The sequence below is a fragment of the Hibiscus syriacus genome, unplaced genomic scaffold (assembly GCF_006381635.1).
Source record: "Hibiscus syriacus cultivar Baekdansim isolate YM2019G1 unplaced genomic scaffold, ASM638163v2 tig00116984_pilon, whole genome shotgun sequence".
In the NCBI taxonomy this organism is placed as follows: domain Eukaryota; kingdom Viridiplantae; phylum Streptophyta; class Magnoliopsida; order Malvales; family Malvaceae; genus Hibiscus; species Hibiscus syriacus.
The window spans coordinates 1,395,705-1,467,793 of NW_024063507.1; the positions used below are offsets into that span (position 1 = coordinate 1,395,705).

Genomic DNA, 72,089 nt, shown 5'->3' on the forward strand with positions numbered 1-72,089 from the left:
CCGCTATATGTCTAAAGTAAATGACGTTTAAATAAAAAACATTTGCGGCGTTTGTTACCAAAACACCGCTATATGTGAACCCTATTACGACATTTTTGTCAAAACACCGCTAAACTACTAATTTGTTGTGGCGTTTATTAAAAAACGCCGCTATATGTCTAAAGTTAATGACGTTTAAATAAAAAACATTTGCGATGTTTTTTGTCTAAACGCCACTAATGTACGAATCATTTGCGGCGTTTGTTATCAAAACGCCGCTAAAGTACTAATCTATTGTGGCGTTTATTAAAAAACGCCGCTATATGTCTAAAGTTAATAACGTTTAAATAAAAAAACATTTGCAGCATTTTCTATCAAAAGGCCACTAAAGTCCGAATCATTTGCGGCGTTTGATACCAAAACGCCGCTATATGTTAACCCTATTATGGCATTTTTCTCGAAACACCGCTAAAGTACTAATCTGTTGCAGTATTTATTAAAAAACGCCGCTATATGTCTAAAGTTAGTGGCGTTTGTAAACAAACACCGCTAATTACCTTTATTTAGATAAAAATGATTTTACATATTTAATTTCTACTCTACATCAGCTAAACTGACTGATATATGTAGCTTTATCTAATTAACAAATATACATTTTAATTAACCCACAAGTTATGCAAAATAAAACCTAACAACAAAATAAATTAAAAGTGATAAACATTAAATTAAATGTATGGTTGAACCTATTGCGGCGTTTGTTGTAAAAAAACGCCACTATAGATGAACCTATAACGACGTTTTTTGATACAAATGCTGTTAAATACATTGATTTATATAAGATTAACATTCTTTAAATATTTAATTTATGATGTACATAACATATATTTACTATCTTGTAGTTTAACCTAATTACCAACATCCATACATTTCAATTAAGCCATAAGTTATGCATAAATATACTTAACAACAAAACACATTAAAATGTAGAAACATTAAAGTTATGCATAAACAGTCTGCATCATATTGTTCACTAGAATATATTTAGTTCTGCTTCTTCGTGGGGGAATGACGTAGGAAAGTTATTTTCCTTGTTTGACGACGCATCGTTAAGTTTTTCCTCCCTGTAAACTCTATATGGAGAAACTGTTCATCATTCACCAAATAAATCCCCTACCTCCGGTTCACCAAGAAGACTCTTTGCGCGCTTCAGTGCTTCACTTGAAACAGATAACAAACTTCCACCTACACTACGAAACTTGATTGGAGGTGGCTTGGGAAATGAATCAAACATTAAAATAAATTTAAATAGATGATATAAATGTTTACTTGGAGTAACAGTAGAGGAAACATCGTCTTCATTGAGGATAGATACTGCTTTTGCAATTGAAGATTCTTTCAATGCCACAGAGTTACCAAATTCGGTTCTAAACATCGGGTATTTATCCACTCCTCTATCATCGTTCTAAATAAGCTTCGAAGATCCTACATGCGTACGATCTATGAAATTTTAGTGACTATAGAAAAATAGTGTATAGCGGCTTAAAGATTTATAGATTATTACCTTCAAGTAGGAGATCGGCCATGGAAAGGTATGGAGCAATAGAAGTTCCTTTTGGGTCATCATCGAGTTTCGACGGTGAGACTGGACCGATAGCCTCCCAACGATAATTTGATCCATCGTCAGAACAAAGACGCCACGTAGACATTCCTACGATAATTTCTCTTACTCAAGGCAACACCTGCTCTTTTTTTCCAATACGTTAGCTTTCTGGGTTTTCCCCATTTTCAGAATACCCACAAAAACAAAAATGAAAAATATCATTAATTTAAGAGGGATCAAACCATGCAATTGTGTTATAGTTCGTCGATCAAAGGGAAGATTTGGTCGCCGGGACATTCAAAAGACGACGTCACTTGGAATCGTGCTCAGCCTGTTATTGTACCAGAGAAGAAGGTTTGAGGGAAGAAGAGTTGAAATGATTTTAAGGTTCAGGTAGGAGAAAAAGAAGACCATATATTTAACATTTTACGACATTTATAAAAAAATACCACTATTGATTAATACTATTGTGGCGTTTGTCTAAAAATGACGCGAAAGTATTAATTATTACAGTGTTTGAGGTATAAACGCCGCTAAATTACCGCTATATTGTGGCGTTTGGCCTAAAACGCCGTAAATTGCTTCCCTATTACGGCGTTTCTTGTAAAACGCCACTATATGTCCACTATATTGCAGCGTTTGTACATAAAACACCACTAAAAACAACTATATTACAGCGTTTATCAAAAAACGCCGCACCATTAATACTCAATAGCGGTGATTTTATACAAACGCCGCTAAATGACTACTCTTTTGCGGCGTTTGTTGATAAAACGCCACTATAAATAACTCTATACCAACGTTTGTGCCATAAACGCCGCTAAATTACCACTCTATTACGGTGTTTTTTCAAAAAATGCCGCTATATTTCAAAATATTATGGCGTTTACTCTCCAAACGTCGCTAAAAACGCCGCTACAAAACACTTTTGCTGTAGTGACTTATTGTATTTCCGCATCAATTTAGCACTCAAAGTTGTTTAATTGCATTATTCTATATCTTTCTCCTAACTTAAAACCCTAAATTATAAATCCTAAGTTAGTGTTTAGAGGTAATAGGGTTATGGTTTAAGGATTATAATTTAGGGTTTTAAGTTACGGGTAGGGTTATAGAATGATGCAATTGAGCAACTTTGAGGGCTAAATTAATGCGAAAATACGATAAGGGAAAAAGTGTCAAATTGTGTTTACTACAGGGACAAAAGTTACCATTTTGCCTTTAATTATCGGTATATATGTATATTATAATGATTGATTAGATTATGAATTGTATTACTTATAGTTGTGATTTTATTATAATTATACAGCAGGACTTTTATTTGCAACATAAAGCTAATGAGTAATATTTGCAAAGTCTTCAGAGGTATTTCTTATTCTAACGTGGGATTGTCCTTCAACATTTTATCCTGAATTTGGGTGTCCAAGCTGCTTTTCTATGTTGTTAATGTTTTACTAATTTTGGTTAATTTATTTTATTTAGTTTTTAGGGTAAATTATACCATATACCACCTAACTATAACCCCTTTTTATTTCAACCACAATTTTTGAATTATTGTCAATCAGACCACCCAACTATTTAAATTCATTCAATAAGACTACTAGCCCTTAACATTTAACGGAAGTGTTGATATGAAAGTTAGTAAAATGGATATAATTTACATTTAGTCCTTATTACGTACACATTCTATCAAAGTGGTCATAATTTTAAATTAATTCAACATATTTCATCCTCCAATTATATGATGACAGTGTCACAATATCATTGGAGATCTTTTACTAATTTAATTTATTTAATTTAAATATTTTTTTTTAATGGAAAGAAAACAAATTGTGTTGCTTTGGGGGCCGGGGGAATCAAACCTCTACCCCCTTGGATGATAAGGAACCAGCTCAACCAATGCCCTAAGGCTATTTTTTTGTATAATTCTCACATCAACTAATATTTATCTTATAATATAATGAAGGCTAGAACAATAAAAATAGAAGCAACATTAAAACGACTCAAGTCAGGGCGAGTAGAATATAAACACTATATTTTAAATATATTATTTTCTGGGTGGTTTGAATATAATAAATATATTACTTTGACCATTTAAAATATAATAAAAATAGAAACAACGCTAAAACAACTTGATTCAAATAAATTATTATGTTAGAATATGTTGTTTATATTCAAACCGCCCCACCCAGATAATTTATTGTTTATATTCGACCCGCCTCAACTTGATTTGAATAAACTAAGATTTTAAAATAGATGAAATAATATATTTATAATTATTTATTGTATTTTAAATGGTTAAAAGAATATATTTTTGCTTAAACTCGATCTGGGTCAAATATTATTTCAACCATTTTAAAATATTAATTTATTCGAATCAAGTCGAGGAGGGTCGAATATAAACAATATATTATCTAAGTGGGACAGGTTGAATATAAACAATATATTTTAAAATATTAATTTATTGGAATCAAGTCGTTTTAGTGTTGTTTCTATTTTTATTATTTTAGATGGTCAAAGTAATATATTATGTTCGAACCACCCAGAAAATAATATATTGTTTATATTTGACCCGTCCCAACTTCAGTCGTTTTATTGTTGCTTCTATTTTAATTGTCTAGTCTTCATTATATTATAAGATAATATTAGTTGATGTGAGAATTATATCAAAAAATAGTTGAAATAATATTAGTTGATGTGTTTTTATTGTTCTAGCCTTCATTATATTATAAGATAAATATTAGTTTACATATGTCATCATATAATTAGAGGATTAAATTTATTGAATTAATTTAAAATCATGATCACTTTGATAGATTGTGTAAGTAGTAAGGACTAAATGTAAATTATATCAATTTTACTAACTGCCACATCAACACTTCCGTTAACCATTAACGACTAGTGGCCTGATTAAATGCATTTAAATAGTTGAGTGGTTTGATTGACAAGAATTCAAAAATAGTGGCCAAAATGAAAAGGAGCTATAGTTGGGTGGTCTGGTATAGTTTACCCTAGTTTTTAATAGAATTTTAAATAATTTTTTATATAATTATGAGTAAAGAAAATATTTTATATAATAGTATTTATTAAAAAATTATTTAGTAAATAATATTAAGTGGAGTGATAATTAATTTTAAAATTTATTTATTCCGATATCAAATTCAATTACAATGAAAGGGTCAAATTTGGTAAAAAAAAAACAAGGGTAAATTACGTGTTTATTATCTAAACTATCAGTTTTGGTCCGTTTTAGTACCAAACTTTTAATTTTTTAGTATACCTATTGTTTCATTTTTGTTCCATTTTAGTACCTCATCGCTTAAAACTGAATTAAACTGTATTTTATGGGTAATTACATCATTATCACTCAACTATCTTCCTACTCCTATTTTGGTACTAAAGTTTAAAAAATTTCAATTTAACTACTAAACTTTCAAATTGCTCCTATTTTAATCACTCTAGTTTATTTTATTAATAATTTTTGTGACATGACACTTTATTACTCCCTCCGTCTCACTAAATGTGTCCATTATTAACTTCAAAAAGTCAAAAATTTTAAACTTTGACCATTATTATTTTAAATATTTAAATAATTAAATTTTTATGAAATATATATTTAAAAACTACTTGATTTAAGGTTTTTAAAATATATTTTTTTCATATTTTTATCAATAGGAAATTTTAAATAATGATGAGTCAAAGTTAAAAAAATTGAACAAAGAAGTCAACAGTGGACAGAGGGAGTATTATTTTATTAATATATAATTACAAAAATAAGTTTGAAAGTTAGAGTAATTAAATTAAGAGTAATTTAAAAGTTAAGTAATTAAACTAAAAACAATTTAACTTTAGTGACCAAAATAAGAGTGAGAAGATAGTTGAGCAATGAATGATATAATTTACCCATAAAAAAGTCGCCATGTGCAAATCATCCATTAAGTTTTTAACAGCGAGGTACTAAAACAAAACAAAAACTAAATGTTTAGTATGATTTTAGAAAAGGTGAAAGTTTAGATATTAAAACAGACTAAAAATTTATAGTTTAGATACTAAAGGTGTAATTTACCCTAAAATAAAGCAAAGGATATAATGTGTGTCCTTGCATTTTCCTATGTTTCTACTTGAGGCTTTTAAATCAAAGATGTTACCATATATTCATGTTGTCGTGTCTCTTAGTCTTATAAATTTTATAAAAAAAATAAATTATTAATTATATATATATAATAATAATAATAATTTTAAACTTATAAATAAATAATTTTTCTCAACTCTCCATTAATTTATTTATGATTTCTTTATTCCTGACAACAATAAGTTGTATATCAAATATCAATTAAATTAATAAAATTCATGAATTAAATTTATTGAACACTAAAAAAACCTAGTTTTCTCTTAGGTGGCGTTTGGTTCGCTGGAATGTTTATGAGAGAATTGGAATCTGTAGGAATTGGAATCCAATTCCATATTCTGTTTGGTTGGTAGGAAATGGAATTGGAATCCAATTCCATATTCTGTTTGGTTCGCAGACATGTCAGATGAATTTGATTTCAGTAATGTAAAATGACAGAATTGCCCTTCTTGTTTTTTGCTTTATTTTAGTTTATTTTACAACTTACATGTAGTAATATATTATAAAAAATTAAAAAATATTAAATATTAAATTTTCATTTTATTGATTGATTATTCATTTCAATAAATTATAAAAAGCATGCTAATAAACATTATAAGTTAAAATCATCGCAATCAAAATATGTTAATAAGTTACCAAAAGATAGAGCAATATTTCGATACATTCCAATCGGAGTATGTTAATTAGTTACCAAAAAATATACCAAAAACTATTTTTATTCAATATATGAATTAGAAACTCGACCCGACACGACTCAAAATAATAAAAAAATATTTTTATTCAATAAAAACATTGACTTAATTGAAAAAAATTATATAGAGGGGTATTATTGTAATTATTCCTAAATATATAAGGTAAATTATATATTTTTTTCGGTCAGTCGGTTTTTTCACCTTAAACCTGAACCCGACCCGACCTGACTCGAATATCACACTTAACAAAACCGACCGACTCGACCGAATATCACACTTAAAAAATCCAACCCGACCCGAATAAAATAAAGTTTCATCCGACCGACCCGAATATGAATTAGAAATCCGACCAGACCCGACCTAATAATAAAAAAATATTTTTATTTAATAAAATAGTGACTTAATCCGACCCGAATTATATATATTTTCGGGTCGGTCCGTTTTTTTCACCCTAAACCCGAACCCGACCCGAATATATGAATTAGAAACCCGACCCGACCCGAAATAATAAATTTTTTTTTTTATTCAATATATGAATAAGTTACCAAAGGATTGATGAGGGTAGTATGGTCAAATTTCAATTCCCTCCAACAAGGGAATTGAATTCCATCCATTTTTGGATGGAATTCACTTTCCCTCATTTGATGGAATTGAATTCCACCAGAGATTCCAATTCCCTTGAAAAACTTGAACCAAACATGGGAAAGTGGTGGAAATTGGATTCCAATTCCCACCAATTCCAAGGGATTCCATCCAACCAAACGCCACCTTATTGTTGTATCTCAAAAACCTAGTGCTCATCTTTTTTTTATTGTCTTTGTGATCGACGGTGGTACCAACTTTAATGTTAGTTGCCAATGCATGTATTTTTTATTGTCTTCTTTTCTATATCGTATCTTTATTTTTTCAATAAATATGCATGTGTTGCACGTTTTCCACTACCTTTATGACACATTGTTTTATGCTTTTTGGCATGTTTTTCGGTTTTTTAGTTGTTTTTCATTTATCTTTTTTTTCTAAGGGTTAATTTGACATCGTTACGACTGCTTAAGATGACGCTTATCTGGTATCTTGTGATCTTCCATGCTTTGGACCCTCATATTGGGTTTGGATACCCGATTTGCGTTCATGGATAGCTTTTCACTTCGCTCGAGTTTGATTTGCGGTTTGTCGGTGGTCTTTTAATAGCTTGATCCCTTTTTGTTGTTCGTTTGTCGATGTGATCAAATTTGTTTGTATCTATCTTTGTTCGAGTTTCTTGGTTAGAGTTAATCTTTTCTTGTATGATCCTTATGTGATCTTAAGTTGCTAGTTTGTTTCAAATATTATAGGAAATTTCTTAATAATGTGCTTCATTTACGGTTGTGACTGTAAATTTTTATTGTAATTTGGGATGTTTCCTATTTTGAAAAAAAAAATGGTTGCTTCTTTCAAAAAAGAAAAGAAAAAGAAAGTAATAAAGTTCATGAATTGTTAAATTAGTTGTATTAATAAAATTGTATACTTTTCAACCTTTTAGGTTAGCTCATGATATTAATTAGATAGTAATAATTATTAAGAACTTTGATTTTTTTTTTAAATCTTGGTATTTAAGGAATCAAACAACGAGACTTTCTTCAAGTGATTGAGTTGAAGAAGAGACAAAGAAATGTGGGGTACTAGTCTAGATTTTATAAATCATGCTATCAAGAAAATAAAAGAAAAAAATTAGTATTATTCCTTTTTCAAAATCAGGGTAAACTATGTATTAGGTCTAAACTATCAATTTTAGTCATTTTAGTTCTTAAACTTTTAAAACCATTTCTAACGTTTAGTTTTTGTTTCATTTTAGTATCATGTTAAAAACTTAAAGTTAAATTTTGAAAAGAAATTGAAAGTTTAGGCACTAAAACAGACAAAAAATGATGGTTTAAGTACTAAATGTGTTAAATTTTTAATGAGTATTGAAATGCAACAAAAAACTAAACGTTATGTATGATTTGAAAAATTAAAAGATTATTTACTAAACGGATCAAAACTGATATGTACTAAATGCGTAGTTTATCTTTAAATTTTTTAAGTGGTTTACGTTATGAAAATATTTTTTTTTAAATAAATATGATTTTATAATTATCTCGTATTATTAAAAAACTTTTTTACTTTTTTTGTTTTGCTAAAATGGTTGTAAACAAACGAGAATTCTGTATCGCAATGGATATGAAGGAAAATGTATATATAAATTTGAAAATAAACAAACATTTTCTCTATTTTGGGAGACGTGAGAACCCACTAATATCCCTTCATGTTGAAAGCAAAAGACATTAGTAAAATACCAAAATGTTTTAGCCAAAAGAACATATATAGAGAAAGATATCTTCAACCATTTCTTCATACATATGAGAAAATGAGATATATATATAGAGAGACCAAATAATTAGGAGAATAAACGAAAAGGTGACATAAAATAAGTAGTATTACTTATAAGGTAATAAGAGATTATGTGAACAGATAGTATTGGTAGGGCATATAAGACCTACATGTCTATCTTTTAATGTAATAAAAGTGATATATGTGATGTATTGGAAACATATGAGAATAAGAGATGACATGATTTGTATGATGTATGAATTCAAGAGTAAAGGCATATATGAATATGATTTGTATGCATTATATGTCATGTGAACATAAGAGGATAGAACATGAATTATATGATATGAAATATAAGAGAAAAGGTACATGTAACATGAGAATTGACATGAACTACGTGAAAAGAAACTACATGATTACTGTAATACCCTAATTTTGTCTGGGCCTTTTAAATTCCCTGGAGATGACCGATAATTAATTTGAAGTTATTTGTGCTCGATGGGGAATGAATTCAAGTGATGAATCGTGGAAGCTTGCAGTTGGAAACTTTGGTGCTTAATTGGATTGATATCGTATACGTTTTCATTTTGGAAATCGAGATACAAATTCAAAGTCAATCCAAATCCAAATTAAGTCTAAAGTCACTTACAAGACCAATTAGATTACAAATAATTATGACCCAATCCAGAGCCCAACAACAACATGAAACCCAATTACATCCAGAGCCCACAAAGCAGATCAGGCCCAAGTTTGGCCCAGTTTCATCAACCCGACCTGGTTGCGCCAATCCGACCCGGTTGCAGCAACTGAGTTGCCCACGTGAATGCCAAGCGGTCCACGCTTGCCACCAGCTGGCTCCACAATGCCCCATGCTTCCCATGCTCCCATGTTTTGTCCCCCACGTGGAGTGCCCAACAGCAGCTCGTGAACCACGTCCTGCCATCACTACAACCGAGCAGACGAGGCTCGGTTCCCAGCTATAACGAGCAGCATCCCACGTGAAGTCTGCTCCCCCACGTACCCTGATCACGAGCCGACAGCATCCAGGATCCACGCCTCTCGAGCAGCGTGAGCACCCCATGGAAAGTCCCTCGAGGTCGTCACCCGTGACCTGCAACATCACGAACGAGGCAGAGAGAACCGAGGTACCTGGGAAAGCAAAACACGGGCATCAACGAAAACAGAACAGGAGGCCATCGGGGAGAGCGTTTTTCATCATCAACAAAAAGGAGGGGGATGAGAGGAAGGAAAAAAAGGAAAAAAAACCAACAGTGAGAGGTTCGGCTTTTCTACAGAATAGGGAAAAAAAAAAAGGGTCATCAACACAGGGGGTTCTGGGTTCTCAAACAGAGAGGGGTGGCGATCATTAACAACGGTAGGGGGTTCTTGAAGGAAAAGGAGTGTAACTGGAGAGGGATTTCTCCCGTATTCGAAAACAATGTAAACGGGGGATCCTTCCATGATTTTTACAGAGTAATGAAAGGCTAGAAATCATTTTAAAGTTGTTTCCCGATTTCTTCATAAGTTTTTTTCTTCTCGTTTTTTATCATTCTACAAAATGAAGAGCTCTAAGTGAAATGCCATCCAAAACTATCATCAGCAACAACCCAACCGCATAAAGCAAAGCATTTTCAAGAATAACAGTGAAGAGAGTAAAGCTTTTACCTTTGTCGAGTTGTCACCAGACCCTGTTTGATCGTTGCTCGGTTAGAATCCTTAAGCTTGCATGTGATGACGGGGGCCTTGGGATGAGGGTTTCGACTGACAGAGTGTTGGCCATGGTCGTTTTTTAGCTTTGGTTGTTGTGTTGAGGAAGAGATAAGGAGATGGGTAGGGATGAGAGAGCGGTGCCTTGGAGAGGAGAAGAAGAGGTTGCGGCTGGGGGGAAATGAAATGAAATTAGGGTAAAATGCTTACCTGATACCCCATATATTATCACGCCAAAACGGCGTAGTTTCACGGAGGCGTGAAACGGCAGCGTCTTGAGGCTGGTAGAGGTGAACGGGTTTTAGGAAAATGGGCTAACAGCAGTTTAGGTCCTTCCTTTTCTTTTCATTCCAGTGTGGTCCTTAAGTCGAGCTTTATGGGAATTTTAGTTTTGTCTCCTAATTTTCGGATGTTGCATCTTGGTCCATAAATCATTGTTTGCATGTTTATAATTTTGTCTCTTATTTTACCCGCATTTAACTTTAGTCCTAAGTAGTGTTGTAGTTGAATCTTTACTGTTTTAAACATTTGACCCTCGTGTTCTGCATGTTGCATTTTAGTCCTGAGTGGTAATATACTTAGTTTCTGTTTTCTTAGACTTTTGACTTTGAATGTTTGCATGTTTCTTTTTAGTCCTATGTATGTTTAGGGTTTATTATAATTTTAGTCCATTATGGTGATGATTTGTTTTATTCTGGTTCATTGTTTACTATGTGTACTACTCGTATGTTCATTTCAATGATTATTTTGTTTATATTTGGATATTAAAATTCGGTTTAATGTGATTTGGTTTTTAGTGTAACATGTATAGTTTGGTATGTTATGTTTTATTTTTTCGTATTTAAGTCCCATTAGTATGTTACATATTAATACGTTAAGTAATGTTAGTGCATGTTAGTTTTTCATATATTATTTATTAATTAGATAATTTTTAATATCGTGTGTTAACCTCGTGTGCATAACTCGATGTATTTACATAATTTAATTAAGGGTAATATCTTTTTAATTTAAATTGTTTTAAGTGGTTGTCTTAACTGATTAGATATCCGCTTTGACGATTTTAAATTAAAAGTATATCCCGTCAGTAACGCCTAATTAAATTCGGATATATCCTTGTAAAATTTGGGAGCGAAAGAAAAGGAAATATTCGACTATTTAAACTTTTCGAGAAAAGGTCGTTAGAACTGAACTAAAGATCTGGTCTCGATATTTTTAAATAATCGAATATTCTTTATCTTTCTAATGACTTGGTAATTTTAAATTAAATCTATTTTGTTGCTTTGAATGTTGCAAATTTGCATGTTTGTCGTTTAAAGGGATCATTAATCAAATTAAATTTGAACTTGTGAAATTCGTCGCAAAGAAATTAATTAATCGACTAGGTACCGATTTAGGGCGTTGTGGGGGTGCTAATCCTTCCCCACACGTAACCGACTCCCGAACTTGGATTTTGGTAACGTAGACCGTAAATTTGTCGTTTTAATTAAAATTAATTTTTATTTAAAATGACAACGTTTTTGGGTGCCCAATCACACCCTAATCAAAGATTGGTGGCGACTCCTCGAACCTACGTTTTATTTATTTAAAAGGAATCCCAAATTTTTGAAACGAGAGGTTTTCTAAAATTGCATTGTTTTTAATAAAAATTCAATCGTAAAGAGAACAATTAAAAATGACGCGGTTTTCTAAATCTCGCCCCTCCCGCCGTTTTAAAAATCGTTTCGACAGCTTGGCGACTCCGCTGGGGACTTTTTTTTAGAGAGTCAGGCCGATAGTCGATTAATTAATTGTCTTTGCAAATGAAAGTTATAAGTTCGTTTTAATTTGGTTTTTGATCCCTTGTTTGTTTGGAATTTCTTGTTTCCATTTTTGTGATTTGGTTTATAAATAAATAGTTGTACTAACGTGTGATCTACATGTTTCAGTTTTCTGACCTTCACTTGTTGTGTTTCTTTGATCGAGGCAAAGGATTATGAGTTTCCCCATTGTTGCTATAACTTTTTCTAGAGCCTTCTAACTGTGCTCTGTCCTATTAAGTAGGGGTGAAAGCTACGCTTACGTGAGAAAAATTATTTTTCTCCGCACGGGCTTTAGCTAGTAAACTCTGGGGTACATGCTTTATGTCTACGAGAAAACATTGAGTTTTCTCGCATGGATATAGGGAAATGTATCCTCTCGGATTGAACTTGATTCGTTTTAAGCCTATAATGGGTGAGAATCGAGGGTCTGGCAAGCCCAAGGGGGCACCAGCAATGGACAATTCGAGGACCCTTTTAGAAATACTGAAACTCTGCCCATCTTATTGAATCTCTGTCTGCAGACACGAAGGGGAAACTCATTCTAACCTTTTCCTCGAATTTATTTTTGCAATAAGTATGAGAACTAGAAAAGCATGCGGTTAGGTTTTATATTTTCGCACAAAACATGTGAATTAGATACCATGCGGTTAGGATCTTTTATGAATGACAAACATGTGGGTAGATATCATGTCGGGTAGGATCTACTAAAGCATGATTGGGTAGCCAGCATGTGAGGGTAGGTTTTATGTGATGTTTACGGTATCCACTATCTTGTTGTTTATCTTATGTGTACTAACCCGTTTTCGTTCTATGTCTATTTTATTGTGATTTTATTGCATTTGCATCCTCATGTCATCGAGGGGTGTTAATTCACAAGTGATGACTAACAAGAAGGCTGACCATATTGAGGCAAGAAATTCTCCACTATGTAGTCAAAACCAGGAGATCCAGAGATGTTCAAACGATCCATGAAGGATACCCGATGAATGAAGAGATCTGAAGCTGATTGAAGAAACTGTAAAGGCCAAGATGTTGAGTTAAGGGATAGATACAATTGTACCAAGGACGAGAAGAGCATTCATCAAGACGAGAATGTCATTCATCAAGACGAGAATGCCATTCATCAAGACGAGAAGGCCATTCATCAAGACGAGAAGACCTTTCATAACGACGAGAAGACCTTCATAACGACATGAAGACCACTTCACATTGGAGGTGAGAATGGAGATTTCAAGATTCAATTTAAAGACATTCGACGTCATCAAAGGTGATGAAATACGCCAACAACTTTGGAGGTGCGATACCAGATCCCATGAAGAGTACGACTCAAGGAAATGAAGAGATGAAAAATCGCAGTTGTATTTTGACTACATGGTGTACTTACGAAATTCTTGTTGTCTAAGTGAACGGTTGTTCTTAAGTGGTCACTTTTGGGATTAACACCTCGTGCATTTGCATTTGCATTTTGCATTTTCGCATTGCATGTATTGATTTAAGCATTTTTACATGCATCAATCATGAAAATATGAGAGTAACTCGTGAATGATGATGTGGCAGAAGCTCTGAAAGCAAATTGAAGTTATCCGAGACGTGTTTCTGGAAAGATAGAGAGCAATGAATGAGATATTAGCACGAGTTAGTAGGATCGAGAGAATTCAAGAACGGCTCGTAAAGACCCAACAAGAAATGATTGATGAAGTAAAGAAGTTCCAAGTTGAATCTAGGGAACAAATGTCCAAGTTGATGAGCATGATGATTACAGTGATATATGGGGAGAAATCATCAGATGACCCTGTTACACAAGAAAAGATGAAGACTTCGGGTGAGAATCTGAAGGTTAGCGCTGCAGCCAATGTGATGATAGCAAATGATCAAGAACCTGTTAGGGGATGTGGTAATTCAAGTCAACTCCAAAAATCAAGTAAGATTCCAGAAGATGCTACGGAGATTATACTGGGAAAAGCAGAAGTTAAGGGTGAAACTTCTAATACGAAAGTGGAGCCGGACTCAAAGAAGAGAGGCATAGAGGATGTTCAAATGCCAGTGAAGAAGGCCAAAAAGAATAGAAAGAAGAAGAAGGGGATGTCTCTGATTTCGATTCCGATCTCATATTCAGACTTGTTACCCTTTCTTTTGAAAGTGGGCTCCTAAAGCCTTTTCCTCCGAGGTATAATACTTATTTGCGTCCAGACTGGCAAGGTGTCAAAAGATCATGCGGTTATCATTCTCAAGAGTTTAGTCACTCTACAGAAGATTGTACGATCCTGAGATATAAAGTTCAAAACTTCATCACGGAAGGGTTGTTATGCTTTGAAAATGGAAAACCTAAGCTCCCCGGAAGCTCAAAACTTGTCGATGAAGGGAGATATGCAAATCAATGTCTCTCCAAGATGTTGGTCAAACGTTAAACCTTCAAAGTGAACGTTCCAGTGGTCAGTCACAGGGTCTTCAATATGATCATAATAACGGCAAGGAGAAAGTAGGGTCAAAAGAGCTTTCATATAGCCAGATATATCCCAAGTTGCTCCAAGCCCAGCTGATTGCTCCACGTCTGGCCAAGCCTTTGTTGCCCCCTTATCCGAGTTGGTATAATGAGAAAGTTTCCTGTGAATATCATGCGGGAGCCCGAGGACACTCCATCGATAATTGTAGCAACTTCAAACGACAAGTTCGAGATCTTTTGGCTCAAGGAGTTATAGAGGTGGATGCTAAACAGCTGAAAGTCAATCCCCAGAATAGAGTTGACGGGGTCAAAACAAGTGAAGTACATACGGAAGAGAGTGTTGAAAAAGAGAAGAGCAAAGTCAAGGAAATCGAGGTATGTGAAGCAAAGATAAATTACCCAACTCTTGAGACCTCTCTGACACTAAAAAAGAAGATAGAAGTGGGAAGTGACAAGATAAAAGTCAAAGGAGAGGTAGTCCGAGACTGGCCGCAGAAGATGTCGTGGGAAAATACGACCCTCAAGGTTTTTCAAGTGCCCATTTCTGACTTGCTATCCCCTTTAATCAAAAATCAATACCTCACTCCAAGGCCATTAAGAATGAAGACTAGCCCATCCGCTTATGGCTATGACCCGAATAGTGCTTGCGATTTTCATCTAGGGGCATTGGGCCATCACACTGATAAGTGTATACCATTGATGGAAGAGATAGAAAGGCTCGTTGAAAAAGGAGTCCTGACAAGAGAAGTGATCGAGAAATGGGGAGTAAGTGAGGGTAAAAACCCTAATCCAACGGGGCACCCGCTATTCTAGGGAAAGTAGGGCCTTTTGGTTGAACAAGTGAAGGTTGTGCTCCACCACAATCGCATTTTTCATTTGCGGCATCTTGTTTGAACATGTTTTTTGTACTTTCTCATCTTTCTGTTTGTAAGGATTTTTAAATGAATTCATGTTACTTTAAGGATGGTGAGCATTGAATCGAATTTTCAACTTGAAATTCTTTGAATATCAATTGAATTAAAAGCTCTTTAATGATTAGAGTTATAAATCTTTGACAAAATGACAAGATTGAAACCTGATAAAATAAGGACCTTGACCTTACCCCAGAAGATACAATCGAACACCATACCCTTTTCTTGCAGGAACCGATATAGCCTTCTCCTATCATAAGGGAATGAACCATAGGCTTGGTATTCAGGTATGCATAGGAGCGGACAACATGGGGCATCTTTTGCGTATGACATTACAAAATTGACTAGACCATTTTGTTGACGACGTTCGATGATGATTATGATCTTTACGGATGAAATAGTCGAGTAGGTGAATCTAGTTTAGGTCAGTTGCTTGGAAATTGAACTCTAACGATGAGATTTTCTGACATTCAACAACACCTAGACTATGACAGGTTCTTCTTGACAAGCTTAAGAAATTGAATCCACATACTCATCAAAATATATAATATACATGTATACAATAAAGCTGAGCTATTCCACTAAGGCAATTGGTTATAGAGGAAACTCGAAAACCCTGGCTTTATGAATAGATAGACTCAAACCATGACCTTGATCGGGTACCTGGCAATTCGGTGTATGCTCCACTGTGATTGTCAAGTCAAAGATTTTGTGATGAGATGAACCTTCAGCTAGCTGATAAAGGCAAATTACAATAAGGCTGATTTCAGCAAGCCCGATAATGGCAAATTAAATCAAGTTTATCTAAATAAGGAGTTGCGATAAAAATGGACTAAGGGAGTTAAGGAACACCTGTCATAGTCAATTTCACACGAGCACTCAGAAATTTCATTTTTAGATCGATATTTCTGCACTACCTTGGTTAGAGGAGTCTACGAAGCTTGAACAAATGGAAGATTTCAGAGAACTGAAATGGAAGTGTTCTGGAAAGTCTAGTAATGGAGTATACTATTTGCGTCATTTGTCGCATCCGATTAAATACCAAGACAAGAAAGAAGGGCATGTTGTGATGGTCACAACGATCAAGAAAGAGATGGTATTTGGTGTCGAAAGCCTTAGAAAATAGGAACCAACCAAAACCAACCCCTCAATTTGACACTTGTCAAAGATTTATAACCCTGAAAACATTAAAGAGCTATTGATTCTTTTGATATTCTTTGAATTCATGTTTATGATTTGATTGATTGTGAGTCTGAATTAAGGGACAATGTTTATAAGATTTCATTTTACTCCTAAAATAAGAGAAAGAGAAAAGCATTTTCAAACAGGACAATTCAAATGTAAAAGGTCCTTGAAGCGGGTGAGGCTCATTGTGCCTCTATGGAGAAAAGAATAAGCGGCGCCATAACATGAAGCATTTCGCGACCTTGAAGCAGATGGTCCGAGAAATCAGAATTGATGAAGGATATAACTGGCAGCATTTCCTTGTGACGTCGTCAGTAACCATCAAGGAGTAGATGCTCTCCATATTGAAAGGGGCACATATCTCAGCGCGAATGAAAATTGAAGACATTGTGTTAGAAGGGTTGATCATTCTTAAGTAGCGTGAAGAAAGCCCTCAAATTATTGACAGCTCTACTGTGTAGTGACACCAGAATGAGAATATTTAAGTTGCGATATGTTGTGGCACGGCTGAAACCCACATTAGGTTGAGATGACAAAATTCAGAAGAAGAAGAAGGCATGAAGAATGAGCCTTACAAAACTAAGGTGATGGGGCATTTTGAAGGCCCGTACCAGTATAAGATAATGTTGGGGAACGACTGAACCCACATCATGTTGAGATGAAAAGATTCAGACCAAGGAGGCAAGAATGAGCTTACAATTTGAGGTAATAGGGGCATTTTGAAAGGCCCGCACCAGTATAAGATAATGTTGGGGCACGACTGAACCCACATCATGATGAGAAAATAAGATTCAGACCAAGAAGTTATTGAGAATGAGTCGCGCAACTCAAAGTTTCAGGGGCAGACCATGAATTTGAGCTGAGCTTACCTTGTAAAGCAAGTCAATTGAGCATCGACCAATGGCAGAGTCCTGGAAGAACAACTCTAAAGCATAATTGAGCCGAGGATGGAAATCAGGCAACACATTCGTATTTCTGACCATAGCAAGAACTCGAGAGAGTAAGCGCTTTCTCCAAAATGAAGACAGAAGACAAAGGCGAAAAGAGGATAAAAGAAGATCAGATGGCTCTTCAAAGATGCAAGTTGGAAACTATGAGTTGTTACATGAGCATATGAAGTATACCCTTGACAGAATGATGAAATAGAAGAAGACCGAGCTCACCACTTTGGAGCCAAGTGAAGATTGATTCAACATTTATGCATTCATGATAACATCATTTGCATAAAAGAAAATGCATTACACTGATACGTTGAATTGCATTCGTGTTTCTTGCATAAATACATGATTTTGACAGATCTTCCGGCGCAAAGAGAAGATGCAGAATGTTAAAATCCCAATGATCGAAAGGAAGATTTCAAACCTCAAATGCAAAGTGTTAAAGAGGCATACCCTGAAAAACAGAGAGGTCTAATCCATAGAAGGAGCATTGCTTTGAAGTGAAGGCCATCAGATGTAGAAGAAAAACGAAGATTTGAGTGTATGAAGAAAGACTTGCACACATGAGATTGGAGCAAAGTCAATCTTTAGCCTTCACCGAAGAGAAGTGAAGAAAACCATCTGAAGCCTTCACTGGAGAATAGTGAAGCAAACCATCCTAAGCCTTCACCGGAGAATAGTGAAGCAAACCATCTGAAGCCTTCACCGGAGAATAGGGAAGCAATCAATCTGAAGCCTTCACCGGAGAATAGTGAAGCAAACCATCATAAGTCTTCACCAGAGAGTAGTGAAGCAAACCATCTTAAGTCTTCACCAAAAAGTAGTGAAGCAGATCCATTTTAAGCCTTCTCAGAAGAGTGTTGGAACAAACCATCCGACCATCAGATGTAGGAGAAAAAGAAAAAGTTTTCGAGTACAAAGAAGCTGATCAAGTGATTAAAAGGAAACGCGTGCGAGGAGTCATTAACCGATTCAAGGTCCCATAAAGGGAGAGGTTCAAATGGCAGTCAAGTCAAGGAAGACTCTCGTATTCAATTGCGGCGAGACAAGCTCTCACAAGAGAAATGATTTCGAAAAGATTCTCTTAAATTCTAAATTTTTGAGTATAATGTTTTTCGAATCTTCAAGCATACATTAATGATTGATAATGTTTGATTTTCAGGTTCGACCTTTGAAGCAAATCAAACTCAAGCCTTCACAATAGAGTAGTGAAGCAAATGAAGATATGCGAGTTCTATACTCCTTAAAGAAAGAAGGAGAGAACCCGTTTGAAGATGCGAGTTCTATACTCCTTAAAGAAAGAAGGAGCGAACCCGTTTGAAGATGTTCGAGTTCCATACTCCCTAGAGAAAGAGGGAGCGAACCCGTGTGAGATATCCGAGTTCCATACTCCTTAATGAAAGAAGGAGCGAACCCGTTTGAAGATGTTCGAGTTCTATACTCTTTAAAGAGAGAAGGAGCGAACCCAGTTGAAGATGTTCAAGTTCTATACTCCTTAAAGAAAGAAGGGAGCGAACCCAGTTGAAGATGTTCGAGTTCTATACTCCTTAAAGAAAGAAGGAGCGAACCCGTTTGAAGAGATGTTCGAGTTCTATACTCCTAGAGAAATAGGGAGCGAACCCATTTGTTGAAGATTGTTCGAGTCTTATACTCTCTGAAGAAATAGGGGGCAGACGCAATAGTTGAAGATTGTTCGGGTCTTATACTCTCTGAAGATATAGGGGGCAGACACGGTCGTTGAAGATTGTTCGAGTCTTATACTCTCTGAAGAAATAGGGGGCAGATGCGATTGATGAGATACGGGTCTTATACTCTCTGAAGAAATAGGGGGCAGACGCAATCGTTGAAGATTGTTCGAGTCTTATACTCTTGAAGAAATAGGGGGCAGACAAGTTTGTTGAAGATGATTCAAGTCTTATACCCTCTGAAGAAATAGGGAGCGAACCCATTTTTCTGAAGATTATTGAATTCTATACTCCCTGAAAAGAATAAGGAGCAAGTACGCTGATTGAAGATTAATCGAGTCCTATACTCTCTGAAAGAATAGGGAGCAGACATTTTTTCCAAAGATTTTCAAGTCTCACTTACCCAAAGGAGGAGTGAAGGAGATCTCTTATCAAATTTTGAAGCAAGAAGATGAAATTGGACAAAAACGCCCAAATACAATATAAGTCGTCCGAGCCATTTAAGCTTTCTCAGAAGAGTGTTGGAGCAAACCGTCAGATAAAAAAAAAAGTCGAAGATTCTCGGGTTGTGCACGTGAGATAAAGGCCAAAGTCAAGAAGAAGATTGAAGAAAGGAAAAGGCGTTACGATCAGACAAAATTAGGTCATTTTTTATCTTTGCTACGTTCTTGTGTTCACAACAACGGGCAAAGAGGGGCAGCTGTAATACCCTTTTAATTTTGTCTGGGCCTTTTAAATTCCCTGGAGATGACCGATAATTAATTTGAAGTTATTTGTGCTCGATGGGGAATGAATTCAAGTGATGAATCGTGGAAGCTTGCAGTTGGAAACTTTGGTGCTTAATTGGATTGATATCGTATACGTTTTCATTTTAGAAATCGAGATACAAATTCAAAGTCAATCCAAAATCCAAATTAAGTCTAAAGTCCACTTACAAGACCAAATTAGATTACAAATATTATGACCCAATCCAGAGCCCAACAACAACATGAAACCCAATTACATCCAGAGCCACAAAGCAGATCAGGCCCAAGTTGGCCCAGTTTCATCAACCCAACCTGGTTGCGCCAATCCGACCCGATTGCAGCAACTGAGTTGCCCACGTGAATGCCAAGCGGTCCACGCTTGCCACCAGCTGGCTCCACAATGCCTCTGCTTCCCATGCTCCCATGTTTTGTCCCCACGTGGAGTGCCCAACAGCAGCTCGTGAACCACGTCCTGCCATCACTACAACCGAGCAGACGAGGCTCGGTTCCCAGCTATAACCGAGCAGCATCCCACGTGAAGTCTGCTCCCCCCACGTACCCTGATCACGAGCCGACAGCATCCAGGATCCACGCCTCTCGAGCAGCGTGAGCACCCCATGGAAAGTCCCTCGAGGTCGTCACCCGTGACCTGCAACATCACAAACGAGGCAGAGAGAACCGAGGTACCTGGGAAAGCAAAACACGGGCATCAACGAAAACAGAACAGGAGGCCATCGGGGAGAGCGTTTTCATCATCAACAAAAGGAGGGGGACGAGAGGAAGGAAAAAAAGGAAAAAAAAACCAACAGTGAGAGGTTCGGCTTTTCTACAGAATAGGGAAAAATAAAAAGGGCTCATCAACACAGGGGGTTCTGGGTTCTCAAACAGAGGGGGTGGCGATCATTAACAACGGTAGGGGTTCTTGAAGGAAAAGGAGTGTAACTGGAGAGGGATTCTCCCGTATTCGAAAACAATGTAAACGGGGATCCTTCCATGATTTTACAGAGTAATGAAAGGCTAGAAATCATTTTTAAAGTTTGTTTCCCGATTTCTTCATAAGTTTTTTTCTTCGTTTTTATCATTCTACAAAATGAAGAGCTCTAAGTGAAATGCCATCCAAAACTATCATCAGCAACAACCAACGCATAAAGCAAAGCATTTTCAAGAATAACAGTGAAGAGAGTAAAGCTTTTACCTTTGTCGAGTTGTCACCAGACCCTGTGTTGATCGTTGCTCGGTTAGAATCCTTAAGCTTGCATGTGATGACGGGGGCCTTGGGATGAGGGTTTCGACTGACAGAGTGTTGGCCATGGTCGTTTTTTTAGCTTCTGGTTTGTTGTGTTGAGGAAGAGATAAGGAGATGGGTAGGGATGAGAGAGCGGTGCCTTGGAGAGGAGAAGAAGAGGTTGCGGCTGGGGGGAAATGAAATGAAATTAGGGTAAAATGCTTACCCTGATACCCCATATATTATCACGCCAAAACGGCGTAGTTTCACGGAGGCGTGAAACGGCAGCGTCTTGAGGCTGGTAGAGGTGAACCGGGTTTTAGGAAAATGGGCTAACAGCAGTTTAAGTCCTTCCTTTTTCTTTTCATTCCAGTGTGGTCCTTAAGTCGAGCTTTATGGGAATTTTAGTTTTGTCTCCTAATTTTCGGATGTTGCATCTTGGTCCATAAATCATTGTTTGCATGTTTATAATTTTGTCTCTTTATTTTACCCGCATTTAACTTTAGTCCTAAGTAGTGTTGTAGTTGAATCTTACTGTTTTAACATTTGACCCTCGTGTTCTGCATGTTGCATTTTAGTCCTGAGTGGTAATATACTTAGTTTCTGTTTTCTTAGACTTTTGACTTTGAATGTTTTGCATGTTTCTTTTTAGTCCTATGTATGTTTAGGGTTTATTATATTTTAGTCCATTATGGTGATGATTTGTTTTATTCTGGTTTCATTGTTTACTATGTGTACTACTCGTATGTTCATTTCAATGATTATTTTGTTTATATTTTGGATATTAAAATTCGGTTTAATGTGATTTGGTTTTAGTGTAACATGTATAGTTTGGTATGTTATGTTTTTATTTTTTTCGTATTTAAGTCCCATTAGTATGTTACATATTAATACGTTAAGTAATGTTAGTGCATGTTAGTTTTCATATATATTTATTAATAGATAATTTTTAATATCGTGTGTAACCTCGTGTGCATAACTCGATGTATTTACATAATTTAATTAAGGGTAATATCTTTTTAATTTAAAATTGTTTTAAGTGGTTGTCTTAACTGATTAGATATCCGCTTTGACGATTTTAAATTAAAAGTATATCCCGTCAGTAACGCCTAATTAAATTCGGATATATCCTTGTAAAATTTGGGAGCGAAAGAAAAGGAAATATTCGACTATTTAAACTTTTCGAGAAAAGGTCGTTAGAACTGAACTAAAGATCTGGTCTCGATATTTTAAATAATCGAATATTCTTTATCTTTCTAATGACTTGGTAATTTTAAATTAAATCTATTTTGTTGCTTTGAATGTTGCAAATTTGCATGTTTGTCGTTTAAAGGGATTAATCAAATTAAATTTGAACTTGTGAAATCGTCGCAAAGAAATTAATTAATCGACTAGGTACCGATTTAGGGCATTGTGGGGGTGCTAATCCTTCCCCACACGTAACCGACTCCCGAACTTGGATTTTGGTAACGTAGACCGTAAATTTGTCGTTTTAATTAAAATTAATTTTTATTTAAAATGACAACGTTTTTGGGTGCCCAATCACACCCTAATCAAAGATTGGTGGCGACTCCTCGAACCTACGTTTTTATTTATTTAAAAGGAATCCCAAATTTTTTGAAACGAGAGGTTTTCTAAAATTGCATTGTTTTTAATAAAAATTCAATCGTAAAGAGAACAATTAAAAATGACGCGGTTTTTCTAAATCTCGCCCCTCCCGCCGTTTTAAAAATCGTTTCGACAATTACATGTATATGTGAACGAAGCTATGAGCTTATATAAAAATGTGAAATGATAAATAATAATGCCCATGTTATATGTCATGAGGGCTAGAGGTATAGTTGGCATGCCAAGAGTCGAGGGTTATACAGTGGTCCTTCGGGACATAGTGGTCCTTCGGGACATATATAATGGTCCTTTGGGACATAGTGGTCATTCGGGATAAATATTCAGTGCCCCTAGTGGGAATTTATTCTAGCTGCGATGACAACATTCGTGCACAACCTCAGTGTACTCATTTACCTCCTGTTCTCAATAATGTACATGGGAAATACAAAGATAAAGTGAAGTAAAACTTGCATAAGATGATAAATTTCATATATGCATGACATTATCATATATGTTGTAGTGTAATGGATATATGCAGGTTATAATGTTATGATTGAACGGTAAAAATGCATGTTTCATGAATTCATTGTTATATATTTTATATGACTAACTAAGTCCATTGACTTAGCGTGTGATTATTTCATGCGTAGGTTTTGAGAAGAGGAAGATTGATAAAAGTTATAGAAGACAGTCAGTTCCTCCTTTCCAAAGATCAGATCAGAAAAGAAGTTAATAGTATGTATTTTGTAATACTTATAGTAGTTGGCATGTAAACAGAGGTTTGAATCCGATATATTTTTAGCGGTTTTGTAAAATCTCATAATTGAGTTTTGTAATGTTTCAAACGCGTATATGTAAATGAAAATTTTATACGGATGAAAACTTAGTTTTTTTATGAATTTATGTGTATTTTACGAAAGTACTGTAGCAGTGCATCGATACATAATTTATATTCGAAATTTTTCACTGTTCATGATACTGTTCATACCGTATTATATTGTTCATAAATACGCTTTTACCTCAAATTTTATAATGAAGCATAATTTAATAGTATTTATTATATTTTCCTAATATGAGTTCAAATGTTTTGTTATTTTGTAAGAAAATTGTTTCAAAAAGTCAATGTAACATCTTAGACTTGTATTCGGGTCGGGTACAGGTTGGGGGTGTTACAATGGGATTAATAAAATTGTATACTTTTTCAACCTTTTTAGGTAGCTCATGTTATTAATTAGATAGTAATAATTATTAAGAACTTTGATTTTCTTTTCTTTTCTTTTTATTTTAAAAAATCTTGGGTATTAGGGAATCAACAATGGGTCTTTCTTCAAGTGATTGAGTTGAAGAAGAGGCAAAGAAAGGTGGGGTACTTGTCTAGATTTTATAAATCATGTTATCAAAAAAATAAAAGAAAAAAATAGTATTATTCATTTTTCAAAATCAGGGTAAATTACGTATTTAGCGTCCAAACTATCAATTTTATTCCATTTTAGTACTTAATTTTTTTTAAAACCATTTCTAACTTTTAGTTTTTGTTTCATTTTAGTATCATGTTAAAAACTTAAAGTTAAATTTTGAAAAGAAATTGAAAGTTTAGGCACTAAAACAGACAAAAATTGATAGTTTAGATATTAAATGTGTTAAAATTTTAACGAGTATTGAAATGCAACAAAAACTAGACGTTAGGTATGATTTTGAAAAAAAATAAAAGATTATATACTAAAACAGATCAAAACTGATATGTACTAAATGCGTAGTTTATCTTTAAATTTTTAAGTGGTTTACGTTATGAAAATATTTTTTTAAAATAAATATGATTTTATAATTATCTCGTATTATTAAAAAACTTTTTTTTACTTTTTTTTTTGCTAAAATGGTTGTAAACAAACGAGAATTCTGTATTGCAATTGATATGAAGGAAATGTATATAAATTTGAAAATAAACAACATTTTCTTTATTTTGGGAGACGTGAGAACCCACTAATATCTTCAACCATTCTTTCATACATATGGGAAAATGAGATATATATATATATATATATATATATATATATATATATAGAGAGAGAGAGAGAGAGAGAGAGAGAGAGAGAGAGAGAGAGAGAGAGAGAGAGAGACCAAATCTTAATAAATTTCTTCATTTATAAATAAGAAAAAGAGGAGAAATTAGACCCTACAACACCCCTTAGAAAGGGCTTATTGTCCTTAATAACGAAACCCTAAAAGAAAAGTTATTACAAACAACGTAAATAAAGACAAGCTAATAACTATAAAACCCTCCAAACCCCAATAAAAGTAAGAACGGCTTTTGATTTCTCCCAAAGCAAAAGTAGCCTCTTTTTTTCTTTCAAATTTGCATACATATTAATCCCTTGTTTCACATGATTGAGCAGCCACTTTCATCATCATCATGGTAGTAATAATTCTCACTGAATTTATCGCTTGGATCGGACGCTGGAGCTGGTGGCACGTAATGCATTCTAGGGGTGAAATATAAAGAGCTTGAGCTAGGGTAAGTGGTGTTGTAACTTACCCCAGAAAATGGAGAGCCATAGAGCAGAGGCGTGTAAGGGTACATTGGCTGAATCCGAGGGCTCGGATTGATTGGTGCATGGTCCGGAGGTGCCACGGCCGATTGAGTGTCGCCGTTGGGACCATGGTTGGTTTTTTGGCCTTTCTTTTTCTTCTTTTTATTACCTCCATTGGTAGCACCACTAGCACTTTGTGTAGGGTCGAGTTCCTCGCTTCTGCCTCCCATTTGGTCATGCTGGTTATCTCTGGCAGTGCCTTTAGTGGCGGCGCTGGCTGGTTTCGGTTTCTCTGCTGAATTATTATTGTTTGAGTCATGATTATCATCATCACCACCACCACCGGCTTCTCCTCCGCCATCTTTCTGTTTGTTATTGTTGTTTGTCTTTCCGGGAATTTTGTCTTTCTTTACAGGCTTTAATTCCGGCCAAAGCTGGACGTGTTTTCCAGACTTGGTCAGCTTCTTGATGAGCGTTTCTGCATCCACGCTGCTAATGACCGTCACCTTGTGCTGTTGAGAATCTATCTTCGTCTCATAAACACCTGGAGAAAAAAATAAACAAATATTAAAAACGAGATAAACAAGAAGCAAACTGAAGCAGAATCACCATTTGAAACGAACCAGGAACAGTAACATGCGCACGTACCATCAATGGCTTGAAGAACTTTCTTGACTTTCTTCTTGCAGCCTTCACAATGGATGAGGACTTTCAAAACCCATGTCTATAAAACAGTAAAGGATGAGTCAACTCAGTTAGAAAACTACCATTAAATTCACCAGAAATGAGCAAATGATGAAATACCCTTGCCTGACCTCATATTTCAGTGCTCCTCCAACGGCATCTTGATCGGCAGCCATCTTCTGAAAAAGAATGGGGGAGTGTTGAGAGAGGGGGGACGAACGACTTTACAGATCAAAAATGAGAAAGATTACAACTTATAAAGTATATTTATAGGAGGGAAATTGAAATGTTTACGTTTACCATCATTGATCCCACACGAGATTCACTATTAGTATGAAATAGAGTAAATTTCTCAAATGGTCACTCAACAATGTTAAGATGACCATTTTAATCACTAGACTTTCAAAAGTTATTGTGAAACACCGAAACCTGGGGAGAATAACTCAAATAAGGACTACCTCGGATGATAAATTCCAAGTAGAGAACAATCAAACCATAAAACAAGGCAATAAAAAATGTAGTAATTAAACTCGAGTATGATATTCGAGTAATAACAGATGAATCAGGTTCAATTATGAACCTGGGATGGGCACATGAGGGAACTTTCTAATTGGAAAGTAAAATATCAGCTTCCCTGGAGATGATTATTGGGAAAAAAAGCAAGCTGAAATACTTTTCCACTGACTAAAATCTCTTCGGCCTGGTGCGAACCCGGTAAGCCTGCAGCAGCACCAAAAGGTATCTACTTCTATGGTTCTAAAACATTAGAAAGGAAAAAGAAACCAATGCCATAAATCCATTCTAAAGTATGCTTATCCTAAGGAGCAAGTTCAGCTTTACATCAGAGCTGGTCTTTGGTCTCGGTGAAAATATAGTCAGATTCGCGTCTAAAGATTGCCACGTTTGGTACATAACACAAGGAAAAAGCTCAACTATTACATGACTTCTAAAATAATTTGTCATAACCTTCAAGTAAAAGATGCAGTAGAAAAATCTTATATATAAAACTAGCAACAATAAGAGTAATTCAACTTAATTGCTGTCATTTAATACTACAACAACATCACTTCCTTACCAAGAAAAGACAGTTATAACCAGTTTTAAACCACAAGAAGATGGTGATTGTATTTGAGTTACCTATAAACTACTAAAAGAGTTTCTTGACAACAAGAACACCTATTATCACATCAATAAGAGCTGATAAGGCTTCATCCCTGGAAAGCCAGAATTCAGTCCATGTCAAGGGCCTTTTGACCTGAGACAGTACGTCGCCGAACTTTTCCTGCAAGTCATGAAGTGATCCGGTGTTATCTATCACTATATCTGCTCGGCTCTTCTTCAAATCTAGAGACATCTGAGCACTTATCCTATTTCTGGCATCCTCAGCTGTCTAATTATCTCTTCCCATAAGTCGTCGAAGCTGTGTTTCAGCATCAACCCACGCAACAACAATGAGTTTTGTCCACTTATTCAACTTGGCCTCGAACAGCAATGGTATGTCAAGAACGATCACCTTATGACCCTATATCCAAAGCTTTAAAATTTCTAAAAAGAGGCCAGAAAATATATAAGGAGCCAATAACCTACGAGAAGAAAATTAACCAAAATTTGGATCGATGCAATCCACAATTCCAAGACAAGGTAAATGACGATGTTACATAATCACGCCTCCAGAATACCTCCAGGGATAAAGGACACTGACATTCCTGGCATTTAGCCTAGATGAAATGAAACATCATCAAAGTAATAGAGTTTGATGACATCAGCACCATAAGAGACTACTTGAGAAAATCATGTTCTAAACCAACTTAAAGAAGAACAAATGCAACACTACAAATTCTAACTTTTATCACCATTTGTGAAGCTAAAATTCCGGCCTCTAGAACTAGTAGGCAACCAGAATAAGGACAATAGAAGAGGATATTACAGAAAATCTACTGATGAAGGACTTGACGTTTGGAGGCATCAGAGAAGAGGATTTGGCCATGTAGACACCCGTTTTTGTCCGGGTCTACAAAAACATTATATTATATTATATTTATTATTATTATTATTATTATTATTTATTTATTTTTATTTTTGTAGGCTCCACACTCAACAACCCTGATTTAGTGAGATTCAGAAAATAAATCAACGTATTTGAGTCCTATTAAAACACTAAAACCAACATATTTGAGTCATATTAAAATACTAAAATCAACGTATATGAGTCCTATTGAAACACTAAAAACGAAGCATTTTGAGTCCAAGTAGGACTCTAGATTTGAGCTAAAAATAGGTTTCTTTAGACTATAATTATAGACTCAAACATCAATAGGAAATGATAGAGATAAAAACGTGGAATCAAAATCAGAGGAAGGGGCAACGATTTGGAAAAACCGAGGGAAGTAAAGGACAAAAAATAAGCGTGGAAGATCCAAAGCCAGTATCTAAAGGCACGAGGAGTGGCATATCATTTTCATTGCAAATCCAGTTTCTCTACACGCAAAACATGGGAGATGTAACAACTTTTGACTTTTTTTTATTTAATTTTTTATTTATTTACTTTATATATATATTTCATTTTCTCCTAATTTTAATATTGTTTATTTCTTTTTACATTTATATATATATATATATTTCATTTTTTTATTAATATTATTATATTAATATTTTTATTATTCTTTTCTCATGTTTATTTTCATTTTTATAATCCAACACTTTTGAATTTTTAGGGATAACAATCGATCAAATGTAATTAATTCGAATTGAATTTTTAAATTTAAATTAAATTCTAATTTTCGTAATTAAAGACAACCGACAAATTAAATGGTACCGAAAGGACGGTTCAAGGGTGTTAATCCTTCCTTGATCGTAACCGACTCCCAAACCCGACACGTTTATGGTAAAATGCAAATCAGGTAAGATGACATCCGATCAGCCTAATATTTCTTTAAAATGATCGATGGCGACTCCTAACCCAATTCATTCAAGTCGATGCCCAATTATGGGCCCAACCGAAAGACGACCGCGACAGCTTGACGACTCCGCTGGGGACAGGTAAGTGAGTCAGGCCGAAATTAATTTTCGGTTGTCTTTTTATGCGAAAACGATAAATTTAAATTTTAATTTATTTATTCGATTCCAATTATTTACCTTTGATTATTTTTCAAATAAATAGTTGTACTGACGTTTTTTAATGATTTCAGATTTTTCAAAAATTGTCATCTCTAACTCTATACCCGAGCTTCGAACCCTTTTAAGTGGGGGCAAAAGCGACGCCTTCGTGTGAATTTATTCACCGTATGGGCCTAGCAAGTAACATTCAAGATTCATATACTTTATGTCTTCGTGTGAAATTATTCTTCGTATGGCATAAAGGAATGTTTCCTCCCAAGTTTAACTTAGTTCACATAAGCTTGATATAGGCTTAGGACTAAGGGTCTGGCAAGCCCAAGGGGGCACCAGCAAGGAGAGCTCGGGTACCTTTTTAGAACCTAAACCGGGAGAGTACAGGGAATTAGAGCCCACCCCAAAATCTTATTCCAAACCCTAGGTTGCTTCGTTTCCTGCTTTATTTTCTGTTCAAAGCATGCGAACTAGACAAATATGCAGTTAAAATTTGTTTGAAATTAGCATGCGGGGATAAAGATCATGTACGGGTAGGAATTAAAGCATGTGGGGTAGGATTTTTCATTTTTTATTGTTTTGATTTACCTCACTAAATCTTTTTATTTTTTGTTCTCTTTCATTTTGTTCTCATCATTCGCATCATTTAAAAGAGGTGTTGATCCACCAAAAACGTGTTTGTTAAACATGAATAATATGCATTAATGGACAAAGGGGTTGTAATATGATAACTCCTTGAAAAGATCATATTTTGGGACCTTTTCACTTAAGTTATTGAATGTCTAAGAGCCCATTTAGGACCATTTAGATGAATTTAGGAGCATATAGTGTCATGTGGTGGATTTCAGTTTGTCGTGGCATTTTATTTTTACAGCGGTGCTGCTTTATGGGAAAGGTACTTGTCTGATGATGTACACGTGTTGAAAGCAAGGAAAAGAGGATTTAAAATACCGTGACATAAGGATATTGCTGAGCTAAATAAAAATGCCAAGTTCAAATGGCATTTCAGGAGCGTACAAGGAGAGAGAAGATATTTTCTAGCCAGCTGTCCCGGATTTTACGTATGCTCTGCCCGAGATACCCACCGCAGCATTTTGGCGCTTCAACCACCGGTTCTGTTGATGACGTTGCCTAGTCTGACCCTGTCGGTCCTAGGGCGCCTGTAGTGGGATTATGCCGGTCTCTAGCCAGCTACCTAGGCTGTATCATTGCCTAGTCTGCTTGACTCCCAAGCAACTCAACCATGGTTTTGGGGTTTTCTAGGATGGTTAACACCAAACCTTAGGATTTCTTTTCCCCTATAAATAGAGGAGGAAGCCATATTGAAGAGGACTTTAGTTCCAGCCACATTTGATCTTAAAAAGTTAGAGAGAGAAAGTATCATCTTTCTCCGTCAATCCCACTTGCCGTGGCATTTCTCCTTGACTAGCAGAAGGGAGTGGCGTTCTGAGCATCCGAGAGGAGCTAGTATGCTGGGAACAGTCCTTGGTGGCCAAGGAAGGCATTTGGCAGTGCACGTCGAAGGCTTTCCCTCCTCCCCTTAGTCCTTGCTTTTATATTTTGTTGTTGGGTTGTAAGGAACGAATGAATCTTGCTTTGTGCTTGTTGATTTCGAGCCCCACCATGAACTAATCCTATTTGGTGGGAGTTCGCATGGTTATTTAAGTTGTTATTTTAATGAATGGTTGTTGTTTCATGCTCTATTCTGGTTTGTTTATGATGCTTAAAGTCTTGAGGTTGTAGGAGCTACGAGAGTAGCCTTTCCTTATGAGGGTTCATGAGGTTCGAGAGAATGCCTTGGCAATTTATCTTTAGTCTTCGAGAGAAGCTAGGGAGGAACTACATAAACAACGGGTTCTAGATAGTAACTAGGCCTAATCCACCTTAGAGATAAGAATAGGATTTCATTCGACTAAAAGGAGTTGTGTATAAACGATAGGTTAGATGTTAATGCTGCTGCAAAAAGGTATTGCCGAGACATATTCTATTAGCTGAGTCAATAGGATCACTGCTTGGGCTTACGCCAATCGGTTTTGCCAGGGCATCTTTAGTCTGTCGAGTCCCTTACTAGAGATAGCATAGGGCACATCAGTAGACTCTGTCGGGCAGGGTAAGCATAGAAGAAGCACCATTCAGAGAAATAAACTTAAGTTTTCCTTGTGTCTCCCATCACTCATTTCCATTGCTGCTTGTCTTGTGAGAAAGCTAAAGTCCTACATATATTAAACCTAGTATTTGCATTTTTATTTTGCCTTGACATTTCCATTTGTTTTCACGTAGCACAATTTAATTTGCCACGACATATCCATCTGCTACCACACTATCACCACTCCATTTCCACTACGTCCATTCCATTTTGCCACTGCATTCTCATCTGTATATACCATAACTAACTTTACTTAGGTGACAAAGTAAAGTGCCTTGACAAACCTATTTGATTTCCCCAATTCCCTGTGGAGACGATACTCTACTTATCACTTTATTACTTGTTCGATTGTGTATACTTGCACACATATCCATATCATATTTTAGTACTCACAAACAACGGACAAGTTTTTGGCGCCGTTATCAGGGAATTGCAACTGGAAGTTAAATTGATTTGTCATAGCATTTTTATATTACTTGTGTAATTTTTTTTTCTTTTAGTTATCTTTACTTTATATTTTCTTTAATTTTTCAGATTGTTTCGAGTTTATGACCAGAAGCAACCCTGAAGAGCCATTGGAACCTATTGATCCTGAAATTGAAAGCCTAGCCACCGGTCGTATTCTCATCGATTGCGAGAAGGGCGACCTAACCATGTGAGTGGCCGATCAACAGATCACTGTTAATGTTTTCCGACCTCTCAAACACATGGATGATTATGAAGAATGTCAGAGCATTTTTGAGGTAGACACTGAAATTACAAAAGAGGCAGATCAATTTTGCCACGACAATTTCATTCAGCTAGATATTGATGAGAGGCTCCTTGAAGAGTCGAATGACTTTTCATCCGAGGAACAGCAGGCTAGCTTCCTCAAAACTAGCCCAAGTACGCGCTTTGAACCTTTGAATTTCGAAGAGTTTGTTCTTCCTAAGCCCTCATTACAGCATGCACCTACCCTTGAACTTAAAAATTTGCCACAACATCTTAAATATGCTTATCTAGGTAGTAATGACACTTTGTCTGTGATTATTTCCTCTGCCCTTACTCCTAACCAAGAATTTAGTTTGCTAAGTGTTTTGTCACAGCATAAGAAAGCGTTAGGGAAGACGATGGCAGATCTCAAGGGAATAAGTCCAACAATCTGCATGCACAAAATTTTGCTGGAAGAATCCCACGGCAAGTCCATAGAGCCACAGCGAAGATTAAATCCAATCATGAAGCACGCTGTGATGAAAGAGGTTCTCAAATGGCTCGATGCTGGAGTGATATACCCTATTTTGGATAGTTCGTGGGTCAGTCCCGTCCAATGCGTGCCTAAAAAGGGAGGCATGATCGTGGTAACGAGCGAAGGAAATGACTTAATACCTACTCGCACTGTCACTGGATGGCGCATCTGCATGGACTACCGCAGGCTTAACAAGGCCACCAAGAAGGATCATTTTCCTTTGCTATTCATCGATCAAATGCTGGATCGACTTGCGGGCAAGGCATACTATTGTTTATTGGATGGTTATTCAGGGTATAATCAGATTGCCATAGCACCAGAGGACCAAGAGAAGATGACATTCACGTGCCCGTATGGCACATACGCTTTTCGAAGAATGCCTTTTGGACTCTGTAATGCCCCGACAACTTTTCAGCGTTGCATGCAAGCCATCTTTTCTGACATGGTGGAGGATTTTTTGGAAATTTTTATGGACGATTTTTCTGTTTCCGGAGACGATTTTCAAAAATGTCTCGGCAATTTGGCAAAGGTACTGAAGCGATGCGAGGAGGCTGATCTCGTACTAAACTGGGAAAAATGCCACTTCATGGTGACTGAAGGCATTGTTCTAGGACATAAAATTTTTGCAAAGGGCATTGAGGTCGACAAGGCTAAGATCGAGGTGATCGAGAAGCTTCCCCCACCAAATTCTGTCAAGGGCATTTGGAGTTTCCTTGGCCACGCTGGTTTTTACAGACGATTCATCAAGGATTTTTCCACACTATCCAAGCCTTTGTGCACCTTGCTGCAACAGAACCAACCCTTTGTGTTCGATCAGAAATGCCATGGCGTATTCAAAGAGCTGAAGCAGAAACTTATCTCTGCACCAATTGTAGTTCCCCCAGATTGGACGGCCCCATTTGAATTAATGTGTGATGCAAGTGATTTTGCCGTGGGAGCTTTGCTTGGGCAGCGTAAAGGTAAAATCTTTCATGTCATATATTATGCTAGTCGTACCTTAAATGATGCACAATTAAATTACACAACCACTGAGAAAGAATTACTTGCCGTGGTATTTGCATTTGACAAATTTAGGCCATACTTGATAGGCACCATGGTTATAGTTCACACTGATCATTCAGCTATAAAATATTTAGTGAACAAGAAAGATGCCAAGCCTAGACTGATAAGGTGGATATTACTTCTGCAAGAATTCGACTTAGAGGTAATTGATAGGAAATGTACTGAAAATCAGGTTGCAGACCACTTATCTAGGCTAGAAAATATTTCAGAATGCAATGACGTTTTTGATATTAAAGAAGAATTCCCTGACGAGAAAATTTTATATGCCACGGCAATTCCGTGGTACGCTGACCTGGTTAACTTTCTTGTTAGTGGAGTTTTTCCTTATGAACTGAACAGCCAGGGCAAAAAGAGGTTTCTTCATGATGCCAAGTTCTACTTTTGGGACGAGCCGTACTTATTCAAGCAATGTGCTGATCAAATGATTCAACGGTGTGTCCCCGAAGAAGAACAAAGCGATATCTTACACCATTGCCACACATCAACTTGTGGAGGGCATTTTAGAGGTTCGAGAACTGCTGCAAAGGTCCTCCAGTCAGGTTTTTATTGGCCATCATTATTTAAAGATGCCCACGCATTTTTCAAGGCGTGCGACAGATGCCAGCGCACTGGAAATATTTCCAGACGATACGAAATGCCGCTGCAAAATATTCTGGAGATTGAGCTCTTTGATGTTTGGGGCATCGATTTCATGGGACCATTCCCATCTTCCTTTGGAGATTTATACATCTTGCTAGCGGTGGATTACGTTTCAAAGTGGGTTGAAGCAATTGCTACGCCGAGAAACGACTCAAAGACTGTGCTCAAGTTATTTCATAAGAACATTTTCACTCGTTTTGGAGTCCCAAGAGCTATTATCAGCGATGAGGACACTCACTTTGACAACAAGTTGATTGCCAAGGCATTACAGAAATATGGAGTGCGACATAAGATTGCCACGGCATATCATCCGCAGACGAATGGACAGGCTGAAATCTCCAATCGAGAAGTTAAGCAAATCCTGGAGAAGGTGGTTAACCCCCGAAGGAAAGACTGGTCCCCAAAGCTTGACGAAGCATTATGGGCATATAGGACAGCATTCAAAACACCTTTAGGAATGTCGCCCTTTAAGATGGTATATGGAAAAGCCTGCCACCTCCCTGTTGAACTAGAGCACAAGGCGTACTGGGCAATCAAAAAGTTAAACTTTGACGAGCAAATTGCTGGGGAGAAACTATTACTTGATCTAAATGAAATAGAAGAGTTTCGAGTGCAAGCATATGAAAATGCCAAGCTATACAAGGAAAAAACCAAAAAGTGGCACGACAGAATGCTTTTGCCACGACAATTTCATATGGGTCAGAAAGTACTGTTGTTCAATTCTAGGCTCAAGCTCTTCCCAGACAAATTAAAGTCACGCTGGTCTGGACCACTTGAAGTTCACCATGTTTACCCTTATGGTTCTGTTGATATCAAGAACCTAGACGATGGATCCATCTTTAAAGTCAATGGCTAGCGCCTAAAGGCTTATCAAGGAGTCCCACCTGCACGTGACAAGTCGGCGTTGCTCTTGCAAGACGTTGACACTGGTCCGGCATCTTAAGGATGTCGTGGAATTTTTAACTTACATCTGTACATAAATTATTTTTGTTTTGCCTTTATTTTAATATTTCTCATTATTCAGTAATTATTTTCATTTCATATTTTTGCCAGGGAATCCCACGCACTAAGCACGTGAGGCGTGTTGACGAAGTTGAGAACACTTTAGGCGGCAAAATGAAAAGGAAAAAGGAGGGAAATTTTATTTTGACTTTTGACTTAGGAATGAATTTTTTTCATTTTGTTTTCTTTCCCGCCCTACCCCACCGCTTATCTATTTCCCCCCCCCCCCAAATATTTCCATTTAACTAGCCTACCCCGCTTACTTTTCACTTTTCACTTTCTCTTTTTACTTTCACTTTCTAGTTTCCTCTTCTCCTTTCCAACTGTCGTCGACCACCATAACAACCGCCTCAAAAAGCTCTCTTCCTTCATTTATTTTTGCAGTCTCACGATGGTGCGCTCACGACCAGCCCCACCACCCTCACCACCACACTTTGTCGACGAGGCTGCCAAGGAACGCTATCAAACCATAAATAACCGGCGACTCTTTTTTGAGTTGGGCTTTGTCTTCTCCGAGGCGGAGAATGCCGATTTGGGCAGCGAAGTGCTGGACATGGTCACTAAGAATAAGTGGCAGAAGTTTACCAAACATCCTACCCCTGTCAACGCCACAATAGTGAAGGAGTTTTATTCTAACATTACCGAGCCAAATCAGCATGTCGTGATGGTTCGCGGCATTTCTATTCATTTTACTCCTACCGCTATTAACCGTTATTTTAAACTGCAGGTTGCTGATGACCACCATGCGAGCTTTGCCCAAGAGGCCGACCATGAAACTTACCAAGGCATCCTGGAAGACTTGTGTCTTCCCGATACTCAGTGGAACGGTCAGCAACTGAAACGAAAGACCGTGGATAGGGATCGACTGCTCCCCCATGTCAAACTGTGGAACCATTTCATGAAGTACAAGCTTATGCCAACCTCCCACAATACAACTGTATCATGCCAGCGGATGCTTTTGCTGCACTCTATCATCACCGGACGAACCATCGATATAGGGAAGATTATCGTGGAACAGGCTCATCTATGCCTAAAGTGACAGGCAAGTGCCTTGGTATTCCCAAATATCATCACTGCTTTATGCCGAAAAAAGAAAGTTCGAGAAGAAATGTTTGATGAGATTTTGCCGGGCATTGCTGGACTCAACAAAGCGAAAATACCTATGTTGTTGGGCTACAATGAAGCCAAAGGAAAGGAACACGAGGCAATCACATCTCTCGTTGCATCATCACCACATGTCAGGGCATCTTCAACTGACCTAGAGCAGGCTGTCCAGCGCACTCACTAGCATTTTGGGCAGTTGTCCGACAAACTGATGGTCTATTTTGTTTATGCCAAACGACGTGATGCCTTTCTCACCAGTGCCCTGATGGGGTTCCTCCCATACACTAACTTTACCATTCCCCCTTTTCCTGATGAGCTCGTCCCATCGCATGGAGATGCCGAGGCATCTGCAGAAGTACCTCCACCCGCCCCAGCTGCTGCTCAACATTCATCGAGTAAAGACAGTCCCCAGCGAGCTGAAGCAGAGGAGCCAGTGGACCCTGATCCGATCCACGCAGTTTCGCCTGATGTAGACAGAGAAGCCAACCTCCAACTTGCTAATTTCCCAGAGCCTGCCCCCATTTGTTGAACCGTTCGCAGAAGAACATCCAACAATGCCACCACCTGCTGTACTGATGGAAGCAGCCAACCCCGAAGTATCACAACCTACTGAGTCAGCCGAGGAGTCACAATCGGAGATGCCACGGCAAGCTCCTTTGCGTAGGAGCAGACGTCGCCTACGAAAGGCATCTCAACATCAAGAGCCCCCGCTCCCAACTGTTCAAGAAGACCCTCACACTCCTCCAGCTTCTGACTCTGAGCATTCCAGCCCCGCTAAGCTCCGCAAGCGCACTCGCCGTGCAACTGCTGCACCACCACCATGAAGCCAAGGTACCTTGCATTGCATTGCATTCATAGCATGTAGTTTTCATTTTTTCTTAGATTTAGTAAGCATTGGGGACAATGCTTCTCTCAAGTTTGGGGGAAGTAGGGTTCTCGCATCATTGTGTGATAGTATTAGTAAAATGAATATGCCATGATATTAGTAAATATAGAATTAGTTTTCTAGAATTAATTAAGGATGCCCGATGATGAAGAATTCTTGATGGCTATGATAGAATGTATATGACTGGTTGAGAATGATAGAACCAACTCTAGGACTTGCTTCTTTGAAACCCTTGAACACGAGTGTATGTTTTCCATGCTTGAGAAACTTAGAAATTTTTTATAAGAGAATTATTAAATGTCGTGGCATAAAACTGTGAATGATGAAAACCCCGCATAAAAAAAATATATAAATTATAAATAAATGCCTTGGCATATCTGTAGAGGAACACTCCGCTATGTCTTGGCATATGAGTGAATGAAAGTAGTCACAGGATGACTCTACCTGACTAGCTCGGGGGTGAAAGGTATGCTCCCTTTCATCTAGAGTGTGGGATGGTAGAGTGATGGGCTGACTCTCCTCGTAGCAGAAGTAATCAAAGAAAACAAAAGGGAGTAGTAATTTGAAAATGTCATGGTAAATTGAGAAAGCTTGAGTAGAAAATTTTTGGGTTTGTTAAGCATGGACTGGATACAAACACGCACACACCCACATAAAGAATCTTGCCCTAGGGGACGGTACTTGATTTCTCAAACTAGTCTAGCATGTTGAAGCCATATGAGCTGAGGGCTGAAATTTTATCCCATATAACTATTCTGCTTCTGAACTTGTCATGGTATTTTTGTTTAGCTTATCACTATCCATTGCTTGAGGACAAGCAATAGCTTAAGTTTGGGGGTGTGATAACTCCTTGAAAAGGTCATATTTTGGGACCTTTTCACTTAAGTTATTGAATGTCTAAGAGCCCATTTAGGACCATTTAGATGCATTTAGGAGCATATAGTTGCATGTGGTGGATTTCAGTTTGCCGTGGCATTTTATTTTTACAGCGGTGCTGCTTTATGGGAAAGGTACTTGTTTGATGATGTGTAGGTGTTGAAAGCAAGGAAAAGAGGATTTAAAATGTCGTGACATAAGGATATTGCTGAGCTAAATAAAAATGACAAGTTCAAATGTCATTTCAGGAGCGTACAAGGAGAGAGAAGATATTTTCTAGCCAGCTGTTCCGGATTTTATGCATGCTCTGCCCGAGATACCCACCGCAACATTTTGGCGATTCAACCACCGGTTCTGTTGATGACGTTGCCTAGTCTGACCCTGCAGATCATGTCGGTCCTAGGGCGCCTGTAGCGGGATTATGCCGGTCTCTAGCCAGCTACCTAGGCTGTATCATTGCCTAGTCTGCTCGACTCCTAAGTAACTCAACCATGGTTTTGGGGTTTCCTAGGATGGTTAACACCAAACCTTAGGATTTCGTTTCCCCTATAAATAGAGGAGGAAGCCATATTGAAGAGGACTTTAGTTCCAGCCACATTTGATCTTAAAAAGTTAGAGAGAGAAAGTCTCATCTTTCTCCGTCAATCCCATTTGCCGTGACATTTCTCCTTGACTAGCAGAAGGGAGTGGCGTTCTGAGCATCCGAGAGGAGCTAGTCCACTGGGAGCAGTCCTTGGTGGCGGAGAAAGGCATTTGGCAGTGCACGTCGAAGGCTTTCTCTCCTCCCCTTAGTCCTTGCTTTTATATTTTGTTGTTGGGTTGTAAGGAACGAATGAATCTTGCTTTGTGCTTGTTGATTTCGAGCCCCACCATGAACTAATCCTATTTGGTGGGAGTTTGCATGGTTATTTAAGTTGTTATTTTAATGAATGGTTGTTGTTTCATGCTCTATTCTGTTTTGTTTATGATGCTTAAAGTCTTGAGGTTGTAAGACATATGAGAGTAGCCTTTCCTTAGGAGAGTTCATGAGGTTCGAGAGAATGCCTTGGCAATTTATCTTTAGTCTTCGAGAGAAGCTAGGGAGGAACTACATAAACAACGGGTTCTAGATAGTAACTAGGCCTAATCCACCTTAGAGATAAGAATAGGATTTCATTCGACTAAAAGGAGTTGTGTATAAACGATAGGTTAGATGTTAATGCTACTGCAAAAAGGTATTGCCGAGACATATTCTATTAGCTGAGTCAATAGGATCACTGCCTGGGCTTACGCCAATCGGTTTTGCCAGGGCATCTTTTGTCTGTCGAGTCCCTTACTAGAGATAGCATAGGGCACATCAGTAGACTCTGTCGGGCAGGGTAAGCATAGAAGAAGCACCATTCAAAGAAATAAACTTAAGTTTTCCTTGTGTCTCCCATCACTCATTTCCATTGCTGTTTGTCTTGTGAGAAAGCTAAAGTCCTACATATATTAAACCTAGTATTTGCATTTTTATTTTGCCTTGAAATTTCCATTTGTTTTCACGTATCACAATTTAATTTGCCAAGACATATCTATCTGCTACCACACTATCACCACTCCATTTCCACTACGTCCATTCCATTTTGCCACAACATTCTCATCTGTATATACCATAACTAACTTTACTTAGGTGACAAAGTAAAGTGCCTTGACAAACCTATTTGATTTCCCCAATTCCCTGTGGAGACGATACTCTACTTATCACTTTATTACTTGTTCGATTGTGTATACTTGCATACATATCCGCATCATATTTTAGTACTCACAAAGAGCGGACATAATACAAGAGATGAAAATACAAAGGACAGTCAACAAGGAGACTATGTGTCACATTCAATCCAGAAGACGTGGTACCCACAATTGAAGAGTATATCACTCTACTGCATTATAAAGGAATCAAAATGAATCGAGTCTACATCAAGCACAATGAAAGTCTATCTTTGAAGAACTGAATGGAAGAGGTTGTAGGGGCAAGATGAAGGTTACTGATCTTGGGAGTCCTTTCAAAGACAACAATGGCAAAATGATAGCTAAAATTAGAGACCATTGCTGACGAATTCAAGAAACAGAAAAATGAACTTCACATAGTTCCTATCAATTGAGGGCTCCAATAACATATTTGTTGGGAACATGTTCAACATAAAGATAAATGTCAGAGATTCAGTCATTCGAGACTTCTTGGGCCAGTACAAAAAACAACTCAACATTTGCACGGTTCATCCAAAGAAGCCAGAGCGGTTTGACAGGTTATTCAACTGGTGACATACAAAGACAGAAGACTAGTCAACATGTCATAAGCTGTCAGGATATTATTGTTTCTTAAAAGATAAAACACTTGTGCCCCCAATAAGGATTATTCATAATAACATACATATTTTTTGGAACAATGCCTCGAATATTTCATGCATCATGCATCATGCATCATGCATTCTTGCATATTTCATATTTATTTTTATTTTCATTCATATTAATTAACAAGAGTTGAACACACCCCATCCGCATAACACCCACTTGAAAAAGAAGAAAATAGAAACAAGATTCCAGAGAACCAAGGAGGGAAATGGAACATTTCGACTCTATTGTGAGTATGATGAAACCCATGAAGCCCCCATACCTCAAGTGGTATGATGAAAATACTCATTGTGAGTATCACGGCGGTGTCCCAGGGCACACAATTGAGAACTGTTACGCATTTAAGAGAGTCGTGTAGCAGAGGCGTAATTAGAACTGGATTGACTTCAACAACTTGGGGCATCCAAGTGAGGAAGATCATTTCATCATTTGAGACATTCTGTTTGAGTTTGTTTTTTCATTTTTTCTCAAATTTTTGTAAGAACATTTGAATAAATTTATGTTACTTTAATGATGACGAAAAATGAATCACATTTGCAAACCTGCAATTCTTTGAATATCAACTGAATTAAGAAACTCTGTAAATGGTTCAAAGTTACAGATCTTTGACAAAGTAACATGATTCAAAACAAGGACTTTGACCTTACCCAGAATATACACTCAAACACCGTACCCTGCTCTTCCAATTAACCAATGTAACCTTTTCCTTTTATAAGGTGCGAACAACATGGGGCATCATTTGCATATAACAATTACTATACTTTTTGTTTAAGATTCAATGATGATCATTATCTTTACAGATGTAATAGTCGAGTAAGCAAATCTAGTTTAGGGCAGTTGCTTGGAAATTGAACTCTAAAGATGAGATTCCTTGACTTTTAACAACACCTAGGCTATAACAGGTTCTTCTTGACAATCTTAAGAAATTAAATTCGTAAAAACTGAGCTATTCCGCTAAGGCAATTGGTTATAGAGGAAACTCGAAAGCCCTGGCTTTATGAATAGATTGCGTTCAAACCATGACATTGCTCGGACACTTGGCAACTCGGTGTTTGCTTCACTGCTATTGTGAGGCTAAAGACTTTGTGATGAGAGGAACCCTTCAGTTAACCTGATAAAAGTGATTATAATATTAAGCTTTCCCTCTAAAACAATTGGTTAAATGCCCCGGCTTTATGGATTTGGCTAGCCAGATAATGACAAATTAAATCAAATTTATCTAACCAAGAAATTTTCGGTAATGATAGACTAAGGGAGTTAAGGAACACCTGTTATAGTTAAATTCACACGAGCACTCAAGAATTTCATTTTTAGACCGATATTTCTGCACTACCTTTGTTAGAAGAACTTACAAAACTTGAACAAATGGAAGATTTCAGAAGACCAAAATAGAAGGTCTAGTAATTGATCATGTTAGTTGCTTCATTTTGTCCGTATCCAATTAAAATGTCAAGTCAATCAATGACCGAAAATGACATTTTTTAGAAGGCCAACCCAAAGCTAACTCATCCTTTTGAACATTTGTCAAAAAGCTATAACTCTGAAAGCATTAAAAAGAGCTATTGATTCCTTTGATATACTTTGAACTCATATTTACAATTTGATTCAATTGCGAGCCTGAATTAAGAAACAATATTTTCAATATTTTTATCTTTTTCCCTCCTAAAACAAGAAAAATGAGAAAACATTTTCAAACATAACAGTCTCAGACATGAAAGCTCTGTAAAGCCAAAGTTAGAGAAGTAAATGGGGCACGATCGATTCCAAGGACCAGATTGGCAGAAAAAGCACGAGACTCCAATCCAAGAGCTAAAACATAACTCATTCATGTTGCATGCATCTTAGACATACTTAAGAGCATCACATTTATCATTTTTAGCACGCATATTTTTTTTACAGCTTTTAGAGTCAATTTCAACCTCAAGATACTCGATTCAAAAGCGCATTAGGAAATTGATGGTGGTTGCTCAACTTCACAGCGAAGGGGCGACTGTCAACAAACAACTTTTCAGTTTCATTCAGAGTCAATTTCAATTTCACAGCGAAGGATATTGGACTCGAGACAAAACAAGCTCAACTTCACAGCGAAGGGGCGACTGACTGTCAACAAACAACTTTTCAGTTTCATTCAGAGTAAATTTCAACTTCACGACAAAATATATTGGACTTGAGACAACACAAGCTCAACTTCACAGCGAAGAGGCGACTGACTGTCAACAAACAACTTTTCAGTTTCATTCAGAGTCAATTTCAACTTCAAAGCGAAGGATATTGGACTCGAGACAACACAAGCTCAACTTCACAGCGAAGGGGCGACTGACTGTCAACAAACAACTTTTCAGTTTCATTCAGAGTCAATTTCAACTTCACAACGAAGGATATTGGACTTGAGACAACACAAGCTCAACTTCACAGTGAATGGGCGACTGACTGTCAACAAATAACTTTTTAGTTTCATTCAGAGTCAATTTCAACTTCACAGTGAAGGATATTGGACTCGAGATAACACAAGCTCAACTTCACAGCGAAGGGGCGACTGACTGTCAACAAATAACTTTTCAGTTTCATTCAGAGTCAATTTCAACTTCACAGCGAAGGATATTAGACTCGAGACAACACAAGCTTAACTTCACAGCGAATGGGCGACTGACTATCAACAAACAACTTTCCAGTTTCATTCAGAGTCAATTTTAACTTCACAACGAAGGATATTAGACTCGAGACAACACAAGCTCAACTTCACAGCAAAGGATATTAGACTCGAGACAACACAAGCTCAACTTCATAGCAAAGGGGCGACTGACTGTCAACAAACAACTTTTCAGTTCCATTCAGAGTCAATTTCAACTTCACAGTGAAGGATATTGGACTCTAGACAACACAAGCTCAACTTCACAGCAAAGGGGCGATTGGCTATTAACAAATAACTTTCCAGTTTCAGAGTCAATTTTAACTTCACGGCGAAGGATATTGGCCTCAAAACAACACAAATATTTGTCTCAACTTCACGACGAAGGGAATCGTGCCCACCAAAAGCCTTCCAGTTTGACTACGCTCAACTCCAAGGTATATCATTTGTAGCATAACTTAAGTCGAGAAGGGTTATCTGCCAATTAAAGACCTTCGAGTTCGATTATGCTCAGCTCCAAGACACATCATTTGCAATATAGCTTAAGTCGAGAAGGGCTATCTGCCAAAGACCCTCGAGTTCAATTACACTCAGCTTCGAGGGCGCATCATTTACTGCATAACTCAAGGCTAGAAGGGTTATCTGTCACCAAAATACCTTTGAGTTTGACTACGCTCAGCTCTAAGGCATAGCATTTGTAGCATAACCTAAGTCGAGAAGGGTTATCTGCCAACCAAAGACATTCAAGTTCGATTATACTCATCTCCGGGGGCACAACATTTGCAGCATAACTCAAGGCTAGAAGGGTTATCTGCCAACAAAGACCTTCGAGTTCGACTACGCTCAGCTCAAAGGCACATCATTTGCAGCATAGCTTAAGTCAAGAAGGGCTATCTGTCAAACCAAAGACCTTCAAGTTCGACTCCACTCAACTCAAAGGAACCATCATTTGCAGTATAGCTCAAGGCAAGAAAGGTTATCTGCCAAAGACCTTCGAGTTTGATTCCATTCAGCTCGAGGGGGTATCAACCACATTGCATCAACAAGGAACTACTTTCCGGTCAAATTTTTACACCCAGGTCTTTAAATCGAGAAGAAGACCAAGGTCGACCAAGATTGTCGACCAAGAGTCACTTTCCGATTCACCAAGGATATCGTGCCCAATGGATCTGCTTAGTGTCACAACAAACACTATCAAGTCTCAAATCAAAGAGAACCAGACAAAAACTGGTTGTCTTTTTCATCTTTGCCCTATTCTTGTTAACACAAAAATGTGCAAAGAGGGGCAGCTGTAGACACCCGTTATTGTCCGGGTCTACAAAAACATTTTATTATATTATATTTATTTATTTATTTATTATTATTATTATTATTATTTATTTTTGTAGGCCCACACTCAACAACCCTGATTTAGTGAGATTTAGAAAATAAATCAACGCATTTGAATCCTATTGAAACACTAAAACCGAAGCATTTTGAGTCCAAGTAGGACTCTAAATCTGAGCTAAAAATAGGTTCTTTAGACTATAAATAGACTCAAGCATCAAGAGGAAATAATAGAGAGAAAAACGTGGAATCAAAATCAGAGGAAGGGGCAACGATTTGGAAAAACCGAGGGAAGAAAAGGACAAAAAATAAGCGTGGAAGATCCAAAGCCAGTATCTAAAAGCACTAGGAGTGGCATATCATTTTCATTGCAAATCCAATTTTTTTTACACACAAAACATGAGAGATGTAACAACTTTTGACTTATTCTTTTTATTTCATTTTTTATTTATTTACTTTATATATATTTTTCATTTTCTCCTAATTTTAATATTTTTATTTCTTTTTACATTTATATATATATATATATATATATATATATATATTTCATTTTTTTATTAATGTTATTATATTAATATTTTTTATTATTCTTTTCTCATGTTTATTTTCATTTTTACAATCCAACACTTTTAGTTTTTTAGGGATACTTTCAATCGATCAAATGTAATTAATTCGAATTGAATTTTTAAATTCTAATTTAAATTCTAATTTTCGCAATTAAATCCAACTGACAAATTAATTGGTACCGAAAGGACGGTTCACAGGTGCTAATCATTCCTTGACCGTAACCGACTCCCGAACCCTACACGTTTCTGGTAAAATGCAGATCAGGTAAGACGGCGTCCGATCAGCCTAATATTTCTTTAAAATGATCGGTGGCGACTCCTAACCCAATTCATTCAAGTCGAAGCCCAATTTCGGGCCCAACCGAAAGACGACCGCGACAGGCCCAATTTCAAACGATCAACATGGCCATAATCTTGTAAAATGTCCGGCCCAAATGCCCCCACAACCATTTTGTACCCGCCGGATCCCTTTTACAGAGCATCCTTGCAAAAAAAATAGTAGTACCACATTCTTTTCCCCCCTTATTTTTTCTAATTGTAATTGATCGAACACGTGGTGTGCAAAAACGAGGTGATTTGACCTAATTAACATCCTATAAAGCTAATATGCCTGATATAACACCTTTTGACCAATATTTTCCTAACTATCACCCTTTCGACTGAGGTGACACAAATGACATTTTTCAGGGATGCGTTTTCCAGCCACGTGTAAAAATCGGGTGTTAATATTGTAAATATTTATAAAATGGTGTCTAATATGTATTTAAATTCTATTAGGGTGATATTTATGTAAAAATGTCTACTTTATTTATTTTTGCATGAAATTAGTGTAACTAATTTAAAATATGAATAATTTTATAAATGTTTTATAATTAATATTTTTTTATAAAATGTTGATGATTATGATGATAAGAAATATTTTATAATTTAAAAAAATTATAAATTTCATATAGTTTTGAAAAATTTATTGACTTTTAAAATTAATTGTTTAAAAATATAAAAAAAATATTAAAATAAACTTTAATTACAATTGAGAGATCAAATTAATTATTATTAATTAATTATTAAAATATCACATCTTTATTTAAAATATTATTTCTACTATTAATTTTAAAATTATAAAATAAATATAACATTCTAATGAAAAAGAATGTAAAGCTAAAAAATATCACCTCTTTATTTAAAATATTCTTTCTAATATTAATTTTAAAAAATATAAAATAAATATTAATAATTAATGAATTATAATTTATTTGATCCCTCAATTGTAATTAAAAGTTTATTTTAATATTTTTTTTATATTTTTAAACAAATAATTTTAAAAGTCAATAAATTTTTTCAAAAAAATTTCTCATCATCATCATATCATCATTTTGTAAAAAAAATACTAGTTATAAAATTTTTATAAAATTATTCATATTTTAAATTACTTACCCACAAAGTTTTCCTACACTATATTACACGTATTATGTTATTTCATGCAAAAATTAAAATTTGTCGAGTTATAAAATAATTTGTAATAGAATATTTAAAGATTTCAAAGTAGAAAGTTATTTTAACAAAAAAAATAAATAAAATTGACGTTTTTACATAAATATCACCCTAATAGAATTTAATTACATATTAGACATCATTTTAAAAATATTTACAATATTAACACTCATTTTTTACACGTGGCTGGAAAGCACATTCCTAAAAACTTGTCTTACGTCCACATAAACAAACCCCAGTAAAGCGTATATCTGGAGACGCACCTTTGTATCAACTCAATCGAAAGAGTGTTAATTAAGAAAATATTAATCAAACGATATTATATAAGGAATTATAAGTGTATAAGGTGTTAGTTAAATTAAATCGCCCAAAAGCAAAGACAGGAAAAGTTTCCGTAAAAGAGGAGAAAATACACGAGCGATGACGTCAGCATCGACTATGGGAATATTGTTGTGCTTGAACATGGAAGAGACTGTACTCTTCCCCTATGCAATTCCTCCAGTTAGCCCAACCATCCTCATTTTCACTCTCTGCTTCAGATCACTCTCTTTGACTAATTCTTTTGTTTAAAAAAACAATTAAAAATTAAATTACACATCAAAAGCGACTAAAATTTAGATTAAGTTACGAGTTTAACATTTAAACTATCAGTTTAATTTATTTTAGTATTTAAACTTTTAATCTTTTTAAAATATTACCTAAAATTTAATTTTTGTTTTATTTTAATACTTGTATTTAAAAACTTTAGTTTTTGTTTTATTTTAATATCATCGTTCAAAATTTAAAACAGACCAAAACTAATAATTTACGTACTAAATGCCTTAAATTTTCAAGGGTGAGATACTAAAATGAAATAAAAACTAAACATTATGTATGTTTTTGAAAATTTTAAAGTTTCAGCACTAAAACGGATTAAAACTGAAAATTTAGATACAAAATACATAATTTATCCTAAAATTTATATTCTAAAAAAATCAATTATCAGCTCAACAACTCTTTGACTTTTGCGTATTTATTGATAAATTGTACAAATATTACTTAACTTTAGACGTGTGCTGTTTATACCACTAGAGTTTTAGTTGTTTCTAAAACATTAGATTTCTATTTCGATTTTAATTAATCACTAGCCTTTAAGTTTTAACAATATAATGACATGGAAAAATTTTCTCTTCATTGTGAAAAGATGCCATTTTGGTAACGACTATTGATGACTAAAAACGTGTCGTTTTAGGAATTTAATTTTAGAGATTTATCAATTTTGGTACATTTTATTTTTTCGACCATCATCGACACTCAAATACCACCCATCATCAACCATATTTGATTGACAAAATCAACATCAAAACATTTTCTTTTCACACATCTTTCTTCTTTTAGGAGTGGTTTTCCATGAAATTCGCCCGAAAATAATGAAAATCCATTTAAAAGTTCAACAGGTTAATACTTCGATCTCTTTTCATGATCAATATAATGTTGATTTTGAGATATGTTATTTGTCTTATCGAAATAATACTTCTCACTGTATGAATTTTCAAATAAACATCCAAAATCCCTAAAATATGAAAAAGCCCAAAACTTTTAAAATATGATAGATATTTTATTCGATTTCATCGATTTGAGTGGGTTATGTGAAAAACTAGTCATAGAGAAGAAAGATGAGTGAAATGCAATTATTTTAGTACTAATATTGCCATGAAAGATGATTAATGACGAATGATGATTGGTAGCCAACGATAATGGGAAAAAGTGCAAAACCAAAAAAAATAAAAACTAATAGGCAAAATATATGCTTTCCTAAATTTCAGTGCTTAAAAGGAAGTCGTTTTAGAGGTTAATAGTCACACTAAAATAATATTGTTTTGTTAATTTCATCATATCGTTTGGATTTTAACGGTTCAAAGGTATAATTAATATTAAAACTAAAGTTTAATAATATAATTAAAAAATGTAAAATACAGTAATATATAATACATCACTTAAATTTAAGCCGTATTTAATGTAATTTACCATATTGATTATTTTTTTATTAATGTTGCGCAACTTCGGTGCAAAAATATAGTCGCCATCGCATTCTCAACATTATTATATAAAAAATAATTAAGAAATAATATATTCAATGGTTGAATATTTTATTTGTTGGGTAAATTATGTTTTTTGTTCCTAAAGTATAAATTTTAATCCGTTTTAATACTTAAATTTTTAATTTTTTAAAATCATACTTAAATTTTTAATTTTTTAAAATCATACTTAAAGTTTAATTTTTGTTTCATTTTAATACCCGTCGTTAAAAAATTAACGTATTTAATACCAAAATTATCAATTTTAATCCATTTTTTTTTAAAACTTAACGTTAAACTTTAAATAGAAGTACTAAAATGAAAAGAAAAAAAACAAAACTTTAAATATAACCTTGAAAAAAATTGAAAATTAAGATACTAAAACAGATCAAAACTGATAATATAGGTATTAAACTTGTAATTTACCCTATTGTATTTTGGTTGGCATCCGAAGACTAGAGTTATCGGAAAAAAGCAAGTGTAGCTTGTATTAGCAATAGATGAGATGAAACACAACCTCTAAGCCTTCAACATGAAATTTGAAGGCAGTGTGGCGAACGGCACACAAAGATACAACACACGAGAAGAGGCACCAAAGCATCAAACCATCAATCTCCACATCGAAGGTGGAAGAAGACGACACTCAAAAGCCATTGAAACACAAACACTGAAAACCCAGAATATTCATTAAAAACATGTAGTACTGAACAGCACCGAAGAGTGTTTTCACTGTTTCTGCATAGCGAGAACCTTGGACCACGCCGGCCGAGCAGTGATCTCCTTCACCCAAGCGCTGACATGCGGCCGCGATTCGAACAGCTTCTTCGCCGGCGTCGCCAACAGGTTCTGGATGTTGGGGATATGATACAGATCGGCCAAGGTGAAGTTATCGGATGCCAAGTACTTTGACTGAGTCAACCGAGTCTCGTACACGTCAAGAACTTTCCCGAGCTGAGTTTCGTTCTCCTCCACAACATCAGCGTCGGGCATCATGCCGAAGAACGGCTTGTAAAACAGTTCCCAGCCTACCGCTGAAGCTGGAGCGTTGAACCGCTGGCCTTCCACTTCCGTCCACAAATCTAATACCGCCGCCTCCTTGTTGGAGCCGGTGATCAACAGCTGGGTCCCTTTGTCGGCGTATTCATGGGCGAGATAGCGGGTCGCCGCTCTTGATTCTGCGTTTCAAAACAGGGTTTTAGCTAATGATCAAAACTGAGAACAAATTCAAGGTCTGGGTGATGAAACTGTACCGAAGAGCTTCAAGTCCCCATCTTCAAAAGCTGGAACTTGACCAAACGGCTTCATAAACATGACCAAAAAAGTTATAGTTTTCCGGGAAACATGGATTAATAGATCTTTGATAACGAAATGCTTACGTTAAGGGCAAGAAAGTTCTCGGATTTATGTTCACCGGCGGCCATGTTTACAGGAACAAACTGGAAATCAAGTTCTTTCTCGTAAAGGCATGCAAGAACCCTCCGAGTAGCTGTTGACATGGGGATTCCATGGACTTTGATAGCTGCCATACTTTCTCGATGACGACGACGGTAGCTTGTTCAAGTCTTCAAGGCATGAAATTTTTGTTTGTGCAATATGGCAATGAAGCTGTTGTATGCATATAATATATAGAACGTGGAAGGAGGACGAGACCTCCCGTCGTTCTAGAACGATCCAGTATAAAATAAAAATATTTTAATAGTTTTTTTAATAATGATAATGTGATATCATAAAATATTATATGAATGATCAAGTATAAAATAAAAATATTTTAATAGGTTTTTTTAATAATGATCAATGTGATCATAAAATATTATGTTCATAAATTTTTTTTAATCTATTAATAATGTATAATCATTTTATAAATACAATTATTCCAATTTAGAATTTCTAAGGAGAATAATTTTCTATTTTATCACTAAAATCACTTAATAAATCATATTTTAATAGTTTTTCATTGAATTGATATTCAACCAATTAATTTATTTATATAATACACATACTCTAATAAAATATCAAATGTAGTACCTGTTATTTGAAAAAGTATTTAATATGATTAAATAATTTGAGTAGTTATGAAATAATATTTGTTAGGAATTTTCTATTTTTTTACTGGACAAGATGATATTATTTATCAAATTTATTCAAATTACATGCTCATTAAAAATCTCCCGAATCTTAAATATAGGAAAGTAATACATACAAACCGGATGGTACAAAACCTCCCACAGAATACAAACTTACAATCCAAATAGTACTACAAAACAAATTCAGGAGTAATCTTCCTTAATCTATTAACAGGGCATACACAGTCTGTAGACGTTGGTGTTCGGTTTTAGGACGTCGAGAGATATTAACGTTCTCTTTTACCATATGCACTTAAACCGCTGATCATATCTTTTAAATTGATTAATTTATCAAATTAATAATTTTACCTTAACTATTTAAGATTAAATATATCACATTAAACATTTGATAAAAATATGAATATGACATGTGATATTAATATTTTAGTACTTTTAAGAGACAAAAATTTGGTTAGTTTATCAAACAAATAATTTCGTATTATGGTTGATGCATTTTTTTCTTGTGCTTGCATTAATATACATACTCCAGCTTATGCTTAATAATTGAATGCTGGTTAGGGACAGGGACAGCTTAGCAAACCAATTGCATTAAAAATAAACTATTGACAATTTGGATTATTCCTCGACAAGTAGAAATATTTTTAACAGGCCACGTTTCATTATTTTAAATCATTATAGTAATAAATTTAATTATAATAATTAAGAAAACGTGGATGCATTAGTTTTCGTTTTTCATCATTTCATTTTTATTACAATGGGCCGACAGGGTTAGCCAAGGTATTTATTCAACTAAATATCAATTATTTTAACGAGGAGTTCTGGGTGCGACAACCTAATATAAGGGTAAGAAATGACGTGATCTAAAATATTATAAAGTGCGATTTAAAATGTTCTAAAATTTTATGTTGCGCATAACATAAAAGATTATATATTTTTTTACATTTTCGGTTACAACCAAAAATATTATGAAAATGATAATATTTTTAATTGTAACCTAAAATATGTTTGCAACCAATAAAAATAAAAAAAATTAATATTTTAAATTACGACCTAAAATATTATAATTAGCCTTATAATAAGAGATTGTACCATAAAGTTCTCCTATTTTAATATATATTATATCAAGTTCTCCTATTTTAATATATATTATATAATAAAGGTGAAATGAAAAAGTAAGGAAGGACAAATGGTAATATTGTTTCATTTGATACAAATCACACCTTGGAAAACTGCGAAAAATAGGTAGAATCAATGACGAATCTAGAAATTTAAGATTAAAGAATTCAAAATTTTAATATTATTTTCTTAAAAATAATGAGTATGCAAAAATTTTATTTTATTTTTATATTTTTTTATTATATTAAACTAATTTTACCCTTTCTCTTAAATAATGGGATACACTTAGCCCAGAATGGGGCTGAGTGCATCTACCCCTGGGTAGAAATGGTTTGGTTTATTATACTTTATAGTAGGAGTGAGCATTCGATCGAGTTGAGTAAATTTTTTTTGAGTTATTCGAGTTGAAGAATCTTATTTTACAAGTCTAACTTAACTTGAAATTTTTTGAGTCGAATCGAGTTTAAGAAATTCGAGTTTATTCGAGTCGAGTTATTAGAGTTTCTGTACTAATTTTATTATAATTATTTATAGTATTATGACAATGATTTCTGTACTAATTTTATACTCTGAGCTGGTCTACTAGACTGACTAGCTAGGGCTCTCTATGACCCCTGAGAATCCCTCATCCTCTTGGATGATTGGGGTGGTCTAGAGGACTCATCCACTCCTCTATCCTAACCAGAGGTAGTACCCGATGTTTCATCTTTCCTCCCCAGAACTCTCTCTTTGTCCTTGGTTAAAACTCTGAAACTAAAACAATAACGAGGAGTATCTATCATTATTTCATACACAAAAGTACTGTTAACTCCCTAGAGGCATGTATATTCATAGACTCTTACTGACTCTGACCCGAGAGTCCTAGGAACGTCTAAACATGTTATTATTTAAATTATAATTCATTCATTCATTCTATAGAATGAAATTATGTGACTTATTTAATCAATTCATTCAAACAATAAAATTTTAGACAAAAATATTTATTTTGATTTAGATTGAATTTTATGCATGTGTTACGGACATAAAATGTCAACTATATCATTATATCGTGGAACAATTAAAAAGAAGGTTTCTCTAACAAATCAACTTTTTTCTCCAATTATTGGAGTTTGGATTCTCTAGAACACGAAAGCACATATTACTTAATAAAGAATATTCCCTTAGAAATTTAACCATTCCATCAACAATAGATAAGCCATGCTTCAACACCCGTCATAATATGATCCTAAAGATAATAAGGACTTTAAGATCTTATAGATAATAAAGACTTTAAGATCTTATAGTTTATTGGGTGAATGTACGTTTTTTTTATTTCATATAGATTTAGAGATTTTTAATGTACTCTTTTCTTAAAATCCTGATTAAGGAAGAATATTTCGTTAAAATTTTCTAGATTTAGAGATCTTTAATGAGGCATTTTTCCTTAATGTATTCTTTTCTTTTATATAGGTTTAGAGATATTTAACGAGACATTCTTCTTTAATATATTTTTTTCTTTCATATAGATTTAGAGATTTTTAACGAGACATTTTTCTTTAATCAATACTTTATGATGATTTTAATAAAATTATATTTGTTGAAAAAAATTAAAGATCTAGTGGGACATAGCAAATGCTAGACTCTAATCTCAGTCCTTTATTATGATTTTGATACAAGGTTTATAGTTCCAAACCGTCCTTAAATATATTTTTAGAGAGAGATTATATCATCCACTTGATCATAATATTCACACATCTAGACTTTACATGATAAAACTAAGAGTAGGTTGCTATTATCTACTTAAAAAATTTAAATAATAAAATAATATTCAACCATTCAATTAACTCATTTTCCCATTTATCATATCTTCAAAGACGCCATATTAATGAGCTTGGATCAATCAATCACTGTTTTATCCTTTTATTAAATGAAACGTTTAATTATTTTCAAAGAAGAAATGAAACAGTGAACACTTCAACTACTGACTGCAAAATGCCCTTACTTCAATAGGCTAACCCTAGCCCTGGATTTTATCTTCACCGACGATTTATCCGACACTAGTTTTTGTCACCCAAAGTTAAATCGGCAGCCACCTTCTTGAAAGCCGGTCGGGAAGAAATATCTTCCCACCACGCCCTAACACGAGGGCGTTCGTTGATCAGTTTCCCATACGGAGTCTTCATCAGATAGTATATATAAGAGAGGTGGTGCAGATCGGCCAAGCTATAAAAATCTCCGGCAAGGTACTTGTTGCTGCTCAACCTCTTCTCGTACACATCCAATACTTTGCCTAACTTCGCCGAGGTCTCGTCGATGATCGTTTGGTTTGGTGAGCCGCCGTACATGATGGGCACGATGATGGATTGGTAGAATATCGGGCTGATCGCGGGTCTGAATTGCTGGGATTCCACCTCCATCCACGTCTTCACCAGTGCAGCTTCTTTAGGGTTTTGGCTTCTCAGAAGATCACAACTGCTTCCTTTGAATTTTCAGCCATGTATGTTGAGATTGCTCTGGATTCTTGTTTTTTTCAAGGGTACATATAAAAATTAATGAAACAAAATTAAGGTAGAATTAGGATCCGCATTTCACATGAATTTGATGGATTTCGATTTAATTGGACCAGTTATTTATTTTTAAAGCTTGAATTCGGATTAGATTAAATTTTTTAAGGTTAAGATTCGAGTTGACAGTGAGAAAATATGATCCGACATGATATTATAACACCCTTTTTATTTCTTTCAATTAAGTTCTAATATATATATAAAAGTTGGAACGAGTGTGAATTTTGAACTAAAAAGTTGAGTTGGATTTCTGATTAGGTGGGATCCTCCTAGGGCAGTAAATGAGACGAGACATGTCGAGAGCAACTCAAGATCGACTCAGTCAACGCTCGATAAATACTCAACTCGAATGGACTCGACATGAGTTCTTAACGAGACGAAGTAAACTACTTGATACACGACTCGAAAAGCTCGCGAGCAATTTAAAAAAATTATATATTAAAATTTTTATTTTAAAAATATTAAATTATTAATAATATTAAACATTTATGTGTTTTTTTTAAAATGTAGTAGAATATAAAGTTTTCATGTACTTAAGGTTTATGTTCGAGTTTGAGCTTTAACCGAGTTAAGTTCAAGATATTTTTATTTTGAGCTTTGGCAAGCTTTTTTGAGTTTCAATTCATGATTTCAAGTTCGAGTCGAGGTTGAAAATTTAGGCTCACGGGTTTTCGAGATGAGTCGAACTCCATTTTAGAGTTTTCGAGTTGCTCAACAATACTTAAACTCGACTCGACTCGACTCGTTTATAGTCCTATCATCCTCTTAAATTTCGAGTTAAATCGGATAAAAGTGAAGAGGTTTATTTTTTAGATTAAATTCAAATAGGTCAAAAACTAGAACCAACTTGACCCGACGATCCATGAACCTCCTTAAATAGGACAGACTCATTTTGAAAGAACTTACCAAAGAGAGTTAGGTCGCCATCATCTAGTGCGGGGATCTGACCGAAGGGCTGCATATACTTTCATAAATAAATTTAGGATACGAGCCATGGTTTAAAGACGCAGCAGAAAAATAAATAAAACGGAATATGGATAATTACATTCTTGGCAAGGAAAGCAGGCTGTTTGTGTTCACCATTTTGGAGATTGACAGGGACGAGCTCAAATTCTGCACCATGCTCGTGGAGACAGCCTATAACATTGGAGGTGCATGTGGACATTGCAAGTCCATACAACTTCATCGTCATTGAGAGATTGAATTAGAAACAAAATAGATAGAGCCAGAAATTAATGAGGATGTAGAAATACTTTGGTTTCTTAGAATATATTAAAAAATAATTTTTAAATTAATGATGGGATATTAGTTCTATACATAGATGTGAAGATGTGGACCGAGCATTTATATGCTTCAAACATGGCCATGGCTCCATTTGTTATGCATTTTTTATATCCCTCCCCCCTTTTTTCTTCTTATATACCGGTACAGAGTAGAGACTGGGATAGTAAAATTGTTCAAAATTTTAACTCGACTTAATTTTGTAAGATTTGTTTTTTAAATTTACGTTTGGGTTGATCCTAGTTAGATTTGCGAAAAAAAAATCTGATATGACTTGAGATAATAGTATATTTCCCCCTACATATTTAATATAATTACTATAATAATTCTAATATATATTTTAATTATCTTCCTATTTTGTAATAAAAATAAATAAAAAATTAATTGTGCTGAGTGAGAGTTATATGGATGTTCAGGGTTAGGTAAGGATTTTAGCTCACTCGAACTCAACTCTAAAATTAAACTCATTCACCCATACTTGAAATCTTGGAATCTGACTCGATTTTTAAATCAAAATTGCATCCGTTTTGATCAAACCTAAATATATATAATTATTTTTACTCGATAAAATAAAGATTTATTTGAAAAATAAAATATAAAAAATATTATTACAATTATCCTTAAATATATAAGAGATAATTATAATATTATGTTGAGTCAAGTCGAATCAAATTTTTTTATCATTAATCCTACCCGCACCACCATTAAGAAAATCCAACTCAAACTCGAATTGTTAAAATAATAAATCAGGTCAGGTCAAGTTGAAATCCGTTGCGTCCAGGTAAAATAATGATCGAATATAGATATTTATCTTTTTCATATTCAAGTCGGATAAAAGATTACCAACAGCTGAATTGGATCGATATCGATTCGAATTCAACATGATAAAAAAATTGACACGACCTGTCTCATGCCCAACCTTAATAGAGATGCCATAGTAATTTCGAAGCTTTCGGAATGCACTAGGGTAGCACATGCAATTACAGCAACTTAAAAACCAGCAGACGACATACATGACAAAGCATCGAAGCCTTAACGTTTACATATTGTAATCTTCCAAACTGTGCTAATCACTTATTTAATACAATAATTAAAAACCAAGCTTCCCAAGGTCTTGAAACCTACATAGGTTCTCCTAACTCAAGGTGTGGCGTATAATAGTATAAATTCTGTATGCGATTCATGTCCTCTTCGCTAATACTTCCAGAATACAGTGTAGGGTACATGACCGCACTCGGATTGGTACTATCCTCAAGGCCGAGGGTATGCCCTATTGCATTCATGGCACCGGACATCAGGTCTTCTTCGTACCCCGCAGGGTAAGATTTTGTGCTCCAGTTCGTGTGGCTGTTATCCAGGTAAAGCCTCCCATCAGGTGGATAATAACCATAACCATAATACCCGTCTAGTGGAGTGAACCCAATTTTGATATTAGCATACTCGCCTGGATATATCTTTCCGAATGCGAACTTAGGGACGGCGGCTTGCCATTTTCGGAACGCCGTATCGATGGCGGTAGCCACTGCTTGAGGATCTAAATATGCAGGGATGGAAGAGCTGGATATGAAGCCTTAGGTCACCGGAAAAGTTTTCCATCTCCGAATCAAGAGGGTTTTGTTAACGTCCGAATGAAACGAGTCGTCGGAAGTTGGTTGACCGCCATGACTTCCCTGACCGGGAGATTCGGATTTCACAGGTCTACACTTGACCACAAAAGATTGCAACACGAGAACCGTAAGGAATGGTCCGAGAAGTTGATGGAAAGATTTAGTTGCCATTGCATGTAAGATGATCTATGCTTTATGTGTTTACGATGTGTGTGTTTTGGTGCATGCCTTTACCCCTATTTATAACCATCAAAAGAAGTTAATTATTTATTAGATTTACTCTTTTTTTCATGATAAGTTACACTAACAGTCACCGTATTATGTTAAAACAATCGTTTTAGTCAATGAACTTTTACAAATTATAAATAATTATTAAATTTTTTGAACGGTTACAAAATAATCATTAAATTTATCAAACTAGTACAAAATAGTCGTTAGAATTTATCAGAAATTACGAAATTATCATTAAGTTTATCAAACTTTTAGAATTAATCATAATGTTGTAATGATCAATTTTGTAACTATTCAATAAATTTAATGACCATTTTATAGTTTCTAAAGTTTAAATGACCAAAATACTCATTATAAGATAGTTGAGTTACATTTAGTGCATTGGACAATTTTTTCATTATAAAATCTAGTTATTTAAATCCAATATCTGAGTTTAAAATTTTATTTGAAATTGTCAAAATATACAGATTCACCGAAATTAAATTTGATGGGGGAATTCCTGGATTTGTCGAGGAATAATCTGTCCGAAACTATTCCCAGATCACTTGAAAAGCTTTTGATGCTCAAATATTTCAATGTCTCTTTATCTATTCCTTTGTGTGGGTATTGTGTTAAATTAGCTCGTTTCTGGAAGTCAAGTTGTGACTGCTACTTCTGCATGCAAGGTGTTTGTGAAAAAATCACAGTTAACTAGTCTGTTATCGTTAGTCTACGGGTTGAGTAAAATGGAGAGGAAGGAAGGCGAAACAACAACTTTGTTTGTTCAGAATATTCCACCGAGTTATCATTGGAGAGGATTGAGGCAACTCTTTGGTAGGCACGGAGATGTGGTGAGCTCGTTCATAGCAAGGAAGTATGATAAAGCAGGGAAGCGATTTGGTTTTGTCAGTTTCTCCAACAGGATCGATGCAGATGGAGCATCTCTTAGGTTGAATGATTTATGGATTCTCAGATACCGGTTAACAGTCAATGAAGCTAGGTACAAAAATAAGAGCCAAAGCAGGAAATTGTATACGCCATCAGATTCCAAAGTTGTATCATTGGCAGAACAAGAAAAGATTAGTATTTCTGGAGCGAGCATGGAGGAGCAAGCAAAGAGGAGAAGAAAGATTGTTCAGGGGGAAGTAGATGAGAATGCTGTTCGAAAGTTTCAAAAATGCTTGGTAGGGACGATGTCGTCAGTTTGTTATTCGAGTCAAGTGGAAGATAGACTACGAGCTGGAGGCCTAGGAGAAATAAGAACTAAATCCCTGGGAGGGAGAGACTTCTTAATAGAGATTGACGACGATGAGTTATTCAGGATACTGAAGGAGAATAACTGGTTGTATCTTAAGAAAGTCTTCTTGGATGTACAACCTTGGACAGAATTGTATAGATCGCCTCAAAGAATTACTTGGATTAAATTATTTGGAGTTCCACTGCATTGTTGGAACCATGTTACCTTTAAGAGGATGGCAGAACAATGGGTGAATTCTTATTGATGGGAGAAAATGCTATGCAAGAGATGGGATGCGACGAGGTGACAGTTCTTATTGCAACAGACATGAAAGAGTCCATTGATGAAACGGTTGATCTGGAAGCTGGTAGATATATATTTAAAATTAGTGTGTGGAACAATCCACAAGCAGAAGTGTTACAACTGTTCCTAAGCGAGAAAATAAAAAATGTCCGGTTGTGTTAGATTCTGAGTTCTCTGCAGGAACAAGTAAGGTCTCATCGGAGGAAAAGAATTTTGAAAGGTGGTTTGAGGAAGATGACAGTCAAGTACGCTGTATGGGAATCATTCCTAGAGGTGGTAACTTGTTGTATGAGGAGAAGGAGGAGGAGGAGGAAAGAAACATTGGCGAGGAAGCAATTTCCAGACTGAGGAATAAAGATGATGGAATGGGGAAGGTTCACAAGCAAAACGAGGAAGTGGTGGAACATAAGGAGATAGTGGCAGAAGATTTTAAAAACTTGACGATATGAGAAGGTCGAATAGATCTAGGGCTGTGGAGGATGAGGTTAATATGGACCTTTCAAACAATTTTGTCAACAAAAGAATCAACGGGGAGGAAGGTCAAGAGTTGAGTGAGGATATTTTAATTCTAAAATCCAGGCAGATCCAAAGAGCAAAGGTAGGGAAAAATAAAAACTACAGTTCTCTTCAAAGCATTTAGGAGAAATTCGAAAATACCCAAAGGAAGAATAGAACTTGTCGAATGAAGAAAAGCCAGAAGAAGAAACAGAGCGAGGAAGAAATGAATGAACTTGAAGGTAGATCCCTATCTGATTCTGACATACAAGCAGGATGCCATAGAAACAAGAGGGAAGCGATGTTAACGTTACAACTTGGTAGAGAATTAGGAATAGCTTTAAAAGGCTCAGAAGAGAAGTTGGTTAAGGAATTAATAGTCCTGGAGGAATTGGAATGTGAATCTCAATCTAAGCCCATTGAATTTTAGATGTCTTCATTAGGGGATTTTTCGAAAAGAGGTTTTATCCTGGTTGTTAATCTGTTATATTTATCTTCATTACTATGTTGGTTTTGTCTTATACTTGGTGTATTTAGAGAGTTTGTGTGTTTAATTCCTGGTTGTTAATTCCTGGGGGGTTGTGGGGGAAGAGTACTTGGTTGTTTTTTCGTTAGTTTAGTTATTGTAATACCTGTTTGATATCTTTTGAGTCTGGAATAGTACAGAGGGTGTTGCTGCTGTTTGACAGAGGTTTGGATTCTGCTGGTAGATCTATTTCAGATTCTTCTTTTAAGAAATGTGTGCGGCTTTTTCATTAGGTTAGATTTTCGGTATTGTGTTTGCTGGTCCTGAAAGTGAGGTGTTAAAGATTTAACGACGTTAGAAATGTATTGAGGCTGGTGTTTGAGTTGTAGGGGTTGAGTTGGTTTTTTTTTTGCGTTGAAAATTGAGGTTTTTGTTCTGAGGTCCAGTGTAGATGATTGAAAGATGTTCTTATTCAAGGATCATTAGAAGATATGGGTAGGTGTTATAATTTCGATCATACTGGATTGCATTATGGGTCTTGGACAATGCATTGTTTAACAGAGCAGTGTTTGTTTAATGTAATGTTATGAACGATTCAAGGGCTGGATTTTGGAGTCAATAAGGTTCTGATCTGATTAATATCAAGTGGAGGTTATTTAGCTGGAATTATTATGGAAGATCCATTTTCATTGGAGGCTTATATGATGCGGCCCGTTCTTACTTCTTTGTATTGGTATGAGGAAAGCTTTATTTTCAGTTCTATTTTGCAGTTTTTATGTGAAGATTTGTCGCTTAAATTCAGATTTGGTACTAAATGTGGAGGCAAGTTGGGTGTGGTCGGCGTTGCTGATAGTGGAATTTGCTTATGGGGAGTTATTCTAGCTGGATTGAGTTTCAGAGGCTTTGGAAGTAGTGGATCGTAAGTGTTGTAATTATATTGCTGGTTTATAGATGATGGTGGTTTGGTTGCTTGGTTAGTGATTGTTTGGTTTGTCGAGATTTTCTTGACCCGAAGTTTGGTGACATTAGGAAGGACCTTGTTCTTAATTCCAAAGTATTTGTGGTAGTGTAATCATCTTCGTAAACTATTCTAGTGACCGGCGGTGGATGGTGTGGAAATGCTTTTGTGTCTTAGTATGAGTTACTGGTTTCGACTGTTGAACTATCGACTGGAATTACTTTGTTGTTTTTTGTACCTTCGTGTGCTTTGAAGGCTGTATTGATTTGCTTCTTTTGGATGGTTAAGAGTTGACTTTGTAGGGAGTGGTATACTTGAGTTTCTGGTTTCTGTTTTTGGTTCGATGTGTTTTGTATTGTTCTCTTATGAAGTACTCTTTTCCTCCAATTAGATTAGGGAGGTTTTTAATGAGGCTTATAGGTTGAACTTCGATTCTTTTTATTTTAAAAAATTGTACTTTGCTGAGAATTTTTTTTTTGATGGTATCACATAGTATATGAGGCATACTCATACGTAGCTAACGGTCCTACATTGTACTTACTTATTAAAGTTGAATATATAATTTTACTATACCAGGACAATTAGTTGGATGGTAATTATCCATAGTAAAATATATATTAATTAAAATTCACTAAAATTATATGCATCGCTCATTGCCCAATGGAAAGGACGACTAAATAATATGATTTTGGCCATTGGAAATTATATTTGAAATGTTAAGTATTTTTTAAAAAATAATTTCATTTTTTTTAAAAATCATATAATTAAAATTTTAAAATATTTTATAATTTTCAAATAATATTTTTCAGAAAATTGATATTTTTGATTTTCTTTTAGAATTACCATTAAAATGTTGGGAAAAATATCAATTTGATATTTTTTATGATTCATAGATACGTATATGGATAAAGACAAAAATGATAATAAAACATAATATAAAATAATTATTAGTCCATGAGCGACCATCAGATTAACAACCTAGTAAAAAGAGTAATTAGATTTGGTGAATTTTTAGTTTGAGGCGAACATTAAATAAATTTTTTAAGAGATTCTTTTAAGCATAAGTTCTTTAGGATTCAAGAAATACTTTCATCAAATATATCGAATGATTATTTCGGCCACCATCGATCGCTGTAGATGGAAGAGTGAGCAAAATGATTCAATTTGTAAAATTCAATGAGCAAAATATAAATACTGAAAGTTGGGTGAGGAAAATAGGAGAGAGAGTATAGTACAACGAGAAACGGTGTAATTTACCCTACATTATAATATTCCAAATTAAAAAAAAAGGATGAAAAATAAAAATAGATTGGACCTCTGAATTCATGCAAGAGAGAATCTTGATCAATTTAATTTATTTTAAACTTTAAACTCAGAACCTGTGCATAAAGATCACCTTTTTACTTTTTCTCTTACAAGTTTAATAGTTCATGTTTAAACTTTGAGCAAAGTGTTAATAATATCACCTTTTCTAATTGCTAATGAAGTAGTTCCTTCAATGTAGGTTTGGATCTTACTTGAAAATTAATTTGTAGTTGGTAGGGAATATGCAGACTAAATCTGAATAGTGTGGATGAACTTATTAACTTTTGTTTTCAAGTTCGGTTGGCAGGAATAACAAAGTGGATTTGGTTAATTTGCATAGCAGCAATTTTTTGAAGTTTGTGGTTAGCATGAAATGAGAAAAATTTTCAGAATAAAAGTATGAAATTTAAAGATCTTGTATTCTTCTCAAAGATGTATGCACTAATTGGTATAAAACGTTAAAAAGAAGATGTATTAAATGAAAAGAATTAGTGGGAAAGGCCATGGGATTGCATAACTGATATAAAGGCAGGGCTGATATAAAGGCAGGGGTTGATTCGGAATGGCAAGCTCCGTTTGCTAATCAAGTTAAATTTAATGTTCAAGGCTTTAAAAACTGACATCAAAGTGTTTGTTGAAGCTGATTATAATGATAAAACAGTTCTGATTGTGAAATCTGATTCTCATGTAAATTTAAATTGGATCTCCTTTACGTCCTTGGAAATGGTAGGATCATTTTGAAGAAACCAAAAAACTAGGGAAGACAATTTGAATGTTCAATTCTCTTATGTTCCAAGAGAAAGAAACTCTATGACAAATTTTCTTGCAAAAGAAGGCCTTAGAAGGAGTGCAATGTTCAAGGCGTAGTGGTGAGTTTCTGGTAGATTGATTAGATATGCTTGTATGTAGTATGTGTAGATTGATACTCCTATAGGGAGTATCGATACCCCCCTTGACTTCCGATACACAAAATGGACACTGGAAAAATGGTTTCGATACCCTTGGCTGGTTTTGAAATCGACCCTGAGATAATGAGTATTGATACTCCTCTAAAAAATCACTTTGATTTTTGCCTCTCTTAAGAATAGTATCGGTATTGTTCTTACAATACCGACACTCACCCTCAAAATTGTCTTGTTTGGGCAAGAATTTAACACTCAAACTCACCCATATTACCATTTTGAGGTTCCCAATCATTATTAATGTTTTATGTCTGTATTAGGGGTCATAAATAAGACTTTAAAATATGTTAAAACTCTATAACATGAAATCTACCATAAAAAATGCTCAACATGCTTCATCTCAATTCTTAAGCTATAATGTATTTCTAATGACCCATAAATGGTATGAAAGAGTTATAAATGTATTACCTGGTGTTCTAACTGCTTGAACCTCCATAAAAATCAATCAATGATCAAATTTTCTTTTCCTCTAGCTTTAAAGCCCTCCCTCACTTCTTTCACTAAACAAAACAATAAATGGATTACTAACTTACCTATGGGCTTGGGTTAGAGTTAAGAACACTCTAAATAACTGAAAACCACTGAAAACAATCCTGAACCACTTAATTCCCTTAAACCTCCCTAAAACCCATTTTTGGGTTTTATGGCCAAAACTTGAATATGAGACTTAAAATAAAGCTTGAAGGGTGAAGACTTACATTCTTACTGTTGAGTTAATGGATCGATGGAATTGGCCAAGAGGGGGTGAATTTGTAATTAAAATTTTGGTGGAAGCTTTTGTAGAAAATTGAAAAGATTTGCACAGCGATTTAGAGTGGTTCGACTTTCTCAACCAAAGTCTACGTCCACTACCTTAGCTATCCACACTAAGGATTTTCCAACAAATTCACTAATTTGTTCTTTCTTTTGAGGCCAAAGAGATAACCTTACAAATCCCTCAAGAATATACCCCAATTCTTGAGAACACTCTTTATCAAAGAGAAGATTACAAATTTGCAAACTTACAAGGAAATCCTCATAAGGTAGATTGCTTGCACAATTCTAGAACAAAGAATAGAACACTCAAAAAATGAATACAATTGAGTACAAGTAGTGTTCTTGAAAGCAAAATGAATATTGAAAACAAGCTTGAAATACTCAAACTTGAGGTTTGATGCTTTCTCTTTGATTCTCTTTTGATTCTTGTTTCTTGGGTTTTCTTGTTTTTTATCAATGGCTTCTAAGCTTGTTTAAATATACCTTCAAATGATTCTGAACGTTGGGGATGATTAGTGGAGTCAATAGAGTCGTTTAAGTGTGAAAAAAATTAATTAAATCAGTTGGGAGCGTCAGTGCATCGATGCATACCCAAGGTGCATCGGTGCATCAAGTGTAAAATTTAAATATTTTGACCATTGGGCCCTTAGTGCATTGGTACACTAAGAGTGCATCGATGCATGAAATACATTCGATGTTTCAAAATAGCCAGAGTGCATCGATGCATGGCTGGTGCATCGATGCATCAAATGCATTCGATGTTTTCATAAAAATCTGAGTGCATCGATGCATAGTATGTGCATCGATGCATGAAATGCATTCGATGTTCAATTTATTCCATGGTGCATCGATGCATGGATTGGTGCATCACTCTGAAAAATTGATTTTAGGCTTGATTTTGGTTCAAAATACTTTGTGAAAATTGTTTCAAAAATATATGTAGTATAAAACACAATTTTACACATTTAGTAAGGTTTGAAATCGATCTTGAAGACTTGGAGTAATAATTTGATATTTGAATAATTAAATCGAATATACTTAGAAAATCATTTGTAAAATCTTAAAATTCATTTATACTTAATATGTTATATCGAAACATCAAAATGTTTGCAACAATCTCCCCCTTTTTGATATGACAAAACATGTGTGTAATTTTAAGATTTTCTTTGAAAATAAATTTTGAAAAATTAAGTTTGAAATTACTCCCCCTTACTTTAACACTTATCCCATTTAAAACATTTTAACACTTAACACTTCTCCCCGTTTTTGTTAAATCAAAAAGACTTAAAAATCGAATTAAACAAGGTTTTGAAAAACATAACCAATTGATTAAATATATATATACCTTAAGATGCTAAGATCAAAGATCAAAAGAGAGATTAGCCATTAGCTTTCATAAACAATAATCATAATCAAATGTGAAATGGCATAAATAGGTAATATATGTCTAATGATGTAAAAAAAAGAAAATTCAACCAAACCAAATATATATAATAAGTTCAATCAGCCAAGCATCCAAATCATAACTCCTAACAAATTCAAACATTTAAGGATCCAAAATAAATAATCCAGAAACATCAAAATCAATCCAAGTTTTAGAAAACCAAGAAAACATAACAAGGAAGCAAATATACTCCATCAAAGGATAGGGAGGAGGAGGATAATGAGCTCGAACTTCAAGAGTGAGAGCGTCCATTTGTTCACACATCTCCCACTAAAAATCAGTAATATGAGACACCATGGAGGCAAACCTCAGATCAAACGACTCTAAGAAAGATAAAAAATATGGTGGCGTTTGATCTTCTTGTCGTGCTGGTTCCGGTGCAGGCTCATCGTCTGGTACATGATCGTCGATATCTTGCATGAACTGTTAAAATTCTGGATCATCGTCAGCATCCGGTGCCGGAGGAGGATGAGGAGCACGAGAAGAGCTAGGAGCAGCTCGTGAAGAACTCGCTCCCGGAGTTTGCTTACCGGGTCGAAAGACCCAAGGACCGGTTACCTCATCTTGTTTCCAATCGGCTTTCTTCAACAAGATGAGATTGATTGGGTTTTGGAGAGGAATTGGATTGTCAAGAGAGACGTTTAGACCAAGTTTGATAAAAAGGTTACTAATAAGACATCTATAAACTAATGTTTTGACATGTTTTGAAGGAACAATTTTTATGATATCCACTAATTGACTAAAAATAATGTGGGACATATTTATTTTATTTTTATTCTTGAGACAGTGCATCCACCATAAATCCCTAGCACGAAGAGTGAAGTATCTACCTTCGGATGGTCTAAACCACCAAGAGATCATCAAATGAAGAAAATGATCGTGATGAGAACGTAGAGTACTAACACTAGCGTTTAGAACATAGGGATAATCCACAGTTTCATTCTCATTAAATAAACCTTCGTCATCTAACCCAAAATGGAAAGCTATAGTCTCGGGGTTAATATTAATATATTGGCCTAAAAGATATGATCTAATTGCTATAGTACCACATTGAGTTTGGTTTTGAATGCATACCACATTGGAGTAGAAAATGCGGACTAACTGATGATAGACGATAGGTTTGAGGTGAACAGTTTATCAAACTTCCAAGTTTTAAGAATCAGAAGGTATTCGAAGTCAATATCTATCATGGCTTGAAGAGAAGGAATACGCTCTTCCCGGATTCTATAAGATTGGAAATAATTTATATACCTATGGTACAAGTCGTCTCTACGAAATTCAGGCATATTAAAACAGGATCCTATAAGAGATGTAGGTGGAGGAGGAACGTGATTAGGAGGTTGGTTTGAACGGGATTAGGAGGTTGGTTTGAACGAGAATGACTCGATGAAGTTCTAGGGCGTTTGGGATTAGATATGGTTTAAGAATCGAAAAAGGAATATAACCTGTAAATTGAAACACATGTATGCAATTTAATCAATCCCAAAACTTAATTGAGTCCGTAATAATTCAAGGTTCTCTAAATTGAATCCTAATGGCATAGTTTTGAAAAACTATTTAGAAAACAATGTTTAAAAATTATAATATGTATAGTTTTTCATGAAAACAACATAATTAAATCAAAAAACATCAAATTTAGAAATCAAATTTAGATTTTTATTTTTTTTTTAATTTTGAAAATTCAAAAATTCTTTGAAAATTTGTGAGTTTTTGATGAAATTGGTTGTAAAATCTAGTTTGAAATCATCAAACAATCAATGGCCGATATAATATTCATCCTAGAACTAGTCCTAAGATCAAAATATGATAAACTAGAAGTTTTTAGAAAAATACCTTGAAAAAATTTCGGATTGAAGAGAATGAGATGTTGTGTTGCACGATTTAATAATAGTAGCAGGATATAGAGATGAAAAGCTCAAAGATTCCAACAAATTTTTGTTGATTTTGAGAAAATGGAGGATTTAGAGAGGAAGAGAGGCGTATGGCTAGAGAGGGTTTAGTTTTAGGGTTTGAAATAAATAAGAAAATAAGCCTTTTAAACCCAAAACCCGACGGATGCATCGATGCATGGCCTTGTGCATCGATGCACATTCAAGGCATGCATCGGTGCATCTTCATGGTGTATCGATGCACATTCAAAGGGATGCATCGATGCACTGTTAAGTCTATCGATGCATGAAGCACAAAAATGACAAAAATCCATTTTAAACACTCAAAAATGCTAAATTAATTAGCTCTAGTGGTATTGGCAACTCATATATTGAAAATTAATCATGTTCAATCAATCAAATTAATCCTTAAACAACATTTGAACATAAAATTAATTTTCACCAAAGAACATAAACTCCCCCTAATCAATGAATGCAATCAAAAATTACTATTATAAGCATTTTTCATTTATTCTTAAAAATATTAAAATTATTTTAAACACTAAGTGAAGATAGATCAGTTAAACCTAATTCTCTCCTAAGTGTCCAAAATCTTTCTTTGTCTAAAGGTTTTGTAAAGATATCCGCTAATTGATGCAAAGTATCAACAAATTCTAGAACTACATCTTCCTTAGCGACATGGTCTCTAATGAAGTGATGTATTATTTCAATATGCTTAGTTCTAGAGTGTTGGATGGGATTTTTAGTGAGACAAATAGCACTAATATTGTCACACTTGATAGGAATGGTAGCTACTTCAATTCTATAATCAAAAAGTTGTTGTTTCATCCATAAAACTTGTGCACAACAACTACCAGCTGAAAGATATTCTGCTTCAGTGGTAGATAATGCAACACAATTTTGTTTCTTTGAAAACCAAGAAATCAACATATTTCCAAGGAATTGGTAAGTACCGGAGGTGCTTTTCCTATCTAATTTGTATCCTCCATAATCCGCATCAGAGAAGGCATGCAAGCTAAAACTAGAGTCTCTAGAATACCAAAGTCCTAAATTAGGAGTGTCCTTAAGGTATCTAAAGATTCTCTTAACAACTAGTAAATGTGATTCCTTAGGGCATGATTGAAATCTAGCACATAAGCAAACACTAAACATAATGTCTGGTCTACTTGCAGTTAGATAAAGCAAAGAACCAATCATTGACCTATATAATTTAACATCCACACATTTACCTCCTTCATATATGTCAAGCTTTGTTGATGAGCTCATTGGAGTGTCATGTGGTTTCCTATTTTCTAGTCCAAACTTCTTGAGCATGTCTTTAACGTACTTAGCTTGATTGATAAATAGATTCCATCTTTTCTTTTCTTGATTTGGAGTCCCAAGAAAAATGAGAGCTCCCCCATCATGCTCATCTCGAATTCACTTTGCATTAACTTAGAAAATTCTTCGCAAAGAACATCATTAGTAGAACCAAATATTATATCATCAACATAAATTTGAACTACTAATAAATCTTTACCTTTATGCTTTAAAAACAATGTAGTGTCAACCTTCCCTTTTAAAAAACCTTTTTCAATTAAAAAGTTTGACAATCTTTCATACCAAGCTCTAGGAGCTTGTTTTAAACCGTAAAACGCTTTTGTCAATTTAAGAACATGATCTGGAAATTTTGAATCTTCAAAACCTGGAGGTTGTTCCACATACATTTCTTCTTTTATAAAACCATTTAAAAATGCACTTTTAACGTCCATTTGATATAATTTAAATTCATGAAAACATGCAAATGCTAATAACATTCTAATTGCTTCCATCCTAGCTACGTGAGCATATGTTTCATCATAGTCTATGCCTTCTTCTTGAGTATACCCTTGAGCAACAAGTCTAGCCTTGTTTCTCACTATATTACCACTCTCATCAAGCTTATTCCTAAATACCCATCTAGTACCTACAATAGATTTATTACTAGGCCTTTCAACTAATGTCCAAACTTTATTTCTCTCAAATTGATTTAACTCTTCTTGCATAGCCATAATCCAATGTTCACCTTTTAATGCTTATTTAATATTCTTAGGCTCTATGCATGAGATAAATGCAACATAATTACAAATATTTCTAAGAGAAAATCTAGTTGTTACCCCTTTGGATGGATCACCTATAATTTAACCATCCTTGACATAGTTGTACTCTCTTGGGTAAAATACTTCCCTTTCTTCAATGGTTGGATTCTCGAGAGGATCATGAGTTTCCTCATATTTCGTTTCTTTCTTTGATGATGGTTGTCCAATGTCATGTCTAACGTCATTTGTATTTATAACACCTACATCATCATTCAAACAAGAATCCTTCCTCGGAAGGATATTATCATCGAAAACAACATGTATAGATTCTTGTACAACAAAAGTTCTTTTATTAAATACTCGATAAGCTTTAGAATTTAAGGAATAACCCAAAAAAATTCCTTCATCACTTTTGGCATCAAATTTGCCAAGATTGTCTTTACCGTTGTTTAAAACAAAACATTTACATCTAAAAGGATGAAAATAGCTAATGTTAGATTTTTTAGTTTTAAAAAGTTCATATGGAGTTTTCTTTAAAATAGGCATAATCATTACTCGATTAATAACATAACAAGCGGTCTTTGTGGCTTTCGCCCAAAAATATTTTGGCAAATTGTTTTCACGAAGCATGGTTCTAGCCATTTCTTCAAAAGTTCGATTTTTCCTCTCAACAACTCCATTTTGTTGAGGGGTTCTAGGTGCTGAAAAATTATGGCTAATACTATTTGAATTACAAAATTCAGTAAATCCAAGATTTTTAAATTCAGTTCCATGATCACTCCTAACACTAGTTATAGAGTAACCTTTTTCGTTTTGGATTACTTTTGAAAATGTGATGAATTTTTCTAATGCTTCATCTTTAGTACTTAAGAATAGAACCCAAGTATGTGTAGAATAGTCATCTATCAAGACAAATGCATATTGTTTTCCACTCAAGCTAGTAGGTCTAGATGGCCCAAAAAAGATCTAAGTGGATCAATTGTAATACTCTACTAGTTGATACATCGTTAATGGATTTAAAAGAAACTCGCTTCTGTTTTCCTTTAGCACAAGCATCACAGATTTTATCATTATCAAATTTTAGTTTAGGCAACCCTCGAACTAAATCACCTTGAATTAGCTGTTGCAAAACGCTCATACTAGCATGTCCTAGTCTCTTATGCCATAACCAACTATCATGCTCATCCTTAGCAACTAGGCATAAATTAGTCATATCAATATAATCTAAATGCACCATGTAAATGTTTCCTATTCTATGACCAATAAGCATAATCCGATTAGATGCAATGTCAATGACTTTACAACCATTAGTTTCAAACATGACATTGAATCCCTTATCACATAATTGACTAATACTCAAAAGATTATGCTTTAACCCCTTCACATATAAAATATTTTTAATTTGTATGGAAGAGGTATTACCTATTGTACCTATACCTTCAATGTGACCTTTTGAATTATCACCAAAAGTCGATTCTCCTCCATTTTTGGCGTTAAGCTCTATGAACCGGCTTTTGTCCCTGGTCATATGTCTTGAGCATCCACTATCAAGGTACCATTAGTTTGAATTTGTTTCCCGTGCCTTGTAGCAATGCTCCTTTTCCTACAAACATAAATTAATTTCTAATTTTTGGTACCCAAATTCTTTTGGGTCCATATTCATTAGTTTCCAAAATCCTAGTCCCCTTAGGTATCCATTTGTGTAGGATATCTTTATCTTTAGTAGTAATGAGTCCTTTAGGAACCCATATACTTCTAACAATTTTTCCATTAGAGGTTCTTCGGGGACCTCTATGATTGTAGTTTTTAAAACTTTTTCTAACAAAGTTGGATTTTGAATTTTCTCCATTTTCAAAATGTTTTGTTCTAACTTTATCAAAAGAAGCTTTAAGATCATCAATTTTCTTTTGATGATCATCATTGACCTTTGAAAGTAAAGTTTTCAAATCCGAATTTTTCTTTTCAAACTCTTCTAGTTTGATTTTCAAATCTTTGATTTTACTTTCAAAATCATTGTTGGTCTTGAATATGAGCTTATTTTCATTTTTCAATTTTGAGACATCATTTTTATATTTTAAAAATAATTTCTCATAATCCGAAGCCAACCCATTATATTCCTCTAATAACTCATCATAAGATAAATCATCTAATTCAGATGAGTTAGAGATTACCTTAGAATCTTCCCCGAATGCCATCAAGCACAAGTTTGCTACTTATTTTTCCTCTTCATCGAAACCTTCTTTATCAGTCCATGTAGCCATATGAGCCTTGTGCTTATTCTTTAATTGACCCTCTCTCTTTAATTGTGGGCAATCATATTTGACATACCCCGGCTTTTTGCATTCATAGCAAATGATTGGGTCTTTCTCTTTTGGTTTATTTTTGAGGCCTTCATTTTGTTTGAATTGTCTTTCTCGGTAAGGTCTCATCATTTTTCTGAACCGCTTGGCAAACAATGTCATTTCCTCGTCATCGTCACCTTCATCCGAATCACTATCATATTTTGTGGATTTGAGAGCAACTTCAATGTTTTTCTTCTTATTCTTCTCCTTTGGTGTCTCGTCAATCTTATCGAGGTCTACCTCATCTTCAAGCATCATTTCATGAGTGAGGGGGAACCAATTAGTTCCTCAAGAGTTAAGGACTTTAGGTTCTTAGCCTCAATGATTGTCGTCTTCTTGATT

At 35.1% G+C, this 72,089-nt stretch overlaps 3 protein-coding genes and 2 pseudogenes across 3 annotated transcripts; all 5 read right to left on the bottom strand.

Moving 5' to 3' along the window:
• Positions 1-25,367: 25,367 nt before the first annotated feature.
• On the bottom strand, positions 25,368-26,378 carry LOC120192974 (heavy metal-associated isoprenylated plant protein 36-like). The gene is made up of 3 exons (XM_039195629.1): positions 26,334-26,378; positions 26,167-26,242; positions 25,368-26,062 (listed from the first exon to the last, which is right to left on the bottom strand). Exons 1-3 carry the CDS (start codon positions 26,376-26,378, stop codon positions 25,368-25,370), a joined length of 816 nt encoding a protein of 271 aa, XP_039051560.1.
• Positions 26,379-27,349: 971 nt separating this feature from the next.
• Positions 27,350-47,156, bottom strand: LOC120192975 (annotated as a pseudogene).
• Positions 47,157-49,417: 2,261 nt separating this feature from the next.
• LOC120193043 (glutathione S-transferase PARB-like) lies at positions 49,418-50,238 on the bottom strand. Its single transcript, XM_039195667.1, has 3 exons — positions 50,069-50,238; positions 49,943-49,991; positions 49,418-49,867 (listed from the first exon to the last, which is right to left on the bottom strand). The coding sequence occupies exons 1-3, from the start codon at positions 50,216-50,218 to the stop codon at positions 49,419-49,421; spliced, it is 648 nt and encodes a 215-aa protein (XP_039051598.1). The 5' UTR covers positions 50,219-50,238; the 3' UTR covers position 49,418.
• Positions 50,239-53,897: 3,659 nt separating this feature from the next.
• On the bottom strand, positions 53,898-55,627 carry LOC120193055 (annotated as a pseudogene).
• Positions 55,628-56,837: 1,210 nt separating this feature from the next.
• Positions 56,838-57,494, bottom strand: LOC120192976 (metalloendoproteinase 1-MMP-like). The gene is made up of 2 exons (XM_039195630.1): positions 57,352-57,494; positions 56,838-57,273 (listed from the first exon to the last, which is right to left on the bottom strand). Exons 1-2 carry the CDS (start codon positions 57,492-57,494, stop codon positions 56,838-56,840), a joined length of 579 nt encoding a protein of 192 aa, XP_039051561.1.
• Positions 57,495-72,089: the final 14,595 nt, after the last annotated feature.

Bases quoted from the DNA above. Each gene is read 5' to 3' on its own strand.
- LOC120192976 (XM_039195630.1), bottom strand. From the start codon at position 57,494: ATGGCAACTAAATCTTTCCATCAACTTCTCGGACCATTCCTTACGGTT. The intron at 57,274-57,351 runs GTTTCATTCGGA...CTTCATATCCAG, and splicing joins CAACCAACTTCCGACGACTC to CTCTTCCATCCCTGCATATT.
- LOC120192974 (XM_039195629.1), bottom strand. From the start codon at position 26,378: ATGGCTGCCGATCAAGATGCCGTTGGAGGAGCACTGAAATATGAG. The intron at 26,243-26,333 runs GTCAGGCAAGGG...ACTGTTTTATAG, and splicing joins GAGGAGCACTGAAATATGAG to ACATGGGTTTTGAAAGTCCT. The intron at 26,063-26,166 runs GTACGTGCGCAT...TTTTTTCTCCAG, and splicing joins AGTTCTTCAAGCCATTGATG to GTGTTTATGAGACGAAGATA.
- LOC120193043 (XM_039195667.1), bottom strand. From the start codon at position 50,218: ATGGCAGCTATCAAAGTCCATGGAATCCCCATGTCAACAGCTACTCGG. The intron at 49,992-50,068 runs GTAAGCATTTCG...ATGTTTATGAAG, and splicing joins AGAACTTTCTTGCCCTTAAC to CCGTTTGGTCAAGTTCCAGC. The intron at 49,868-49,942 runs GTACAGTTTCAT...TTTGAAACGCAG, and splicing joins TGGGGACTTGAAGCTCTTCG to AATCAAGAGCGGCGACCCGC.